We start from the raw sequence: 62,582 nt of genomic DNA, 5'->3' as shown, positions 1-62,582 counted from the left end.
TTCCTCCCCTGCTTGTTTTTGGTCATGGTGTTTCTTCACAACAACAGAAACCCTAAGACAGAGGATAATTATTATATATTATTACTATCATGAAGGAAACAAAGAGGAAAAAAAAGATGGTACTTTGGAATCCAAGGGCCTAAAGGCCAAATGGTGGGTGAAGGGAAGAGATGTAAAGTCTTGTTAGTTCAAGACTTCAATAACTGTTAGTTATTGGTGACACTTGAAGCTCTCCAGAAGGACAACCAGTGGCAGATGAAAAACTGAACAGCCAGGCTGGAGAGATGACTCAGCAATTAAAAGAGTACTGGCTGCTCTTCCGGGAGACCTGAGTTTAGTTCCAATTTCCAGCACCCACAAATCGGCTCACAGCCATCTGTAACTCCAGTTCCAGTGGATCCAAAACCTTCTGGCCTCCCTGGGCACCCGACACACACTTGGTGCACATAAGTACATGCAGATAAAACACCCATGAACATGGACGCTGGGAAATCACAGTCAAACACGGGTCCTCTGCACTCCTAACGGAGCCGTTCCAGGCCCATAACAATCAAATGAATCTTAAAAACAAGAAAAAAAAAAAAAAAAACTGAACAGGCCAGGTGTGTTAGTGCATGTCTTTAATTCCAGCAATCAGGAGACAGAAAAGACAACTGTGAATTTGAGGCCAGCCAAGATTACAGAGACCTTTTCTCAGACAAACAAAAAAGTGAATAGCCAGCGAGAGACAGTCAGTTGCTGTTTTGTTTGGAAGGAAGGAAGAAACAAAGAGTAAAGTAGGGCTTAATGGTTTAGTTTTTAAGAGGGGAGGGACTTTGTGCATACAAAGGCAGGTCCACCCTTTCTGTCTGGCCTGATCCTTATGCTGGCATCTTCGATGGAAGCCAAGATGGAGGCTACTCCCTCGTTGCTGAATCTCCCTCTGCTGCTCCTAATCCAGCTCAGCTATGTGCATCAGGAGGCATCAGCTGCCTCTGCAAATGCCCTCTGGGAGTCAGGCCTTCCTTTTGTGAGCATCCTTTTGTCGAATCTGCCCCTTCTGGAGTGACCACTTGTCTACTTCAATTATGTTTCTTGTTTTATTGGAGTGGCTTAAACACAGGTGATTCTACTCCCGGTTCAAGAGACTATTAGTCTGAGAGACCAGAAGAGGGCCTTGCTGCTGACCTAAAAAAGGAACCATTTCCTGTAGCCACAGTGTACTGGCTAGTTTTGTGTCAACTTGACACAGCTGGAGTTATCACAGAGAAAGGAGCTTCAGTTGAGGAAATGCCTCCATGAGATCCAACTGTAAGGCGTTTTCTCAATTAGTGATCAAGGGGGAAAGGCACCTTGTGGATGGGACCATCTCTGGGCTGGTAGTCTTGGTTCTATAAGAGAGCAGGCTGAGCAAGCCAGAGGAGGCAAGCCAGTAACGAATATCCCTCCATGGCCTCTGCATCAGCTCCTGCTTCCTGACCTGCTTGAGTTCCAGTCCTGACTTCCTTGGTGATGAACAGCAGTGTGGAAGTGTAAGCCGAATAAACCCTTTCCTCCCCAACTTGCTTCTTGGTCATGATGTTTGTGCAGGAATAGAAACCCTGACTAAGAGACACAGTCTGTAGAGCTTTTGTTTTGTTATTTTTGAGACAATGTAGCCCCTATGGCTTGATACTTGCTGTAGTGGCTATTCCTGGTTGTCAACTTGACTATATTTGGAATGAACTACAATCCAGAATTGGAAGGATCACTAGTGACCCTTATCTGGAGGCTTGGAGATCCTTATCTGGATCTTGGTATGGAAATCTTGAGCCATAGTGGCTATGGATTCCAGAAGATTAAATCTCGGAGTTTAAGGAACACACCTTCAATCTGGGCTACACCTTCTGCTGGAGACAATATAAGGACATTGGAAGAAGGGAGTCTAGCTCTTGCTCCTTCGCCTGCTTGCTGCGTGAGACTGAGTAACTGCTAGATCCTTGGACTTCCATTCACAGCTGCGACTGAACAGTTGTTGGGAATTGGGCTGCCGACTGTAAGTCATCAATAAGTTCCTCTACTATCTAGAGACTGTCCGTAAGTTCTGCGACTCTAGAGAACCCTGGCTAATGCACTTGCTGTGTGTTTTAGGCTGCGTTCAGACAGGACCTGGTAATCCTTCTCTCTCAGCCTCTGGACTGCTGGGATTAAACAGGTGCCATCTTTGTTTGGGTTTTGATCAGGTCTCACTGTTTTTTGAATTTTAACAAGTTTTTTTTTTTTTTGTTGTTGTTTTTGAGACAAGGTTTTGCTGTGTAGCCCTGGCTGTGCTGGAAGTTGCTTTGTAGACCAAGCTGACCTTGAACTCCTAGAGATCCAATTGCCTCTGCCTTGCCAGTGCTGGGGTTAAAGGGATGTGCCATGTGCCGCCGCCACATTTCGGCGGAGGGGAGATTTAAACCAGTGTTTTTCATTATTTTACATGCATGCATGTATGTCCATCACATGCATGCAATGCCGTACAGGCCATTAGAAGGCATCAGATCCCTGGAACTGGAGTTTCAGATAGTTGTGTGCTTCCATGTGGGTGCTGGGAATCAAACCGAGGTCTTAAAAGTAGTAAATGCTTTTAAGTGCTGAGCCTACCCATATCTCCTACCCATATCTTCTACCCATTGTATACATTGTATATAAATATGTACATGAATTGAGACAGTGTTTCTCTGTGTAGCCCTGGTTGTGCTGGAAGTTGCTTTATAAACCAGGCTGGCCTTGAACTCAGAGAGATCCAAATACACACACACACACACACACACACACACACACACACGTCAGGGGCCACCATAGGACAAGCTAATAACTAGCAGGTAATCTTTCAGACATGGTTTGCCTCAGATTAAAATAATCCATGACAGATTTGCTCCTATAGGCAAGGCCCAGGAGAAAATCATTTTTGGAAAGATTACTATTAACATGCTTTTCCTGTTATTATCACATATATAACAATCACTAGGTAGTGACCCACCATTTTGAGCAGATCTCTGCAGAACAATGAAGATGTGTTTTCTTGTAGTGATGTCTCAGCTGATGTCTCATGGCCCTCACTCAGCTTTTTGGGTATCTTGTCCAGGTTTAAGGTGTAGTACCATGCCACAAATTGGGATGAACTTCATGATGTTGGTTCAAACCTTGGACACTGGAAAGCCATATGTACCTATGGTATGGCACATGTAAGCTCAGGAGGTTGTAGGTGAGCCATTTTATGTTGCCGTACTGGAGCTTGAGGGTGAATCTAAACTTTTGAAAATATGTGTATGTGTGTGAGCCTCTGTGAGTATATGTGTACCACATTTGCACTTGAGCCTGTGGAGGCTAGAAAAAGGCAGTCCTGAACTTACATGTGGATGTTAGGAACTGAACTCGGGTCCTCTGGAAAGAGTGGAAGTGCTCTTAGTCACCATCCAGTGCGTGTACGTGGGAGGTACTGGAATCCTGAGGACAACTGTCCCACAGTACCTACAGTGAAACGGGGTTGGAATTGGTCCCGGGACTCCAAACCAAAACCCAAGGTTCCATGAGGTCTCTCATACAAAATGGGACTTGATAAGTGAGCACCCACATTCTGTAGTTTGCAGGTAAAATACTTCTACAGACGGACCGTTCCTCTCTAGTACTCACTGCAGTGGGTCTGTTACCAGTAACTCAAAGTCATCACTGGAAACTAGTTTTCAGGAAATATGATTTGGATCCTTCACAGGGACCATCGTGATATGCATATGTTTTGTCAACTCAAGTACCCAAGTTCACGGCTTGTCCAGATTTGTGTTCTATTGCTGTGATAAAGGCTATGACAAAAAGCAATTTGAAGAGGAAAAAATTTATCTCATCTTTTAGCTTATAGTCCCTCATAGAAGGAAATTAGGGCAAGAACTTGAGGCAGAAACCTAAGCAGGGATAAGGGAAGAGCATGGCTCACTAGTTTGATCCCATGGATTGCTCAGCCTGCTCGCTCTCACTTGCTTGAGCGCTCTCTCTCTCTCTCTCTCTCTCTCTCTCTCTTTCTCTCAAGATATAGTCTCTCTGTGTAGCCCTGGCTGTCCTGGAACTTGATTCACAGACCAGGATGGTCTTGCTGGAACTCAGAGCTCTATCTACCTCCTAAGTGCTAGGATTAAAGGCATGTGCCACCACTGCCTAGCTTTAGTTTCCAATCTTTTACTGCCAGGACCACCCATCCAGAGATGGCACTGTTGATAGTGGGCTGGATCCTCCTACATCAATCATTAATCAAGAAAATGTCTTCGTTACAGGCCAATTTAATGAAGACATTTTATCAATTGACGTGAATCTTCTCTGTAAAAGCAAGTGGCACAGTTTTTTTGTTTTGTTTTTTTGTTTTTTGTTTTTTGAGACAGGGTTTCTCTGTATAGCCCTGGATGTCCTAGAACTCACTCTGTAGACCAGGCTGGCCTCAAACTCAGAAATCTGCCTGCCTCTGTCTCCCAAGTGCTGGGATTAAAGGCGTGTGTCACCACTGCCCAGCTACTTTTTTTGTTGTTGTTAAAGATAATTACTGATCATGTACCTCTGGCTGCCTTGTTGGGCAGCCTGGCACTTAGTATGTAGACCAGGTTGGCCTGGAACTTACTTTCTTTTTTTTTTTTTTTTTTTTTCTCTGTGCAGTCCTGGCTGTCCTGGAACTCATTCTGTAGACCAGGCTGGCCTTGAACTCAGAAATCCACCTGCCTCTGCCTCCCGAGGCCTGGAACTTTCAATGATTCCCCTAGCCTTTGCACCCCAAGTGCTATTCTTGTTCTAGCGACTTTCAACATTTGATTACCCCTGATTTTGATTCATGACCCAAATTTGTAGATATTTTAAGTAGATTGTGTGGCTGCACACATGTGAGTTTGTAAGTTTTAGGTCTGTACAGAGCTTCAGGTTATCCAGGGATATATAGTGAGAACTTTTCTCAAAAAAGAAAAAAAAATTTTTTTTTTAATTTTCTGTTTACAAGTATGTGTGTGCCGGAAGAGGTTCAAAGAGGGCTTCGGATCCCCTGGACATTATCAATAGTGGGCAAGGACCTCAGGTTTCTGGAGAGAACAGCAAGAGCTCTTAATGGCCCAGCCAACTCCCAAGTCTCTTCAGTTATATTTTTTCCAAGAATTACATAAAAGAGGCTATTACACGGTCTTTTTTCTTTCTGCCTCACTTTTCCGGGTGTCTTGAATACCAATACATACACTCCAGAAAAGGTAGAACTAGGTTATCTACAGATTTGCACGAACATTGATTTACCTCACAGTGCCTCTGGCTTCACTCCAGTAATTAACATCTCGATGGAGTTGCTACTTGAGCGAGCCTCCTATCAGTCCACAACAAGGCTTGGTGACCAGAACTTGGTGACTGGAGTCCTAATGCAGTCTATATCGTGGGTAGAAGTTGTGCAGCGAAACACTTACGATGTATGAATCTCTGGGTCTGGTAATCTAGCAAGGCAAACCAGCCTTGGCTATATAGTGAGTTGCTTCTAAATATAACCACACCAAACAAAAAATACCCGTCGTGAAGGTGAGTGGAAGTCGGAGAAGTGGGTGGCTAGGGGGATAGTGTCATGAGAAACTAAAGTCTGATTGCTCATGGGCCAGAACTTCCTCCTAACGTACGTAGAAATTCCGAGTATGGCTCATGTCAAACCATAGTTGCCCGGAAACTATGATCTTTTTAACCTACTCCAGTGTTGCCAGAATGTCTTCTCACGCTGTTCGTCAGAGTATAAACAGTGAAGTGGGTAGACGTCTGGTCAGGGGAAAAAAAAAAAAAAAAAGCTAAAAATACCTCATCTAAGGGTCTGATGGCTCAGTGGGTAAAAAGCGCTTACTGCCACGCCTGACAAGTGTTTGATCCTCGAAACCCACATGGTGGAAGGAGAAAAACTGCTCCCGGAAAATTGTCCTCTGACCTCTTCTGCACGCGAGCCGTGCGACACACACAAAATACACGCAAGAAAACCTAAAACTAACTATCGAATAAAGACACTGGTAGGCTATAACGCAGGAAACAAATTCCTACATCATTCCTTCAAAAGCGAACGCTCAGTAGTTCCTCCCAGGGGCTCTCGCTAGAGGATGGTGAGGAAGCGATTCCAACCGACTACGCAGTCGTCAGAAGCCTGGGAGCCTCCAGGGCGACCGCAGGTCGACCCCTACCGGAAGTGACGCGCGGCGCAGAACACTTCCGGAGCTGCGGGGGACGGCTCTGCCGGAGGAAGCTGCGCGGGCCTGAGCCGCGTCCGCCGGCTGCCTCCGCTGCCGCTACGCCTCCGTCAGCCTGGTTTGGTCTGGCTTGACCTGGTCCGGCCGGCCTGGGCTCTGCGGCCGCGAGGTCGCGGCTCCCGGTAAGTGCGCGGCGGGAGTCGAGGCCTTGTTTACTCTTGACTGGCCGCCGGGAGGGGGGGGATCCCCGCGCGTTTCGCCGGCGCGGTCCGGGCTCCGCCTTCGCCGCCGCTTGCGAGGCCGGGCCGTCCCAGGTCCCGACGTTCCCCGCCGACTGATAGGCACTCCCGGAGGCGACAGCCCGCGCCGGCGGGTGCCTGGCGTCTCTCCTGGGTTCCTCTTCCTCGTTGGCTCTTTAGCTCCCCGAGAGGTCGGAGGCCAGGGCCTCTGGCCCGCGAGGCTCGGGTGCGCTCGGGCCTGCCCTTCTGGGCGCTCCAGGCGAACGCACCGCCTCGGAGGCTCCCCGTTTCTCTGGTGGTTGGGAGCTTTGGCAGCGCCAGCCGCACTGTTTGTTAACGCCCGTCCTGGGAAAGGGCCTCCCCGCGCGTGGGTTCCGTGTCCGCGCGAAGACCGGGGCGCCTCGCAGAGACGTGCGACCGGTCACGCCCGACGCCACTGGTCTAGCCTCAAGAGAGGCGGTGGTGTTCTCGGACGAGCTCGCCTTAGTTCTTCTGTTTGTTACTCTGTCTCGTAGAACTTTCTGTCGGCGACGAACACGTTCTAGACCTTTGCTGTTCAGTATGGTAGCCATTAAGCCACACACGGCTTTCGTGTTGACATGTATGTAGTTAGTATATCTGAGAAACTACATTTGACTTTTTAAAAGTAAACTAACTTTCAATAACTCCATGTAATCGGCGGCTACCTGCCATTATTAGGACAGATGCGGTGTCGAGTTGGTTGTTTTTAGACAGTGTCTACATAGTCATGGCTGTCAAGGAACTCACTGTGTAGACTGGGCCGAACTCGAACTCACCTGCTTCTGCCTCTCAAGTGCTGGCATTGAAGGCTTGCACTACCACGCCCGGGATGCTGCTGAGTTTTTAAACAAGTTGCTGATTCATATTTTTCAGCCAAGAAGTTTTCTTCGAAATGTAGTTAATAAATGACTACTGAGGGCCAAGTGTTACAACTGGAGTTAAACATCTGTGCGACTAGCCAATTTTTTTGTGTTCCTGTCAACTTCAAACTAAAAGGTCTTTATCCTTTTGTATGTGGCCATGTCTTGGAAACCAGCTCAAAATGAGTGGCAGGTTTTTTTGAAGATGACTTTAACTCTTGGAAAAAGTACTAATTTTGTACCATTTCTCTCTGAGATAGTCATATTTAACATCTTGAATACTTTGACATTAAGAAAATAACACATTGGCCCTTTGAACAAAGTCAGGATTCAGTTTTCTTGCGTGCTTTATTTTGAGACAGTGTCTCCCACTTTTTTTTTTTTTTTTTTTGAGACAGGGTTTCTCTGTATAGCCCTGGCTGTCCTGGAACTCACTCTGTAGACCAGGCTGGCCTCAAACTCAGAAATTCACCTGCCTCTGCCTCCCAAGTGCTGGGATTAAAGGCGTGCGCCACCACGCCCAGCCAGTGTCTCCCACTTTTGATCCTCCTGCTGACACTCCTAAGTTGGGGATCCCAGAATGTGCCACTAAGCTCAGCAAGGCCAGCCTTCCTTCAGGAATCTCTTAACAGAGCCTAATGGTGTCACTCACCTTTAGTCTGGCCATTTAGGAAGCTGTGCTCTTGTGAGTTTGAGGACAGACATCATCATAGTGAGACCTTGTATCAAAAATATGTGTGTTTATAAAATTTTTATTTTAAAAAAGCTTTATTTAGATCTGAATCTAGAACACCAGGAAGTATATGAAACAGTCAATTCTTTTAAAGAACCTGGATTCCCATCTACTTGGTTATTTGGTTGGTGAAAAAGCTGTGAGCCATGTTCTCGACAGATCCTAAGGAGAAATCAGAATTTGAAAGGGTATGCTCTTTAGTTAGTGAGATTTCTGTAGCTTTAAATCAGGCCTCCTGAGAGTGATGGCTAGAATCTGCTTAGAATGGAATTCTGATGCTGCCTCTGCTAGTTGACTTTGTATGATCCTAGGCAAGATACTTCAGCATTATCAATCCCAGCTTCATTTGTAAGCCTCTGTTTGAGACAGCATCTCACCATGCAACTCATTGAATTTACCAGTCTGGAATTAAAGGTGTAGATTTGCACCACCTCACCTGGCCATTGTAAGCCCATTCCCCCCCTCTTACCCCCCCCCTTTTTTTTTCCTTTCCCCCTCCGTAGCCCTGGCTGTCCTGGAACTAGCTCTGTAGATCAGGGTGGCTTCAAACTCAGACCCACCTGCTTTTGCCTCCCTGGTGCACTACAATGTCTGGCTATTCCATTATTTGGGAAATAATTTTCCATGCTATTTGTTCAGACTTTGATCTTTAATTTTGTATTTTCCTATCTATAATCAAAGTATTCTTTGGTAGTTATAAGCTCTGGTTGCCCAAGAAATCCTAAAGAAACGCAATAGACATGAAAAAATTAATATTTTACAAGTCTTGGATAGTAGGATCCATGTGTCTAGAAAAACCAGGTGGCCTTTGTAATATGAGGTGACTGGGTATGGTAGCATGTTTACCACTCTAGAGTCAGTGGGACCTGATAAATGAGAGAGACAAAAGTTTCATTAAATAACCAACTTTATTCAGAGCATTTATACTCTGAATAATTTATACTCTGAGGGTTAAGAGAAACCATATGAGTAAGATCACAAGGACCAGCCAAATGTGGATAGTTTACACATTTAATTGAGTAACAACAAACAGTATGAGGAAACTGTTAAGCTACACTTGCGAGAACAGGAGAATACATTCCAAGAACAGTTCTGTGAAGAAACTGAGGTCGTACGAATCTATGCCTTTAATCCCAGCACTTGGGAGGCAGAGGCAGGCAGATTTCTGAGTTCGAGGCCAGCCTGGTCTACAGAGTGAGCTCTAGGACAGCCAGGGCTACACAGAGAAACCCTGTCTCGAAAATCGAAAAACAAACAAACAAAGAATCTATTTTCTAAGAGTTTTCTTGCAAGCACTCAGAATTTCCACTCAGTTCCGTTCGTGAACCGAGTTTCAGGAGTAGCTTATGTTGATGGTCACAGAGTAAAGATGGAGATAGATATTACTATTGCCTAATTGGGTGCATTTTTATTGTAAAGCTGAGACATCTTGATGACCTTGATCCTCCTTCCACCTCACAGCTTTTAGGATTACAAGCGTGTGCCATCATATAAACCTAGGCACTGAAGTGTGTACTTCCAGTTTTCCTATGCAACTGTGGGAGGTGGAGACAGGAGACTCTGGCAGGTCTTTGGGCCAACTAGCCTGGTTTATACATTGGTAATACAAACCCTACCTCAAATAAGGTGAGTTTCAGGCTAGCTAGTCAACTTAATAAGACTTTGTCCCAAAAAGTAACACAGGGTTCTGCATGTGGTGCATATTTTTAATCCCTGCACTCAAGAGGCAGAGACAGTCTGATTTCTGTGAGTTCAAGGCCAGCTTGGACACAGTTCCAGGTCGTCCATAGCTACTTAGAGAGTATGGATCTGGGTTGGGGGGTAGAGGGCTTGAGGAAGTAAAGTGCTTACCTAGTTAGCTGGATTCAGTCCTCCCACTGCTAGGTAAGTAATGCTAGTTTGCAAACTGGGTATAGTGACACATACCTATAGATCTAGGATACGTATCTAGATCCTATCACACACACACACAAAAGTGGGCTTATGGGACAGCACAGCAGAAAAAAAGCACTTGCTGCCAACCTTGAAGACCTTTATTATTTACTTATTTGTTTATTTTAGATTTGTTTACTTTATCTATATTGAGTATATTGTAGCTGTCTTCAGACATACCAGAAGAGGGCATCAGAACCCATTACAGATGGGTGTGAGCTACCATGTAGTTGTTGAGAATTGAACTCAGGACTTCTGGAAAAGCAGTCAGTACTCTTAACTGCTGAGCCATCTCTCCAGCCTGAAGACCTTCTTTAAATACCTGGAGCTCAAATAGTTGGAGAGAACAACCTCACACCAACTGTTCTTTGACTTCCACTCAAGGTTGCCTCTACCCACATCCACCTAAAACGTATAAATGAAAGAAACAAAATAGCTGGGCATGGCAGCACATGTTTGTTAACCTCACACTTGAGAAGCCGAGGCAGGTGGTTCTCTGAGTTCAAGGTCAGCTTGGTTGGTAGAGTTGCAAGACAAGTCATTATGTGGTGAGACCCTTTCTTAAACAAAAACAATAAACTTGAGAAAGGGTATCAGTTCTAAAAATATAAATTGTCTCTTTTCGTTTCAGATGGAAATCCTATGACAGACAGTTTGGGTGATATCTGCAGGAAAGATCTTTAAACATTACAGGTGATTTAAACATTTCCTTAACTTTGTATTAGGCTTGGAGGCAATGTACCTTTACCTGTCTCTTGGTGGAAGGATTTCCCTTGATAAACATAGTCAAGGGAGGGGGAAGGGTTCTAAAAGAAACTAGAATTGAGATAGGAAGCTGGGCTGGGTGGTGTGTAGCTTTAATTTTTTAAAAAAGATTTATTTATTTTATATATAAGTACACTGTAGCTGTCTTCAGACACACCAGAAGAGGGCATTGGATCCCATTACAGATGATTGTGAGCCACCATGTGGTTGCTGGGAATTGAACTCAGGACCTCTGGAAGAGCAGTCAGTGCTCTTAACTGCTGAGCTATCTCTCCAGCCCCTCATGTCTTTAATTTCAGGACTTAGAGGCAGATGCAGGAGAGTTCTAGGACAGCCAGAGTTACACTGAGAACTCTGTCTTGGTGCAGGGTGGGGGTGGGGGATTGAGATAGGCTGTCATGGGAGCAGGGCTAGGGCTTTGATATTTTGATTGTTGAATGATTTCCACTTTAATTGTTCATAGAGAGTAATACTTTTTTTCCTTTCTCTTAGAAGACAATACACGCTAATGCATTTGAGAAAACGATAAAAATTGGGGGTAGGGAAAAAAGCAACTGTTTCTGCAACTTTGCTGGATGTTAAGATGTCTGTGGACATGAACAGCCAAGGGTCAGATAGCAATGAAGAGGACTATGACCCAAACTGTGAGGAAGAGGAAGAAGAGGAAGAGGACCCTGGGGACATAGAGGACTACTATGTGGGAGTAGCCAGTGATGTGGAGCAGCAGGGGGCTGATGCTTTTGATCCTGAAGAGTATCAGTTCACTTGCTTGACCTATAAGGAGTCTGAGGGCGCCCTCCATGAACATATGACCAGCTTAGCCTCTGTCTTAAAGGTGAGTTGTTCTGCCAGTTCAAATGTAATCTCTCAGGTGAAACTGAAGGATGGTCTGTTGTTAATCAGTCACTCTCTTGTAGCTTGAAACCCAAACCTATGTATGTATGTATGTATGTATGTATGTATGTATGTATTTGGATATTTTGTCACATTTACTTGGTTTTTTGTTTTTTGGTTTTTTTTTTTTTTTTTTTTTTTTTTTTGGTTTTTTGAGACAGGGTTTTTCTGTGTAGCCCTGGCTGTCCTGGAACTCACTCTCGAACTCAGAAATCCGCCTGCCTCTGCCTCCCGAGTGCTCTGGGGTTAAAGGCGTGCGCCACCACGCCTGGCCACATTTACTTGTTTTAAAATATAAACATGTCCAGGGTAAAAGGAGGTATAGAATAAGTTTAAGATCAGAAGTATGTGGCAGAATAGCTCAGTTTCAGAAGTGTGGTCTGCTGTGATGAAATGATGTGTATCTGAACCACTGTAGTTCCTACAACTGTTTGATAGTACCCAGATGCCCTGTTTGCCGTGATCAGTGCCTTCCAGTTTCAGGTGTACTGGTGGTTCTCTGTTTCGAGAGTTCTCATAAAAACAGTTCTCAGAGCTTATAATTGGGGATATCCATATAAAAAGTTTAAAAAGTGGCTGTACTCAGTTATTCCAAAAGAGTGGTTGGGTGTTTTGTTTTGGTTACCACTTAGACCAGCATCCTTTTTGAATCTTACATCTCAGGTCGGTTATTGACGTTTGGATACCTAAGTGCTTTTAAATGCTTAGACATTTTTCCAGTATGCTTTCTTTGCAAGATGTTCACCAAAATGTGAAAATGAGGACATTTATCTTCTTTACTGTTTTGTTGACTTTGCTTCATGAATTACCTTTGAGTTTTGCTGGATTGCACTGAAGGTCAGTGGGGCTCAGTAGAAGCCCTGGCCTTGTACACAGCCTGACCACCTCAGGTCACTCTCTGGAGCACAGAGAAAGGTGGAAGGAGAGCTGTCCTCTAATTCTGAGTGTTTTGTGTTGCACATGCTCCTCTGCCCCAAATAATGCCAACTGAGAGTTAGAAGGAATGGTAGGCTAGGCATGATGATGCGTCTGCAATCCCAGCACTGGGGAGGTGCCAGAGGACAGATCAAAGTAAATTCAGGGTCCCAGGCTTACAGTGAGTTCAAAGCTGGCTGTTGCTATACAGGACTGTTTCAAAAAATAACCAACTAACTAAAGAAAACAAGACATGCCAACCAAATTTTCTTATAGTTATTTAAATGGAAATACCCATATATATCATGTATGAATTTCTAGAAAAGATGGTTGTATATAATGCCTGATAATCCAGCATAAAAATCCTATGGGCTTGTGCATGGTCCTGCAGGCCTTTCATCCCAGCAGTTGGGAGGTAGAGGCAGAATCAGTTCAGTATCACCCTAAACTACATAATTTATTTGAAGCCAGCATGGGATACATACAGTCCTGACCAACATTTTCCTGGTCCTCCTCAAAAGTTTGCAAAGCTGGGTGTGGTGGTATACACACCCTGCCCAAAGCAGTTTGATCTCTGAGTTCAAGGCCAACCAAGGTTACAAAGTGAGACCCTATCTCAAAAAAACAATCCCCTCAAACCCCACATGCCTGTATTGTTTGGCCACACGTATGGTCTCAACCAGTGTACTAGGGGCTCTCAAGGAGAGTCACTCAGTGAAAAGCACAAGCAATAATCCACATAATAAAGAGCCCTGAGAACAGAAAAGGGTAATAACATCAAGGGAAGGCTTTATAGGGGCTGAACATATGTCACTTTCATAAGAAAAATAGCAAAATGTGAAGGTACATATGGCAAACATTATGTAATAGCTTACATATGTGTATGGGGTGTGTGTGTGTGTGTGTGTGTGTGTGTGTGTGTGTGTGTGTGTGTGTGATAAAACCTTAAAAACAAAACATAGAAAGGACTGGTGTTTGAGCCACTTACCAGCCTTACAGGGACAGAAAAGTCAGCACAGTTTGAAAATCTGAGAGTTTTGTAGACCAGCCTGGTCTACAGAGTGAATTCCAGGACAGCCAGGGCTACACAGAGAAACCCTGTCTCAAAAAAACAAAAACAAAAAAAGGAAAGGAAAGGAAAGAACTTACAAGTCCTTTGCTTAAATGGGCGCTTCCTAACCTTGGTCAAAGAAACTATCTAGCATCGATCCACAAATCTGACATTTCCTTTCTAATTGCTTTTTTACCTCTTCCTTCCTTCCCCTTCCTTTCTTCCTCTCTCTTCAAAACAGTTTCTCTGTGTAGCCCTGGATGTCCTGGAACTTACTCTGTAAATCAGGCTAGCCTCAGACTCACAGACATCCTCTTGCCTTTGTCTCCCAAGGGCTAGATTAAAGACATGTGCCACCACCACCAGGGTTATTTTCTAATTTTTTAAAGGTGACTTATTATCATTTTTTAAAGTTGTGTATGTGTGTGTGATTTTGTGGGGATATGTTCATGTGACTGCAAGTGGCTGAGGCCAGAGGTGTAGGAGCTAGAGTTACAAGTGGTTGGTAGCTGTCCAATATGGTCCTGGGAACTGAACTTGGATCCTCTGCAAGAGCTCTGAAACCTCTCAGCCACCCACGGAGCAGCTCTCCAGTTCTTAACATCCTCCCTTCCCTCTTTTCTTTCTCTCTCTCTTTTTTTTTTTTTCCTGTTTGTATAGTTTTGTTTTTGTTTTTTTGAAATAGGGTCTCTGTGGAATTTGGTATGTAGACTAGGCTGGCCTTGAACTCGAAGCATGCCTGAGTTTTGGGGAAGGTTGGTTTTGTTTTTGTTTTGAGACAGAGTTGCTGTTAAGTTCATCTAGGCTTTGCCCTCCAAATCCTCCTAAGTGAGTCCCCCCACCACCACAACGTGTGTGTGTGTGTGTGTGTGTGTGTGTGTGTAAGTTTCTTTTGGATGATGAACTTCAGCCTTCTGACAGCTTTATGTTTGATCCTTTTGTACATTTTGGCATCATCTCTTAAAAACTTTTGATTGCCAGGTTCTGGCCATCCTTCCTGTCAGTATATTGTATTCACAGGAGATACCAGATAATTTCTTGAATACTCCGTGGGTTTTCTGGATTGTTGAGCGGTTGCTGCAGCTTTTGGTGGGAATTGGATTTTCTAGTCTTTGCTGAGCAACCTCCTTAATTGTCAGGAAAGGAGTTGTTCTACCTTCATGACCAAGAAAAGAAAGAACAAAAAGAGCCAGGAACAAAGTTGAGAATTAAGAGATGGAGAGTTGAGACAGACTACAAAGGTTAAGAAAGAAAGGAGAGGAGAGGAGAAAATGATCCACATCACAGCTGCCGGGTGAGGCATCTTCATTATCCTCTTCTACAGCTCACTGACGAGCATGGTAGGGAGCATCTTTTTTCTTCCTGGTTCTGGGCAACAGATATTGAGGCTTAGATATCAGACGTGTAGAGGAACTGTTCCAAGTGGTTCTAGCTGGGCTGGGGAGATGGCTCAGCAGTTAAGGCTGCTCTTCCAGAGGACTTAAGTTCAATTCTCAACACCCAAATGGTAGATTACATCTGTAATTCCAGTTCTAAGGGATCTGATATGGTCACACAGACATACATGTTAGTAAAATACCAATGCACATAAAATAAAAATGAATACAATGCTGTAATGGCTTATGCTATTAATCCCAGAACTTGGAAGACAAAGAAAGGGGGGATTTATGGGAGTTCATGAGGCCAGCCTGGTCTACGGAGTGAGTTTCAGGACAATAGAAGCTACACAGGCTTCTGCCTTAAAGCAAATTAATAAATCATAAAGAATCAAGTGGTTCTAAAACAAGGTAAGAGGTTGGAGAGAGTTAGCAATAATAAAGGAGAAATGGGTTTGGTATTACCTGTGATAGCAGCACTTTGAAGGGTGGAGGTGACAACTTAGGCCACCTTGGGATTCATGAAACCCTGCCTTTTAAAATAGGAACAAAACAAAACAGTATTCTACAATAGTGCAGGAGGGAGCAAGAATAAGGAAGTATGATGACCATGTCCTTACCGTGACTGTGACCAGTGTCCTCATTGTTGTCTGCACTGTTGTGAGACATGTGCGTGTTTCCTATGATTTAGATACTGCTTGGTTCATAGAAAACCTTAGATGTGTAATTTAAGTGAGCCTCATGAACAGCTTTCTGTGAACAAAAGCTATATATCTGCTCTACTTGTCAAGTTGAGCTGCAATTTAAAAAAAAAGACAACAGAAACAAAAAACTAGCTTTAATAAAGCCTAAGGTTTAAAAAATGTTTTAAATATTTTGGGATTTGAGATCTTTTATCTTTTTTTAAATTGCATGTGCAGGCATGGTGATGGATACTTTTAATGAAGTACTCGGGAGTCAGAGACAGGCTGATCTTTGTGAGTTCCAGGCCAGTCTGGTCTACAGAGTGATTTCTAGTTTATCCAGGTCTGCATAGTGAGACCTATCTCAAAAAATTACATTTATTTTCTCATGTGCATGCATGCCATGGGGTCAGTGTCTGTGGAGGTCAAAGGACTATCAGAGGAAGTCAGTAATCTACCCTGTGGGTCACAGAAATCAAACTAGATCCTAAGGCTGAAAGGCAAGGGCCTTTATCCAGTGAGTCAAATCACCAGCCTAGTCTTAGAATTTGAAGTCTTTGGCATACTGGGCGTTTAGTTGTAATAGGGTCCTGGTGTTAGAGTGTAACTTATATATGTTCTGACAGAAGCCTAGTAGTAAGATTAACTTTTTTAAGAGTGAAAGGTGAGGCTGGAAAGATGTCTTAGTGCTTAAGAGCACTGACTGCTCTTCCAGAGGTTCTGAGTTCAATTCCCAGCAACCACATGGTGGCTCACAACCATCTGTAATGGGATCTGATGCCCTCTTCTGGTGTGTCTGAAGACACAGTGTGCTCACATACATTTAAAAAAAAAAAAAAAGGATGGAAGGTGCAGCTGACTCTGTTGGCACAACCCTGTAATTGAAAACTAATTACAAAGAAAATCAAAAGTTTATGTCCAGCCAGGTTGCGTAGTGAGAACCTTGTATTCAGCACCCCCCCTACCCCTACCCCTTTTTTTGAAGATAGTAATCAGTATTGGAGCTCTTGGCTACCATGCACAGGGATTTAGGTTCTGTCCCTTGTGCTGCAAAATGTAATATGCCATGAAAACCTAGTCAAGAGCTGAGGATAGAGAGAACAAAGAAAATGTCTGTTACTAAATGACAACTATAGACAGTCAGACCCTGTACAGGTTGTTGTGGGGAGTGGGGCTGCTTGAACTCCTCTTCATTGTAAAAATGGAAGGGAGAACATCTTGTATGCATAAGTATTTTTTAGTGATCATGAAATAATATTTAAAGAAAGATTGCTCTGGGCACGGTGGCAAGCTGATCTCTGTGAGTTTGAAGTCAGCCTAGCCTATAAGATTTCCAGTATAGTTAGAGCTAAATAATAGAGAGAATGTGTCTCCAAAAAAAAGAAAGAAAATTACTCTCGTTACTATATTTCCTTTGAGTGTATGTGAGCCCTAGGAATCCTGTCACTGCTTTCACAGAAAAAAATAGCTTTTCCCCGTCTTTTGTGAATGTAGTGATGGATGCACATTTGGAAATCCATGTGTTCCCGTGGATATCTCTGTGCATGCGTTTGGAGGCTGTAGGTTGTTAGGTGTCATCCTCAGTCACTCTGCTCCTTGGTTTGCAGTTATTTACCTGGGATCCCGGTGGATCCTGGGGCAAACGTGAGAATATATGATGTACAGGGAAAAGGAAATTAACGCTGGTCTATTGTGAAGTGTTCTTATTACTGGGGGAAAGGAATAAACTTTGAAAACTTCAGGGCTTGAGTGTCAGGAAAGTATGTTGCTCACCTGTCAAGCCTTGGGGAGAGGAGAGTTAAGCTAGTTATTATGAGTATTTATAGTTCTTCATGCAGTAGAGCTGGCAGAATGTTCCCTAGATTCTCTCACCCTCTTGCTTGAATTTATTTTAAAGTCTAGTTTTTGTTCTTCAAGAGGATGTGGCAAATATCATGCTACACTCTTCTTCTGGATCGCCCCCCCCTTTGTGGGTGAATGATGAGGGTTTAGTGCTTCTGACCTCATGCATATGTTTACAGTGTTGAAAACAACCTGGTTCTTATATACTTTTGTCAACCCTATTGGTTGATATTCTTTAACACAAAGTAATTTGTGTTTAGTTTTCCTTAGGTGGCATCATATACATGTACAATATCTGAAGACTTAATTACTAAATATTCTGGAATAGTTGAATTTTAAGACCATCATATTTCTATTATCTACATATTAATTTCTTTCTTCTTTCTTGTTGCTGCTCATGGGAATTGTTTTCAGGTTGAGCCTGGTAATACTAAAGGTTTCTACAGAGAGCCTTCTGATTTCTGCTGTGCCTTGATACCAGGTTTCTTTGAATGCTTGTATTTAAGTATAGTCTTAAATAAATTCTGTGTTTCAGATAGATGGCCAGCATGTTGATGTATTTTGTGGTTTTAAGTTGGAAATGTTGTGTTTTACTAATATATTTATTTTTAAAGGGAGATTAAGAATGTCTAAAACAACATTGGGATTTGCCTAAATGCAACTTGTTGAGAATTGTCACCTTCTTGACAGCTTAGAAAGGTTATTGTAATTGCTATGTACTTGTCATCACACTTGTCTCAAAACAAAACAAAACCAAAAAGCATTCTCAGGATGCTTGGGGTTGTATAGTGGGATCTCACTGAGGAAATTTCCTGGTGTGCATATGGTATTAGGTTGTATACTTTGGTTACTTTGACCTAGAACCGGTCCTACCTTCTCCAGCTCATTAAAAACAAGTGCATTTTCAGTAGGGGCCAGGAAAAGACAGAAGGAAAGGTAGTTGGTTCCTCAGCCTACTGTTTGATCTGCTTTGGTTAACACCATTAACTAACTTGTTACCAAAGACACTACTTAATCTTCTTCTGGCTTTTGTTATGTTTCTTTGTTTTCCTCTTTTGTCTCTGTCTCTATTAATCTAAGAAAAACTTGGGAGACTTGAGTTTTCCACCCAAAAGGAGGAAGAAATTGAACAAAGTGCAGATTCAAAAAGCAAAAATCTTCTGCCACACCCGCCGGGCGTGGTGGCGCATGCCTTTAATCCCAGCACTTGGGAGTCAGAGGCAGGAGGATTTCTGAGTTCGAGGCCAGCCTGGTCTACAGAGTGAGTTCCAGGACATCCAGGGCTATACAGAGAAACCCTGTCTCGAAAAACCAAAAACTTCTGCCACTTCTGAACCATGTCTCCCGCGTGCTATTACCTTAAACTGCACGGAAACATGGAATGTTTCTTTTCTTTGGGAGTATCATAAACCTTTATAAACACATTTTTACAGTGATAACCCTGAGTTTTCCAGCCTCAGTAGAGAAATACAAATGGGATAAGAATTTGTTTGGAAATAGAACAAGGCTGACTAGGAAGAAAATGTCTCTATCTAGAAGCATTGGCTAGCAATTTCTCTATTCCTTTATCTCCACTTCTTTCCCTCTCCCTTTTTTTTTTTTTTTTAATCTATTTTATTTATTTAGTATGCATGGGACAGGGCATGGTGCTCATGGAAGTCAGTGGACAACTTTCAGGAGTCAGGTCTCTCCTTATGAACTCACATCGTCAGACTTGGCAGCCAGGGCCTTTACCAGTAGAACTATCTTGATAGCCTTTTTTTTTTCCCTTGAGATTAGGTCTCATGTAGTTCAAGGTGGCCTCAAACTTGCTGTGCAGCTGACAGTCTTGAATTTCTGATCCCTCTGCTCCCTACGTGCAAGACTTGCAATTACCCCCCCTTCCCTACTCCCCACACCCTCGCTCACTCGCTCTCCCTCTCTTCCTTTCCAGCTATGAGTTCAAATTCAAGACAGTCCTCCTACCATGGCTTCCTAAGTTGTAGGATTATAGGCATGGGTCTCCACATCTGACTTCTGAGTGTATGCATGGAGGCCAGAGGTTGATACTGGGTATCTTTCTACTATTGCTCTTTACTGTTGTTGTTTTGCTTGTTTGTTTCGAGACAGGGTTTCTCTGTGCAGTCCTGGCTGTCCTGGAACTCACTCTGTAGACCAGGCTGGCCTGGAACTCAGAAATCTGCCTGCCTCTGCCTCCCAAGTGCTGGGATTAAAGGTGTGCGCCACCACACCCGGCTCTCTTTACTGTTTTGAGACAGCATCTCACTATGTCTCTATCTTAGGGTTTCTGTTACTATGATGAAATGCCATGATCAGAATGCAAGTTGGGAATGAAAGGGTTTATTTGGCTATGTTTCCACATTGTAGTGCATCATTGAAGGAAGCCAGGAAAGGAACCTGATCAGCCAGGCAGAAATCTGAAGGCAGGAGCTGATCCTGAGGCGTGAGGGGGCGCTTACTGGCTTGCTCCACCTACTTTCTTAGAGAAGGACTTATCAGCCCAGGGATGGTACCACCCACAATGGACTGGGCCCTCCCCCATCAGTCACAAATTAACAAAATGCCTTATAGCCCTATTTTAAGGAGACATTGTCTTAATTGAGGTTTCCTCCTTTCTAAAGGTGACTTTAGCTTGGGTCAAGTTGACATCAACTATCCAGCACAGTCTTACTATGTAGCTAGTCCTAGCTGACCTAGAATTCACTATGTAGATCATGGCCTTAAACTGCCTGCCTATGTCTCCCAAATTCACTTTAGTTTTTGAGCGCTCTGTTACCACTGGACTGGTGAGCAAGCACTCAGGATCTGCTTGCTTGTCTCTCTTAACCACTCTGTCCTGCAGCACTGGGGTTACAAATAATGTGCCCCTATTCCTGTCGTTCAAAGGGTGCTGAGGATCTGAGTTCATGTGAGCCATCTTCCCCAGTCCCTTCTCTATGTCCCTTCTTCTCCCTCCCCACACTGTTTGAACTTAGGTCCTCTGGAAGAACAGCCAGTGTTGTTAACCACTAAAGCCATCTCTCCAGCCCTGAGATCTAGTTTTGTTTTGTTTTGTTTTTGAAACAGTTTCTCAGTGTAGCCAGCCCTGGCTCGCCTAGAGCTCAGAGATCTGTCTGCCTCTGCCTTCCAAGTGCTGGAACTAAAGCACTGCTGGGCATGAGTTCAGTCCAGCAATGAGATCCAGTTTTTCTTTACACTTAAATCTCTAATAAAAAGGCCTTTACCTTTAATCCCAGCACTCTGAGTGGATTTCTGAGTTCAAGGCCAGCCTGGTCTACAAAGTGAGTTCCAGGACAGGCAGGGCTAGACAGAGAAAGCCTGTCTCGAAGAAAGAAAGAGAGAAAGAAAGAAAGGAAGGGAGGGAGGGAGGGAGGGAGGGAGGGAGGGAGGGAGGGAGGGAGGGAGGGAGGGAAGAAAGAAAGCCTTTAATCGCAAGACTCCTGAAGCAGAGCAGTTGGATCTCCGAGTCCCAGGACATGGCTGTTACATAGTGAGAATTTAAAACAAACTTGATGCAAATCTAGTTCTGACCTAAAAATAAATAAATAAGAAGCTTGGTTGACTATTTTATGTTCTAAGACTGGGGTTGATAAGTGCATAAATTGCAAACTTGAGCCTGGTGTGGTGGTACATGTCTTTAATCCCACTCAACACTAGGAAGGCAAAGGGAAGTGGGTCTCTGTGATTGAGGCCAGCATGGTCCACATAGTAAGTTCAGTACATCGAGGACTAGGTAGAAAAAAAAGGAAGAAATGAGAACACTAAATGCTAGAAGTTGTACTTTTGTTTGTTCCTATTTGTAAACAGAAAATATACTTATCAAAGGTTTGTTTTCCATAAAGCCAGTTGGTATGGTAAGCAGAGATGATGTAACACACTATGGGTTCCAGCCATACATACTAGAATTAGTTTGGAAGATAGGAACTTAAAACTTCACCCAGCCATAATTGATTAGAATCTTCAGGAGGAGGAGGCTCAGTCCTTTATGTCACAGTCGATGATTCAAGTTACTGAAGTGAGACAGGAGTACTAGCATGCATTGAAAGCCAAGTATGGTGTTGGCAGCATTTGCAGTGAACTGATTTTGTAGTCAGTGTGGGAGTTTGCTGTGAACTGCACAATTATGCTTATAAATTGTTAGACTTCCTGTAATACTTTATTACTTGTTTGTGTGTACATACATGACTTGGGTGTTGAGGTCGGAGGACAAACAATGACATCTTTCCTTCTGTTTTATGAGGCCTGGGGATTAAATTCAAGAAGAAAGCACCCTCAGCCACTGAACCATTTTGCTGGCTCCTTTTTGTGTTTTTCTGTTGTTGTTGTCTAAATGTAGCTTCCTATACTTTGTTAGGATACAATTAAGTTCTTATGTCCTTTTTAATAGTAACAGGAAAGATGATAAATGATACCTATAGTAATAATAACTGTGTTTCAAATGTTTTGAAATTGGGGCCTGGAAAAACAGTTCAGCAGTTAAGTATCGCTCTTTCAGAACACCTAGTTTCAGAGCCTTACCTAGTTCAGTTTTCAGTGTCCTCATTGGACAGCTAACTTTACCTATAGCTAAGGTCCAAGGGGCCCATGGAAACCTGCATGCATGTGTACTTACTCATACACACGTACATACCATATACACATAATTGAAAATGAGGCTCTTCAAAGTGATCCTCTTCTGTTTTCTAAACGCTGAGGTTATAGACACATGCCATCTAGCCTCCAAATCTTTCCTATAGCTGTTGATACAGTGTGAGGAGGAAGACACTCAGCTGGGAGAATGTCCGCCTTAGCATGCACAAAGCTCTGGGTGCAGTCCTTCTCACACCACATAAAACCAGGGCTTGTGGCACAAGGTTGTGCCACATTTGGGAATATTGGCAAAATCCAATAGACTCTTTAAATAAATATATTTTCACTTTATGTGTATAGGTGTTTGGTCTGCAGGTCTATGCACCATGTATCAGGTGACCACAGATGCCAGAAGGCTTTGGATCCTCTGACATTGAAGTTAGAGGTGTTGTGAACTATCCAATGGGGATGCTGGCAAAGCTGGGTCTTCTGGAAGAGTAGCTAGAGTTTTAACTGCTGATCCACCTCTCCAGCCCCCAGTAGAAACTTCTTTAAAGATAGGAGCAAGGTGACATCCCACTAAATGAAGAACTTGGCAAACAAGATATGGCAAAGGAATCTTATGGAACAATTTATCAGGAGGACAGAGAGCAGTTAGACTTTTCGTGTAAAACAGAAAAACTGTACATAATCCAGGTGGTCATGGTGGTCCACATCTGTCATCACAGCATTTGGCAGGCTGTGCTTGTTTGAGTGAAAATGGCTCCCATAGGCTAATAGGGAGTTGCCACGTTATTAGAAAGGGTTAGGACATGTTGGAGTAGATTTTGCTTTTTTGAAAGAAGTGTCACGGGACGAGGGGAGCTTTGAGGTTTCAGAAACTCAAGCCAGGCTCCTGAGTGGCTCACTCTTTTTTTCCTGCTGCCTTTGGATCCAGATAATGACTCCTGCAGCACCATCTCTGCCTGCCTGCTGGCATGCTTCCCGTCATGATGACGATGAAGTATATCTCTTTAACTGTAAGCCAGCCCCAATTAAATACTTATCCTTTATAAGTGTTGCCATGATCATGGTGTCTCTTCTCAGCAATAAAACCCTAAGACAGAAGTTGGTACCAAGGGTACTGCTGTTATAGGCCTGACCATGTTTTGCCTAGATGAACATGGAACACTGGAGGGCTTTGGACTAGGAAATCTATTAGAAAATTTAAACTGGGATTAATGGGTCATACTAGTAGAAGAAACATGGAAGACAATGGTGCCGAGGGGGATTGAACTATCGGGGCCTGGTCAAAAGGTTTCAGAAGAGAAAAATATTAGTGTGTGGTCTAGAGACTGTTCTTGTGATAGATACCTGGTAGAGAAAGCAGGAAATCCATGCTACTTGAGTTAAGACATCTCAGAGATGAGCCACATGGCAGAGTGGGTGGGGCTTTAGAGGCAGAATAAGGAAGCTCAAAGTCTCCTCCTTAGGTTTTGACCAGCATTTGAAAGGGAAAAAAAAAGTAATAAAAGGGGGGAGATTCAGGTTGGTAGTGACTGCCTAAGTAAGAGGTTTTCCATAGATACTTCCTGAATGACTTTTGTGGCTTTTGTTTGTTTTAGGCAGAACGGCTTATAACACAGGCTACACTCTAAACTTATATGCAACCAAGGGTATCGGTGAATTTCTTATCCTTCTGCCTCTATTTCCTGAGAGCTAGGATTACAGGCCTGTGTGTTATCTTCCGAACCTGGTGTTACATTCCTGAAAATGGAACTCAAGGTTTCTAGCAAGCACTCCAGCAACTAAGCTACATTTTTAGCCCCTTGCAGTTGTTTGAACGTTTAAACAGGTTCTAGAAGAGAGGGGATGGAAGTAGTTTGGGTTCTACCTTAACAAAACTTAGAGGACTTTGCTTTAATTGCCCCCCCCCCCCTTTAAAGAATAGTGAGAAAGAAGGCTTAAATAAGTCTTCCTATTTCTGCTTCACGTTCTATTCAAAAAATTTTCATATACTATATATTTTGATCATATTCTTTTCCATATTTCTGCTGCAGTGGTAAATCCACTGCATGTACTTCTGAGTAACCTACGCTATTGAAAATTTAAAGTGGCTTTTCTCGACTCCAACCATTGTGACTTATTGTCCTCACTGACTTTTGCCTTTCTAAACCTCTGAGGTTCTCCATTCTCCATCTCTCTTAGAGAGGATTACTATTGCTGTGATGAACACCATGACCAGTGAGCAAGTAGAAGAGGAAGGGGTTTATTTGGTTTATGCTTATAGCTTTGTTCATCATCAAAAGAAGCCAGGACAGCAACTGAAACAGGGCAGGAACCTGGAGGCCAGAGCTGATGCAGAGGCCATGGAGGGGCGCTGCTTACTGGTTTGTTCTCCATGGCTTGCTCAACCTGCTTTCTTATGGAACTCAGGTCCACCAGCCCAAGGGTGACCCCACCCACAATGGGCTAAGCCTTTCCCTTTCAGTCACTAATTAAGAAAATGCCAGATCTTATGGAACCATTTTCTTGATTAAGATTCCCTACTTTCAGATAACTCTAGTTTTTAATGTCAAGTTGACATAAAACCAGTACTAGGAAGGCCATGGGGCCACCTTGCATTCAGTCAGCTCTGAGTTTACAGTTACTGGAAAGCTAACCACACACTGGTGGGTGATAATAGCATGTGGCCAGTGCTGGCTCTTGCTGTGGGTACTAAGGCACGGTGGGGGTGGGGGGCATTATTTAAAGAGCTTTCAGTCAGTTTCTTCCTGTTTATGAAGTTAACTGTAACAGAAAAAGGTTCTATGATTTGAGCCTAGCAAAGGGGACTGCTAAGGCAGTCTGTCCTCAGTACAGGTTGTTGAAAGTTGTGACTCTCATTTGAATAACTTTTCGGTTATCCTCTCTCTGGAGAAGGTACCAAAGGAATGGTGTATCTAGTTAGTATTAGGTATGCTACCTTATTGATAGAGGCTATTAAACATTGAAATCATTTTTAGATAAAATGGGTTGTGGCTATAAGAACAGGCTCATGTTTTCAGTCCTACTGTAGTCTGACATCTACAATTCTTTTTACTGGACATGACCTTCATTTGCTGAAATGGCAGCTATTGTATATTCCTCAGAACATTAGAAGGAGCTGCAGCGTGCCTTTTGTACTAAGTGCTGCCCAGGAACTTTAGTTTCATTATTTTCCTCACTTTTGTAAACGTTACGGATTGTTCATAATTTTTAAAAAACACCCTCAGTTAGTAGAGTGCTTGCCCACACACACACACACACACACACACACACACACACACACACACACACACACACACACCTCAGTTTGATTCCCAGGATCACAGAAGCTAGGAATGGTGATACATACCTCATCACTTGGGAGCCAGAGGAGCAGGATCAGGAGTTCAAAGGTCATCCTTGGCTATAGAGCAAGAGGCCAGCCTGGGCTACATGAGACCCTGTCTAAACAAACAAACAAGCATCTCATGGTAAAGGAATAGTAATTTTACTTTTTTTTTCTTATATTTTTCATAAATCTTTTTTGAGAGATATCTTTGGGGTTTTGTAGATTGGTTGGGTTTTTGTTTTTAATGAACAGAGACCACAGTTGTCAGGAATGAGTTAGGTTAGACCAATTAGCAATCTTCAAATTTGTGTGTTTCCAGATTTTGAAAGCATGTTTTATGTGGGTGCTCCAATTAATTAAAGGTTCCCCCTCTCTCAAGCTTTGTAAAGAAAAGTGAATAGGAGCAGAGTTACCAGCCTAAGAGCTGACCTTTCAGAGTCTGAGACTGTGCAGGTGTGAAGTATAGGGGAACTGCTGGCTCACCCTCAGTCAGTGCGACACCTCTATCACCACTGACTGTCACTGATTCCGCCCAATTCCTCCGTCTCTGCAGTAGCCTTGCTTCTTCTCTTACCCTTTATTTCCTCATCTCGCTGCTTTTCTGCTCACATGAGAGCCACATCATTCATCTTGATCTTTTTTAGTTTTCCTTTTCTACCCGGGGCCCAGAAGCTGGCTCACCTTTTCTTCATCTGGTCTGTTTAGTAAGTGACGATTATTTTGTTTATAAATATGATTGGACCACAAAGTGGTTTAACTGGATGAGGCATGAAGACCTACTGGTGTAGCCTTAAAAGATTTCAGGCAGTTGGCAAGTAAGAATTCTAAATAAAAATTGAAACTACCACCTGTATTTTTTCAGGCCGTTGATGCTCACTGCCATCGGCTGCGTCCTCCCTATGGCACTGGTAAGTGTGGGAAGGGCTGTGACAGTTACGGTGGGCTGCTGGCTTGATCTTTGCTGGGGGAAGCTTTTTAATTGCAAGATTTGTTAACTACTTGGTTTTGAGGACAGAAGACAGTTTGAACGGCTGTAGGTAACTGAAAGGAAGAAGCAGATGATCACGGTCATGGGTTTGCTTGAAGTGTTATCTGGAGTAGACATTATTCAGTGTGTGCCTTGATTTCTGCATACAACTAGTGTGTTCTATACATTAATGCTTTGGACACTAAACATCCTATCCAAGTGTTCTAGGATGTCAGGTAATACTTTGTAATTTACAGAAATTCCTTTAGGAATTTGTTCCAAAGATACACACTTGGCTCTTAACCAGAGAGGTCCTAAATGTCGATTGTGCTTTGTGTTTCCTTAAGGAGCAGGATTTATCTTCCGTGGTATATTTAGTTCTCTGTAGGCAAGAGATGCAAATGTTTACTCAAGTAATTAAAATTTTAATAATGGCTTGCTTGAATTCGTGAGGAGGTTGCAATTGGTGGGAACTTGGGAAGAAATTTGTGGTGTTATTTACTAACAGCCTTGAGGTAAACTTGGAACTTGGAACTTGTAGTTGAAAAATAATTTTACTAACGTATTCTCTCTTTGAGAACCTAGTGGTGCCAGCACTCAGGAGGCAGGTCTCTGAGAGTTCGAGACCAGCCTGGTCTACAGAGTGAGTTCTAGGACAGTCAGGGCCACACAGAGAAACCCTATATTGAGTCCCCCAACAACCCCACACACACACACACACACAAAGAACCTGAACCTAGTGGTGAAAAGACACAGTGAATAAAATTGAAAACTAGAATAGGGTAGTGGGTCACAGAATTGTTTGTATGCCCAGAACCAAATTGCTATTGAATCTGCCTTATCTATCAGACAAATGTCACTGTCGTGGTTACTGTTCTGTGGCTTTGAAGGGGAGACCTCGTGATCATGGCACCTCTTACAAAAGAAAACATTTGACTGGGACTTAGAGTTTCAGAAGTTTAGAAGGTTTTCGTCATGGCAGGAAACTTGTTGGCACACAGGCAGGCACAGGGCTGGAGAATTAGCTGAGAGTTGTATCTTCGTTGGAAGAGAGAGACTGCTTGGAATGGGCTATGTGAAAACTCATGGCCCACCCTCAGTGACACACTTTCTCCAACAAGGCCACACCTCCTAATCCTTTCAAATTGTGATACTTCCTGGGGACCGAGTATTCAACTCTGAGATATTATGGGGTCATTCTTATTCAACCCACTATAGTTACCAAGATAGTTTCCATCCTGAGCTGGCTGTTTTGTTTGACTTCATTTTGATTATCTCTAAAATTCTTAGCTTATGAGGGCATATGTCTCTAGCAGTTCTTAACCTGTGGATTGTGAAAGGTTTAGCAAACCTTTATCTCCAAAAATAATTTTCATTATGATTCATAACTGTCGCAAATTTACAGTTATGAAGTAGCAATGAAAATAATTTTGTGGTTAGGGATCATCATAGCATGCGGAACTGTATTAAGGATCGCGGCATTAGCAAGGTTGAAAACTCCTGTTCTAGAGCAGCTTATGAAGTGGTGAGGCTATAGGCTTCTGTGCTGTTATCCTTGTTTGGGACCACCTGCTGGTTGATAATACAAACTAAAGTATTTGTATAGATGTCATTACGTCTCAGTGAGGAAATCTTAACAATACATACCTAAATCCTGAATTTCCCTGTGGTCTCTGCTTTTCGTCCAGCACCTTGCTTTTGAAGTATTAATAAAATTGAGTGGCACAGTCACTAACTCTTTAAAACCAGAAAGGAAAACTTGACTCCTATACTGCTGTCTACTTCTGTAGGTCTCTCTGTGTCACTAAGTGGTAATTGCTGAACATGTTTGAAAGTCTGTGGTAGAGAGATAACTTTTCAGTTTCCTTTACAAACACAGACTATAAAGGACGTTGTTAGATGTTTGACACCTTTGGGAAGTACTGGTGATCAGAAACACTCATTTTGACACGTGTAAAGTCAATGTTTTTTGAAATAAAGATCTGGAGATGCTGTATTGGATTGCGGCCTATAGGCAGTACAGAATATTATGTAGGGTAAATGTCATCAAGAAGTGTCCTTCAAGTTGGAAGGACAGGTTCCCACCAGCATCTGCTCCATCTTGTTATAGGTATTGAGGGCTCAGGGAAAAGGGGGAGAAAGGCAGAAAGATGGACTGTACCTGATTTCTGCTCTAACCCCATTTTTATTCTATGAAATGCTCTTCAAGCCACCATGAAAGTTGAGGGTAGGCCTACCCCACCCCCTTTTTTCTTGTTTGTGGTATGTTCGTATGCCTGCATGCTTACAGTGTGTACAGGCAGACATGGGTTGTATGTGTGTGTGTGAGCATTACTGTGGAGACTAGAGGTCCTAGAATTCTTCCCAGTGACTCTCTACCTTATATGGAGTTAGGGTCTTTGAGTCCAGAGTTTGCTAATCAGTGTGCTCTAGGGGTCACATGTCTGGGCCTCTTGAGCATGCTGGGAATACAGGCAAGCTGCCAAGCCTATTCCACACTTAAAGGGTGCTGGGGATCCCGACTGTGGTCATCATACTTGCTTGCCAAGCACTTTACCCACTGCACACTGCTCAGCCCACTCCAGGGAAGTGCCAGTGTTGGCTTGCTTCCCCTTCCCTGCCTTTGCAGTCATCGTTTTTTCTTAGCTCCAAGTCAGATGGCCTGATTTTGGTATGTGTGTGTGTTGACACTGAGTGTGGTTTGGGCACAAATATGATAGGTCACAGACAGGCCACTAAGCAAACTAACCTGAAAGACATTCCTTGTGGACATTGAGTGACTTTGAGAATATGGCAAGTTGATAGCAAAACATTCAGTGGAACTTCTTAGGCTTGGTCAGGTAAACTGTCGTAGGGCTAGTGAAAATTACATGACCGTCTAGAATTTATAATATATAATCAGTTAGCCTTTGTTTAAAACTGTTAAAATTACAGCTAGGATGGTGGCACACACCTATATCCCAGCACTCATGAAGTAGAGGCAGAAGAATCAGTTTACATTCAAAGTCTCAGCGTAGGTACAATGACATAACAAGACCCTGTTTCAAAAGCAAACAGGGGCAGGAGAGTTGACTCAGTTGTTAAGAGCCCTGGAAACCCTGGAAGCCCTTCTTGATTCTAGATTCAGTTCCCAGTTCCCACATGGCAGCTCACAACCCTCTGTAACTCCAATTCTAGGTGGTCTGATGCCTTCTTCTGGCCTGCTTGGTCACCAGTCATACAAGTCTGTGCAGACACACATGAAAGCAATGCATCCAGGACCAGAACACCATGAAATAAAATTAAAAAGAAAATAGCACCTGCAAGATTACCCATTGGGTAAAGACACTTTGCTGCATAAGCCTGGCCATGACCCAAATTTGATCCCTGGAACTGACCTAAAAGTTTAGCGGGGCATGGTGGCGCACACCTTTAATCTCACCCAGCACGTGGAAGGCAGAGGCAGGAAAGTCTGTAAGAAGCCAACCTGGGCCGGGCATGGTGGCTCACGCCTTTAATCCCAGCACTTGGGAGGCAGAGGCAGGCGGATTTTCTGAGTTCGAGGCCAGCCTGGTCTACAGAGTGAGTTCCAGGACAGCCAGGGCTACACAGAGAAACCCTGTCTCGAAAAACAAAAAAAAAAAAAAAAAAAAAAAGAAGAAGAAGAAGCCAACCTGGCCTACATAGTGAGTTCCAGAATAGCCAAGGCTATATAAGTGAGACCTGTCTTAAAAAAAAAAAAAAAAAAAGATGGGTGGATAACAGTCGGCTTCACAGGTTGTCCTCTGACCTCCACACAGGTACCATGTCACATGCATCACCCTCAATAAGGGCACTGCAGTTAGAACTCACTTTGTAAACCAGGTTGGTCTCCAATACACAGAGATTTTCCTGCTTCTGCCTCTCTAGTGTGGTGATGGGAGGCTTGCACTGCCATGCCCAGATAAACTTGTAGAAAAATAGAAATCAGTGCTTTAAACAAAGTCTTGGGCTGGAGAGATGGCTCAGCAGTTAAGAGCACTGACCTCTTTTCCAGAGGTCCTGAGTTCAATTCCCAGCAACCTCATGGTGGCTCACAACCATCTGTAATGGGGTCTGGATGGCCTCCTCTGGTGTGTCTGAAGAGAGCAATGGTGGTAAACTCATATGTATAAAATAAATAAGGAGGAGGAGGAGAAAACAATAAAATCTTAAGGGAAAGTTTAAATTCTGATTATTTAAAGTAAAAATTCATGCCAGATGTGGCAGCGCATGTCTCTAATACCGATATCTGTCTCGATAAATAAATAAATCAAAGCCAGGATGGGCTAGGTGGCAAGTAACAATTCCAGCACTCAGGAGGCAGGGCAGGATCATCTGGGTCCAAGGCCAGCCTGGTCTATGTAGGTTTTGTCTCAGAAAAAAAAAAAAAGTAAAATAAAGTGATAAAGTACATAAATATACTTTTTTTGTTAAGGTATAAAATGCAAGTTCCTTTTTTAAAATTTATTGGGTATTTTCTTCATTTACATTTCCAATGCTATCCCAAAAGTCCCCCATACCCGCCCCCACCCACCCACTCTTACTTCTTGGCCCTGGCGTTCCCCTGTACTGAGGCATATAAAGTTTGCAAGACCAAGGGGCCTCGAAAGTTCTTTTTTAATACTGTGGAGAAGTAAAATGTGTTTGTAATGGTAATTCTGCTTAGCTGTTACTGAGTAAGCCAGGGAGGATGCCATAACTCTTTGGAATAGTGGACACTATAACAAAAATTAGAGCGTGAATACACAAGTACAAGAAAAAGGCAAAGGAGACTTGAATACTTTAGCAGTATTCAGAAGGGATCACATTTAAGGCAGTCCACTCGGTGTTGATGAGAACGCTGGCACAGTGTCCTCCTAAACAGCAGACCTATTTATTGGTGAATTAACTTTGCTAGCTGTGTCTGAGTAGTACTGATAACTAGTCACTGTCTTTGGAGGAAGTTCTAACCTCTCCTTGTGTCCCTCCCTATGTGTGTGACAGTGCCTCTGATTTCACGTTCTGCAATGCATATTGCCACCTGCAGCTCCACATATCTTAATCATCACTGTGGTCATCTAAACATCCAGTAAAGCGACTATAACCATCTTCCTGCATAGGCTCGATACCATCCTTAAAGAGTCGGTAGTCACAGCCAGACATTATTACATTAAACAACCAGCTGGGCCGCAGTGGCACCCACTTTTCATCCCAGCACTGGGGAGGCCATCCTGGTCTGCATTGTGAGTTCCAAGACAGTAAGGGCTACACAGAGAAATCCCGTCTATGAAAACGAAGAAGGAAGCAAGTGGCTATGGTTATGTAGGCTGCTCTGTAGGGATGGCGAGTATGTTCTGAGCCTCCCAACAAGCTCCTCTTGTCCTGTGTGGAATTAGGAGTTTGAGTGGCTTCTATAGTTCCAGAAGTTGCCATCTAGAGTCTGCCTTTTAACTTCTTTAAGGGGTTTACACGTGTCTCATCTTTGCCTGAACACTCTTAACATGATTATCACTGTGCACGATGTGTGTGACCTGTGGAGATTGGAGGAAAGCTTGGAAGAGTCAGCTCTGTTCTTCTACCCTGGTTTCCAGGGGTTGACCCCAGCTGTGGAAGCTTACGTAGTGATTTGTCACTTTTACATCTATCTCATGGGCCCAATCAGGTTTCAACCTGATTTTTATTTTTGAAACATTTTCATGGAGCCCAGGCTGGCCTTGTACTTGCTATATAGCCATGACTTTGAATTCTTCTGATCCTTCCACCTGCTGGCATTGTAGGTATGTGCTACAATGGTTAATTTTATTGAAACTTTTTTTTTAAATACAGACTTTATATGAATCCCTGACTAGCTTGGTGCTCACTTAAGTAGTAGTTCAAACTAGCCTCTAATTCAAAGAAATTCTCCTGCCTCAGTTAGCCTCCTGAGTACCACTTGGGACTACAGATGTGTGGTAGCAAGTTTAACTTTGTTTTCTAGAAACTTATATATAGGAATAAGTTCATACAGTTTTAAAATGTTTCATTACACATTTTGATTTAACTTAGTCACCACCACCACCACCCACTGCCATGGTGTGTGTGTGTGTGTGTGTGTGTGTGTGTGTACCACCATGCCTTGCCACAAACCCAACTTTAAAACATCCATCACCCTTGTGTCTGCAATCAATCCCCACATTTAGCCCCAAGCAACTACTATTCTCTGTAACAATTTTGCCTTTTAGATATGTTATACAAATCAAATCATACAATAGCCTTTTATTGCCTGATTCTTTCTCATGATTTTTTTAAAAATACTTATTTTATGTCAATAAATACACTGTAGCTATCTTCAGACACACCAGAAGAGTGTGTCAGATCCCCATTACAGATGTTTGAGAGCCACCCATGTGGTTGCTGAGAATTGAACTCAGAACCTCTGGAAGAGCAATCAGTGCTCTTAACCATTGAGCAATCTCTCCAGCCCCGTCTTGTGATACTTTTAAAGTTCATCTGTATTATATGCAATTAATGGGTTCTCTTTACTTCCAAATAATTATTTTCATGGTATAGATATACATTTTGTTTGTGTCTGTTCTATGGACAGTTAGGCTGTTTCTTTCCAAATAATTATTTTCATAGTATAGATGTACATTTTGTTTGTGTCTGTTCTATGGCAGTTAGGCTGTTTCTGAATTCTGGATGTTATAAACGATGTTGCTGTTAATTACCCATGCCCTGGATTTAATGTGGACATTGCTTTCATTTTTTTCTTGTGTAGATGTAGATACTTAGGGGCAGGATTGCTGGGCTATATGGTAAATATATGTTTAACATTTTAAGAAATTACCAAACTAGCCAGGTGCAGTGGCCCACGCCTTTAGCCTTGGCACTTTGAAGGCAGAAGCAGGTAAATCTCTTGAGTTCAAGGCCAGCCTGGTCTACAGAGCAGGTGTCAGGACTACACAGAAACTGTGTTGGAGTGAGGGCAGCAAGCAGGGGTCAGGGTAGAGAGTGAGGGTGAAAAGATGGAAAGGCAGGAGGGAGAGAAGGGAGGGAGGGAGGGAGGCAAGGAGAGAGGGAGGGAGGGAGGGAGGGAGGGAGGAAGGAAGGAAGGAAGGAAGGAAGGAAGGAAGGAAGGAAGGAAGGGAGGAAGGAAGGGCGGAAGCCAAACTGTCCCTAGGTGGCTATTCTGCTTTGCATTCTATAACAGCTCTTAGTTTCTCTGCATCACTAGGTGTTTCTAGTACTGTTTTAGTTTCCCTAAGTATTTTCTTCTTAATTATTTTATGTGGGAATACATAGAATGTTTCTTCTTTTCTGATCTCCATCTCCGTTTCTTTGTCTTGCATTATTATGATGTCTTGGGCCTGCAGCACTCAGGAAGTAGATGCTGGAGGGTCAGGAGTTCAGGCTAGACATGGCTACCTTGTGAATGTGAGGTACGGGTGCACATGTGTGTGCCTGTGTTTTTCTCATTTTCTTTACTTTTTTTTTTAAGACAGGGTCTCATTATGTCATCCCGGCTGTCCTAGAATATGTAGAGCAGGTTTGCCCAGCATGCACAGACCCGTCATTGTCTGCCTGCTGGCTGCTAGGGATACAAACTGTATGGAGCTACACCTGGCAAGAGTTCCTCAGGGCTCAGCTGAAGATAGAGTGTGCATGTCCTACTGGCTCTTGGGAGCTGTACATGAACTAAGTGTATTTTCTTTTTTTAAAGATTTTTTTTGAATGTGTGTGTGTGTGTGTGCATGTGTGCATGTTTTTGCCTGTGTGTATGTATATGCATGATGTGTATACTGGTTCCCCTAAGAGGTCAGAAGAGCGAGTCAAAAATCCCCTGGAACTAGGATTACAGGTGCTTGTATGCCACCATGTAGATGATAGGAATAGAACCCAGGGCCTCTGTCAGGACAAGTGCTCTGACAGTTTGAGTGTCTCCAGCTCCTGGGAGAAGTGACTCTTAAAAGGTTTGGAGTATTAAACAGCAGTGGTATAAACACTAGTTGATTCATGTGAAAATTCACCTGTTTAGCTGAGGCTGATTTTCATGTTCTTAGGGTTTCTTTTGATGTGAAAAGACACCATGACAAAGGAAACTATAAGGAAAACATTTAATGGGGCTGGCTTACAATTTCAGAGGTTTCATTTTCATGATTTCGAGAAACATGGTGGTAAACATTGTGGCATCCAGGCAGACACGACACTGGGGGAGGAGCTAGAAGTCCTTTTTGTTGTTGTTTTGTTTTGTTTTTCGAGACAGGGTTTCTCTGTGTAGCCCTGGCTGTCCTGGAACTGACTCTGTAGACCAGGCTGGCCTCAAACTCAGAAATCCGCCTGCCTCTGCAGATAAGTGTGGTGGAAGATCCTTTCATCTCAGCCTTCAGGAGGCAGATGCAGGCAGTCTCTGAGTTTGAGGCCAACCTGCTCCACAGAGCAAGTTTCGGGACAACCAAGTCTAGAGAAACTCTGACTTGAAAAACAACAAACTGGCTTTAATCGTTACTTATTTGAGATAGGGTCTCACTGTATCTCTGGCTGGCCTGGCACTACCTGCCCCTATCTCCTGAAATTAAAGGCATTTGGCTTTATGAATGCAGATGGCTCAGGGTATCACTGTACCCCTGGCTGGCCTGAAACTTATTTTTTAGACTCGGTCTTGAACTCAGAAGAGGTTTGCCTGCTGATTAAAATTATATGCTACCACATCTGACCTTAAATTCACTTTGTTGTTCACAGAATATAAATCAGATGCAGGAGATGTGCTGCAAGCCCTCACTGGAAGCCCTCTGTGGGTGTGGCCTTGTAGCGCAGCATTTGAGAACATTGTCACATTGGGAACCCAGTTGGGAAGCTCTCTTGCTTATGTTGGATATCACATTTTTAATTACTATAGAAAGGATGGTTTTACTTTAGTTTCCAGTGATAGTTTGTAATGTCTAGTAGAAACATTAATGTAACATATGAAACATAAAGTAACATATTATAGTTATATTATAAAGAAATTTAACTTAAAGACAAAAACATACAACTAAAGAAAAGAATGTGAACCTAACATAGTGGTAAATGTATTCATTTCTCAAATGATAAAACACTGAGGGACTACAGTTAAAATTTGTTGTTTGTTTGTTGTTGTTTCTTACAGGTATCTCATTCAGTTGCAAAACTTATATTAGTTAATTTCCACTGGCAAGTCTCAGAGATTCTGGACAGGTAAGATATTCAGGGGGAAAGAGATGAAATTGCCCTTAGCATCCTTCTCTGCCCATCCACTGTGATTTTACTCAGCCTGGATTCTTGTAGCACAGGGGTGTCACCACCCACAATGGGCTGCCCCACACCCCCATCATCAATCACTGATTGAGAAAGTACCCTCCAGGCTTGGCCTACAGCCTAATCATTTGGGTTTTTTGTTTTGTTTTTAAGATGTATTTTATGTGGCATCAGATCCCATTATATCTGTGTGGTTGCTGGGAATTGAACTCAAGACCTCTGGAAGAGCAGTCATCTCTCCAGCCTCAAAGATTTTTTTTTCCCCCGACAACCATTATATAGCTCTGGCTATCATTGAATTCACTGTGTAGACCAGGCTGGCCTTGAACTCAAGGAGATGTGCCTGTCTCTACCTCTAAGCCCTGGGATCAAAAAAATTATATTACCACACCAGGCCTATAACCTGATCTTAGGGAAGCATTTTCTCAATCAAGGTTTCCCCTCTCAGGTGACTTCTGGCTTTTGTTAAATTAACATAAAAACAAAGAAATTAACATAAAAACTAGCCAGCATGTATCCTGAACATAGGCAAGATGTTCAGTGGAAAGATGAGTCCATAGCATCCTTCAGTGTCTGCCCAACCCACTATGATTGTTCCTGGCTTTGTGGCATGTGTTCTTAATGCATACACAATTGCTAAAACACTTGAACATATTTTATATCCTTTTCTTTGAGCATATTCTCATCTGTTCAGCATACTCTTCTATTTCAGTTTTAATACTGAAATAGTATTTTGTTACTATACAGGTGTCTTCATACTTTTTTTTTTAACCTCTGTTGTTTGGCAGTAGATTTACATGAAACCTGTGTGTGATAGACCATTCCCCGTAACACCTACCCCCCCCCCCCAAAGTTGGGAAATGGTTGGGTGTGATGGTGCATGCCTGTAACACTTATGGTAGACTAAGCAAGTGCTCCCCCACCGAGCTGTATCCCTAGCCCCAATTTATCCTTTATTTTGAAATCCGATTTTGCTAAGTTGTCTACGTGCCCTAAGTCTCTCTGTAGCCCAGGCTGGCCTTTAACTTGTGATCTGCCTGCTGCTATGCCTGAAGTACCTGGGAATACAGATGTATGCTATGAGGCTTGGCTGGAGTGGATAATTCTTTGGGGATGTGATGCTACTGTGTAAACTACAGGAAATCTGGCAGCTCCTCTAGGCTTTACTTACTACATGTCAGTAGCAGTGGCTTCCTCAAGTTGACAGTTAAGAATGACAGAAGCTCCTGGGCATGGTGGCGCATGCCTTTAATCCCAGGTAGAGGCAGGTGGATTTCTGAGTTCGAGGCCAGCCTGGTCTACAAAGTGAGTTCCAGGACAGCCAGGACTACACAGAGAAACCCTGTCTCGAAAAACCAAAAAAAAAAAAAAAAAAAAAAAAAAAATGACAGAAGCCAAGAATTGCTTCAAATTGGGCACGGTAGGTCCTCCTATCTCTTTCTTTTGAATACTGAAAGTACATGCATGTGCCACCAAGGTTCATGTAGTGCAGGGCATCAGACCTCGTGCATGAAGCAAACTCTGCCAACTGAGCTCTTTCCCTACCCCATACTTTTTATACTCTTATTTTATTCTTAAATTATGTATCTTCTGGGGAGCTGGAGGGATGGCCCAGTGATTAAGAGCACTGATTGCTCTCCCAAAGGTCCTGAGTTCAATTCCCAGCAACCACACAGTGGCTCAAAACCATTTGTAATGGGATTTTCTGGTGTCTGAAAAGATCAACAGTATACTCCCATACATAAAATAAATCTTTTTTAAAAATTATGTATCTTCTATTTGTATGATTTTAAAACTTTATAAACAAAATTACGCTGTACGCATTCTTCGGCTTTCTATTTAATGTGGTTGCATTTTATATTCTCTCACTAGCTATTTATCTTTTCTCTCTCAGAAAACAGTTTTGAGTGCTGGTGGTTCAATGGTTAAGAGTTCTTCCTGCTCTTGCTGAGGACCCAGATTCAATTCTTAGCACCACATGGCAGCTACAACTGACTTTATATAACTCTAGTTTCAGAGGCTCCAGTGTCCCCTTCTGGCCTGCTTGGCACCAGGCATGTACATTGTGCATATACATACATGGGAGCAAAAATTTCATACACAAGATATAGTAAAAACCAAACAGAACAACTGAGCATTGTGGCACACCCCTTCAATCTCAATACTTGAAAGTAGAGACAGGGCTGGTGAGATGGCTTGGTGGTTAAGGGCACTGACTTCTCTTCCAAAGGTCCTGAGTTCAAATTTCAGCAACCATGGTGGCCTCACAACCATCTGTAATGAGATCTGATGCCCTCTTCTGGTGTCTGAAGACAGCTACAGTGAACTTACATATAACAGTAAATAAATCTTTAAATAAAAGAAAGGAAGGAAGAAAGAAAAAGAAAAGAAAAAAGAAATAGGTAGAGACAGATAGGTCTGTGAGAGTTTCAGGACAGCCAGGGCTGCAAAGTAAAACTCTGTCTCTTTGATGTAACCACAACACAGCACCTGATGCCTGTTCTGTTATTGAGAGTTAAAAATGTCTTCAGATGTGATTCTGTTTCTGCCTTTTGTTTTCTAGGTACAGGTCTAATTCTGCTCAGCTGCTTGTTGAGGCTCGAGTTCAACCTAATCCATCCAAACATGTGAGTGTCTCTGCTAGAGTGAGCTGTCTTTGAGTGTCTATGGCTTTCTCTGTGTCTCACAGTGTCAGCTCCAGCTTTGCTTGGTGCTGTATAGAATCCCCAAGATCCTTATTTTGCTCCTAATTCTCCCCCACCCCCAATTTTTCTCTTTTATTTAACAAGGTCTTGTTATAGACAAGGCTTTGCCTGAAACTCAGATCTGCCTGCCTTTGCTTCCTGAGTGCTGGGATTAAAGTCATAAGTGTTTTGCCTACAAGTCTGCATGTGTATGCATGCCTAGTGTATATGGAGGCCAGCAGAGAGTATTGGATCCCCTGGAGCTGTGATTACAGATGGGTGTGAGCTGCCATGCGGGTGCTGGGAACCTAACCCAGGTCTTTTACAAAAACAGAACCCTAGAAGCTAATCTGTTTTGTAATTTGGGCATGTTTATATGGGAAAACCACTGCTGTTGACAAACTGTAGTGTGGACTGTGCGAACCTTTACAGTTCAGCCTTTCAGAACCTTATATGGTGTATGTTCTCCCTCTCCCCCTCTCCTAGGTCCCCACAGCCCATCCCCCTCACCACTGTGCAGTGTGTATGCAATTTGTGCGGAAGGAAAACCTACTCTCTCTGGCCTGCCAACATCAGTTTTGCCGAAGCTGTTGGGAACAGCATTGCTCAGTGCTTGTCAAAGATGGTGTTGGTGTAGGTGAGTCTGCACTGAAATTAAATGACTCTCAAAAAACAAGTCTTCTGAAAAACATATTTATTTGATTTTATGTATATAATGTATTAAGTATTTTGTCTGCGTGTAGCTCTGTGTACCATGTATGTGCTTAGTGCCTGCAGAGGTCAGAGGAGGGCATGCAATCCTTGGGACTAAAGTGATAGGTGATGGTGATCATCATGTGGGTTTTGGGAATGGAACCCAGGTCCTCTGTTAGAGCAGCAAGTGCTTTTAACTGCTAAGCCATCTCTCCAGCCTTAAAATATTTGTCTTTCAGTCTGTATTTTCATATACTTAAGTAAATATTTCTTCTAAGAGTAACAGATTTTTATAGTCATTCTAAATAGTAAAACAGTTTTCAATAGTCTCCAGTAAAATGAGAAAATTAAGGGTTTTAGAAATATTGGTGTGGGTACAAAGTATCTTGTGTCATTTTTAAGAGAACTGTCCTTAGGTGCACACCTTTAATTCCCAATATTCAGGAGTCAGAGACAGGCTGAACTCTGAATTGGAGACCAGCCTGGTCTACAGTGTCAGTTCCAGGGCAGCTAAGACTTCATAGAGAGAGGTGGGGGGAGGGGTGGGATGCTGAGGAAGTTGTCCTTTGAGCTGCCTACCATGTCTTGACTATCTACTACTTTTGAGCAATGTAAACTATATCAGGTTTGATTGTCAGGTGCAGGAGTGTTTGTTGTCCCCTGATAATAATAATACCCATGTTCATTGCTGTCTACAGAATCCTAGGATATTAACCTAGGCATGGTAGCACACTGTGATCCCAACATTTGGGAGGTAGAAGCAGAAGCATCAGGAGTTCAAGGCCTGATTCAGCTACATGGCAAGCTTAAGGCTAGCTTGTACTATATGAAATTGTGTTCTCTGCCTTCCCTCCAAAAAAAGAAAACACTAAAATATCAATGTATTTGTAATAATTACATGTACATGGTATAAAATCATTAGTCATATTAGTCACTAAGCCTATAATTTTGTTGTTGTTGTTGTTGTTTGAGACAAGTCTCCACGTGTAGCCTTAGCTGACCTGGATCTCATTATGTAAACCAGGTTGCCCTCAAACTCTGCCTCTGCTTCCCCAATACTGGAATTAAAGACATGAGTCACTATATCTAACATTATAATTTTATTTAGTGGTGCTTATAATGACATTTGGGTAATTGGGCCCAATATCTTCTTTACATTATTATGAAAATATGTTAATTTCTCTCTTTTAATAAGTTCTTGTTGTTTTGTCTTGTTTTGTGGTTTTTCAAGTCACTGTTTCTTTGTGTAAAAGCCATGCCTATCTTGGACTCACTTTGTAGACCAGACTGACCTCGAACTCACAGATTAACCTGCCTCTGGGATTAAAGGTGCCACCATACCCAGCTTTGGGAACTATTTTGAACAGAGAATTTCCTATATGAAGTTAGAATTTATTGGTTGAACATAGTAGATAAGTATATTGTATTGTGTCTTCTACAGTATGGTCGTCCATCACATTATCTTTGTTCAACAGGAATCTCATGTATGGCTCAGGATTGTCCACTTCGAACACCAGAGGACTTTGTATTTCCCTTGCTTCCCAATGAAGAATTGAGAGATAAATACAGGCGCTACCTCTTTAGGGACTATGTGGAGGTATGAACAGCCTTGTTCTACCCTGTCTTCCTGAGACTACCTTATACAGTATAGTCACAGCTGGTGGTAAATCACCTAAGTAGAGGACCTGGAGAAAGGCTCATTACTTTAGAGTCTTGAGGAGGACCGTATTAGTTATGTCCCATCCATATGTCCCTCCAGCCACAGGGGATCTTAACACCTTCTGGCTCTTCTAGGCACCTGCATATATCAGCACATACCTACTCATTCCTCATACTAGACGCATCATTTAATTAAAAAAAAAAACTGTGATAAAGCCCTTGTGCTCAGAAAAAATCCTCTCTAAATCCCAGATGTGTTGCTTCCCTGTTGAGACCACTTGCTCGTTAGTTTACCTGCGTCTTGATTTTCACTGCCATATTATGGCCAGTCATTCCTGTCACCTGACCACACACAGATGACTAGGCAAGCTGAGCAAGCCATCTTATTTGAGGAGGTGAGCACAGGTCAGACAGAGCTCAAGAGTTGCTATTCCATTTGTTTTTCAGTATAATTCAGCCCAAAGAAGGACTGTTTTGTTTGGGTTTTAACAATTTGAAAACGTTTTCAGGATACCAGCATGGTCAGTTCTATATTCTGTTTCCTGTTAGGCTGTCTGTCCAGTTTTGCAGATTCTGTACAGCATACTTTTCAACTTTGTCTGTTATGACTTAGTTTAAAAGCTTATTGGTTTGGTTATCTTGCACATATGCAGGATAAACTCAAGGCCTTCTTCTTTGCATAATTTGTTCCCATGGATTATTGAGAGTCTTTGAGTGCTCAAGCTGTCAGATGCACAGGTAACTGAGCCCACATCAAAACATTTTTTTTCCTGAGACATGTTCTCCCTGGGCTGACCCAGATCCCCTTGATTAAACTCCCTAGGCTCAAGCAGTCCTCCTGCCTTAGTTTTCCAAATAGCTAAGTATCTGGAGCTATGGGCCGACATGCCTGTTCCCAGTCCACGGGTGCACTTCTATACCTTCTTATAAAATAACTTTGTTAGTGGCTCCTTGTTTTAAGCTAAAGAAAGATTCTCTGTAGTAATTAGCTAATATCTGTTCTTCACAACATCTATCTGAAATGTGTTTAGTCCTTTGATGTAAGCCGTCAACTGGGAGTGCAGAGGCACTTGAGCAGTCAGAAGATGTCTGTCTTCATCATTCCCCTCCGCTGTGTGTGTTCACAGAGCCATTTCCAGCTCCAGCTGTGCCCCGGTGCAGACTGCCCCATGGTTATCCGGGTACAGGAGCCTAGAGCCCGCCGAGTGCAGTGCAATCGGTGCAGCGAGGTCTTCTGGTAAGAGAGGGAATGTTGAGCAGTCCTGGGCTCATGACCCGTCTTCCTCCAGAGCATGTGGCTGTGTGTAAGGACAGGCCTGGGAGAGCTGGCGCACGTGTCTAGAAGAGTAGAGCTCTAGGTGGCCAGGTCTGCTCCCAGCAGTTTAAGTTCCTCGAGGTATTTGTGATACATGAACAGACTCTGAAGGCAAGGGAGTGACAGATTCCTGACAAACAAGTTAGGTTTATGCTGTACTCGTGACCAGACACTGTCTACCTTCTTGACCGTTCACAGTGACTTCAACACTTTTCATCTTTCTCTGTTGGAACTTTTTTAGCTAACTTTTAAATTTTAAGTTTTTTATGTTTTTTTGTTTTTTGGCAAGATCTCATTTAGCTCAGGCTGGCCTCAGATTCAAAGCATAGCCAAGGATGACCTTGAACATCTGATGGCCTTCCTTGTGCCTCCCCAGTGCTGTGGTTCCAGAGTTGCATCATGGCCAGTTTATATGATGCTAAAAGTTAAACCCAGGTCACTGTTTGTTTGTCTTATATTGTTTAGTTTCGAGACAACATCTTGCTATGTAACTTCGGCTAACCAACCTGGAACTTACTTTATAGACCAGGCTGTCATCAAACTCACAAAAAACTGCCTCCCATTAGCTGATAATAGTACTAGGCCTGACTTCATGTGCCACCCCACTGGCACTGGCTGACTTGTATAAAATGGATTCATGGGTGAATTCTACATCTGAGATTCTCCTCATTCAGTAAGTTCTAAGTGACAAACCTCTGTCCAGCCATTCCCCTGCATCATCACAGCTTTGAGATTTGCTGTCACCATCTTAGTGTTCTATGTCAAGAAATCAAGGTACAAGGTTACTAACTACCAGTAAATAGCAGAGCCATAATTTAGATCCAGGTTTGTCCTAATTGTAGCTCCCTGGAAGACTTATGTTCTGGCTTCACAGAAACTTCACAGTGAGTGGACTCTGTGTGTCTTCTGCCGTTCAGGACAGTGAGTGGACTCTGTCCCACCAAAAGTTGAGAACTGAACAGTTGTTGCCTTGGGGACCTTTACTGTTGACTTGTACAAAAGGAAATTGAAAACCAGAGTCCTAGCTTTGCTTTGTTTTTTGTTTTTTTTAAGCTTCAGTTCCTTTTGGGGGGAGGAGTGTGGGTAGTTGGGACAGGGTTTCTCTGTATAGTGCTGACTGTCCTCGAACTCACTCTCAAGACTTGGCTAGTCTAGAACTCACAGAAATCCAACTGCCTCTGCTTCTCAAGTGCTGTGATTAAAGGTGTGCACTATATCAGTTTAAGCTTCAGTTCTTTCACATATAATATACCCTCAGATTTTACACGTGCTAGTATTTGTGCATCCTTATGTGCACATGTAGCCAGAAGGTACAGAGACGTTCCCCAAGTCTTAGTCCTGCCTTAAGTCTGAGTGAAGGTACTCCTAACTCACTTGCCTTTCAAGGAGCTGAGCTCATGGCTGAAGTTGTAGCTCAGTTGGTAGAGTTTGTATAACACTTAAAGCCCCTCACCACATGAGGCATGTGGGCTCATGCCTGTAATGCAATAAAGCAGAAAGGTCACAAGATGAAAGGGGGACAGAGCAACAAATGGCCTTAGGGCAAGGATTGTAGCTTCATAGTAAAATTCAAGGCCTTGAGTTTAATTCCCAGCAACTCAGAAGGGGGGAGTAAAAGGAAACTGGGCTTCGTTTGACTCCTTTCAGAAGGGGTTAGTACCGTCCAAGAGGTTTAAGGAGACACTAACTTGTGGGAGTCCGTTGAGAGCATCTCTCCCTCAAGATCAGGAAGCACTCTGCGTGCTTCATTATAATCCTGAGTGAATAAGACCCAAGACCTCAAGAAGTGATTTTGCCTAATCTCTGATTCAGAATTTGTTAATTCAAACAAGAGGAAAATGTAAAAGGAAACCCTGACCCGATGACTGTTTGAATGTGTTTCTTTTCCAATTTTAAGTTTCAAGTGTCGACAGATGTATCACGCCCCCACAGACTGCGCCACAATCCGGAAATGGCTCACCAAGTGTGCAGACGACTCCGAAACGGCTAACTACATTAGTGCTCACACTAAAGACGTAAGGACTATATGTTACCTGTACTGGATCTTTCCTGAGTAATGCAGCTCGGGCCTCTCCCTGTAGATTAACCATCTGAGAAGAGCATGTAGCCTAGGGCTCTGACTAGAGACTTTGGACACTGCCATGCTTAGTATTATAGTTTTATCAATTTTTACCCTTGGATACATTTTTTTTTCTTAATTTTTAGAACTGGTCATGGGTGCTCACTCCAAAGGCAGAGGGAAACAAGTGGATCTCTGTAAGTTTGAGGCCAGCCAGAGCTACATAGAGAAATCCTGTCTCAGGCTGAAGAGATGGATTGCTCAGTGGTTAAGAGCACTGACTGCTCTTCCAGAGATCCTGAGTTTAATTCTCAGCAGCCACATAGTGGCTCACAACCACCCTGTAATAGGATTTGATGCCCTCTTCTGGCATGTCTGAAGACAGATACAATGTACTCATATACATAAAACAAATCTTAAAAGAGAACACGGAGCTGGGCGTGGTGGCGCACGCCTTTAATCCCAGCACTCGGGAGGCAGAGGCAGGCGGATTTCTGAGTTCGAGGCCAGCCTGGTCTACAAAGTGAGTTCCAGGACAGCCAGGGCTATACAGAGAAACCTTGTCTTGAAAAAACAAAAAACAAAAAAAAGATCTTTAAAAAAAAATAAAATTGACTGGGCTGTGGTAGCTCATGTCTTTAATCCCAGCACTTGGGAGGTAGAGGCAGGTGGATTCCTAATTTTGAGGCCAGCCTGGACTACAGAGGACAGCCAGGGCTACACAGAGAAACCCCGTCTTGAAAAACAAAAACAAAATCCTGTCTCGAAAACATAATAATAATATAAATTTTTACTTGATATGTATGAATGTTCTACCTGAATTACTGTATGTCCACCACTTGTGTGCCTTTTGGATATTTTGAAACTAGAATTAATGGATGATTTTTGAGCCACCGTGTGGTGCTAAGAATTGAACTCTGGTCCCTTGCAAGAGCAACAAGTGTTGTTAACTGCAGAGCCATCTCTTCAGCTCCAGATGCACTTATTTTAATAAAATTCCAAAGTACTTAGAAAAGTTTAACCTGATGGAGAGCTAACTAGGGGGAAAAAAACAGAACAATTTTTGTTGATATTTACTCCTAGGCTTTGATAGCCCTGGGAGTGGAGTGGTGATTGGCATAGCTCATAAATAGCAATACTATACAATACAAGCGCAGACAGTCTCCGTGTTGTGTTGTTAAAGCTAACTCCATTGTTCCTTGTGTAGCACTCACTGACTCAGTCAGCATCACACATGGACTGCTTCACCCTGAGGGGAGGTTCTGCCTCTCTAGGCTTGCTGTCTGTTCACATGTGAGAAGAGTTTTGAGGTTGTTTCCAGAGTCCAAGCAAGCTGAGTAGGACTCAGTTTCTCCCAGCAGGCCCTCTTTCTGCTGCTGCCTCAGCCTGAGTGGCGTCTTAGCAAGGACAGATGGTGGAGGATTTAGTGAACCTCAGCTGACAGTGGAATTATTTCAGATCCCGGCTGACTTCATTTCCTTGTATTGCTGTTCCAGCCTCAGTGACCTGCCACATTTAAGTGAGACACTCCTCCCCAGACGTGCTTGCATTGAGCTAGCAATGGGTGCTTGGAGTTGTGGTAATGTTTCTTAGAACCGAGCTGATGATGTGTAAGCCTAATGGCACCTTCTGTCTCCTCAGTGTCCCAAGTGCAACATCTGCATCGAGAAGAATGGAGGCTGTAATCACATGGTGAGCAGGAGATGATGATGTAGAGTTTGCATGCAAGTATGGAGTACTTGGTCAAAATACTCTTGCTAATGTGTTCTCTTGTGTTTCTCTCTGACAGCAATGCTCCAAGTGTAAGCACGGTGAGTCCAGGCCTGGTCTCAGTCCTAGGGCATGGTCTGTTTCTTGTGCTTTGTCTCCATCACTTCCTTGTGAGTTCTTTTATAACAAAGCAGCGAATCAAAAGAGAGTCTCCATCACTTAAGGTCACTGTAACTGGCTTAAGAGCAACTTTTGATTTGAGGGGTGGGAACATTCTTTTATAATCCTACTGCTGTCTTGGTGACATGTAAGTTTGGTGTGACCTCCTGATCCTCAGTCATCCAGCAAGACTTGTTTCCCTATCTTTCTTTATGGGCAGTGTATGCTATGTAGGCTGGGTGACCTCATGCTTGCAGCAGTGACATGTGCCAACACTCAGTTCAAGATTTAGTGTGTTCTTTATTTTTCCCAAAACAGATAAATAGCAAGGGGATTATCTGAGATGCCTGTAAGTCGCCGTTTAGAATGCTGTATATAGCTTTGCCACAGTGCTTAAAAAAAGTGTTTCTTTATCATTCATCCACTGGGACCAGTTTACAGAGCTACAAATTGGTAGTTTCCTTTTTCTTCCTGCCAGATCAAATTCCTACAAATTGAAGATATGTTCAGAGAGTCTCCCACACAGTTTCTCAATTTCACAATTGAAACATGACCCATTTGTTACCCCGGTAATAAAGATAGGTATATATAGGTGGCACATATTTGTAATCTCAGTGTTCAGTGTTGGAGAGGCAGGGACAGGTGGGTTCCTGAGACTTCCTGCTGGCCAGCCTAGCCTAGAGTTTATCTCAAAAGGGGCAGGGACGGGGTGGGGGATGACTAACCCGAGGAACAACATTCAGAATTAACCTCTATCCTCAAAGTATATGCACAGGTGCACACACACCAAAAAAGGAAGAAATTTTATTTAGGCAGCCCGTGTTCTAGATGACCAGATGAGACGCTTTTGGGTACATTTTTGTTTGTGGTGTTCGGGTGCCCCTTCACCCAACTCTCTTGCCTGGGTGTTGGAGGAGGGTGTGGTTGCCTTGTGAAGATAAATGACTTCACCCTCTTTCTGTGCAGACTTCTGCTGGATGTGTCTAGGAGACTGGAAGACGCATGGTAGTGAGTACTATGAATGTAGTCGGTACAAGGAGAATCCTGACATTGTCAACCAGAGCCAGCAAGCACAGGCCAGGGAGGCCCTCAAGAAGTACTTGTTCTACTTTGAGAGGGTAGGTATCTTATCTCACACCAGAGCTTTCAGAGCAGGCTTTCCCCACTCGGCCTGCTGACATGAGAGCACAGGGATGCTGTGTGCACGTGGGGAGTCCTTGATGAGCTCCTGCACATGCAGGCAGTGCCTCCTACAGTATGGTTTCCTGCACTGGCAGGGCAGCGCCTCCGACAGTGTGGCTTCTCAGTTGTGCAGGACGATGGGCTATTCCCTTACTTGAGTGATGGATCATGGTCTGTCTGTTCCATAGATAGACATAGAGTAAGCCAGGCAGTGGTGGTGCATGCCTTTAATCCCAGCACTTGGGAGGCAGAGACAAGCGGCAGATTTCTGAGTTCGAGCCCAGTCTGGTCTACAGAGTGAGTTCCAGGACAGCCAAGGCTACACAGAGAAACCCTGTCTCAAAAAAAAAAAAAAAAAAAAAGAGGAAGAAGAAGATAGAGCAATCTGTGGGCCTGGCTACCCGCCAGTGTTTGTCATAAACTTCTGTGTTGACCTCTGTACCTTTCTGGGGCTCTACTTTTTTCCTTCTTCCTCTGCTTTGTAGTGGGAAAATCACAACAAAAGCTTGCAGCTGGAGGCACAAACATATGAGCGGATTCACGAGAAGATTCAGGAGAGGGTTATGAACAACCTGGGAACTTGGATTGACTGGCAGTACCTACAGAATGCTGCCAAGCTCTTAGCCAAGGTATTCACCATCTCACTCTTCCATCTCTGGTCCCTGTTGGCTGGAAACATTAGGGTGGGGGCCATCTCTGAAAGGAGGGGGAATTCTGTGCCCTGCATAGCTTTGCATGTGTGTCTGTGGGGCCACGTTTCGCTATGCTGCAGATAGCAGAAGTCTTGGCCTTTGCTACATGTCCAAGGGATTTCTGAGCGGTTCTACTGTCTTTGCCAACAGAGAAAACTAAAGCGTTTTTCTTCTTTGTTCCACTTATGGATAACTGAAAAGACAGTATATAGTTGATAAGTATTGAGATATGTAGATTTTAATGACCATAGAAAAGTCCTGAGGCGACTGGTGATAAATCAGTATGAAGGGTGGTGGTTCTGTGACCATTCTTGTTTCCAATTTCCCTGTCTTCCTGTCATCCATCATCTCTGTAGTTTGGCCTTGTTGCTTTAAGGTCCCCATGTCTGGAGCCACCATTTGCATGGCTAGATATGTATTGTAAGAGCCACCTAATAATGTGGGTCAAGTAGAATCAAAGATAAAACTTATTTTTCTTTCCTATTACAGTGTCGATATACCCTGCAGTACACCTATCCATATGCATACTACATGGAATCCGGTCCCAGGAAGAAGCTGGTAAGCCAAGGCCTCCTTTCTGCTGTTCCATGCAACGTTAGAGGCACTGTACAGTGCACGTGGTCCTGACCTGGGCATTGGGAGAACACAATGAAAACTGTCCTACTACAAGAATCCATTGCTGGCTCTGGGCATCTCTAAAATGAACCTCAGATGCTATAATAGCCAGATGCACCTGATCCCTTAAACAATGTTATTTAAAGATCAATGGACTCAAAAAGTCTGTGATCACTTGGATAGCCAGTGGCCATATCATACCCATCCTTACATTATAGTTGTCTGGTTTTCGTTTAGTTCTTAGATATGGTTGATTCTGCTGATGATAAAAGAAATTTTTTATATATTCCTTAAATGTTGGAAAACATAGCATTTATGTCATGCACTTTCTAGCCTTTGAAATTAATGTTATGGAAGTAAAACTTTGTGGTAGAGCACCTGCCTAGCATTCATGAGGTCCCAGACTCCATCTCAGTACAGGAAAAACACAGAGGCATGGCACGGCTGCACAAACCTCATAACCCCAGTGATCCAGAAGGACTGAGGTTTCTTTCTGTCCAGTCTAGACTATAGCAAATCCTTAACTCAGACCCAGGGCACAAAGATGCATTGCATACATCTTACTGTGACAGGTTTATCATTGTGCCTCTCACCCTTTACAGGATTGAATTCTTCTTTACATAACTGCTCTTACCTTAATGTATCATCATTTGAGATGACAGTTGTTTCATCTTCACTGAAACAAATAAGACTGAGGAAAGTCTTTTTGTGTAGCATTTTATTCCTTAGGTGTATGGTTACTAAGTCAGACAATTTGATCTATCCATCCATCTTTCTTTCTTTCTTTCTTTCTTTCTTTCTTTCTTTCTTTCTTTCTTTCTTTCTTTCTTTCTTTCTTTCTTTCTTTCTTTCTTTCTTTCTTTTATTATATGTAGGTACACTGTAGCTGTCTTCAGACACTCCAGAAGAGGGCATCAGATCTCACTAGGAATGGTTGTGAACCACCATGTGGTTGCTGGGATTTGAACTCAGCACCTCTGAAAGAGCAGTCCGTACTCTTAACCGCTGAGCCATCTCTCTAGCCCCGGCAATTTGATTTCTTTCTTTCTTCTGAGTCTAAAAAAAATAACCCAGGCATCCTTGAATTTAAAATCTGTCTCTGCCTCTAGTGCTGGGATTACAGGCTCACACCACCACATAGGCCAAATGTTTGGTTTTTCAAAGAGTGGTTTTTTTTTTTTTTCCTGTTTGGTTTGGGTTTTTTTTTGCTTGTTTGGTTATTTGTGGAGGTAGGGTTTCATGTAGCCCAGGCTGGCCTCAAACTTGCTAATAACCAAGGAGGGCACAGGACCTTGAACTTCTGATACTTCTTAGTGTTGGGATTACCATACCATAGTGTGCTATGATACCCAGTGTATGTAGTGCTGGGAACCGAACCCAAGGCTTCGTACATCCTAGGTAGGCGTTTCACCAACTGAGATACATGTGTACCCCATTTGAAGGCTTTGTTGGCCAGATGACTGGGGAAGGAAAGTGTGGAGTAAATACCATGTCTTAACAATACCATTTTAACTTAACTTCTGCAGCATCTGCGTCCCAGTGTTTTGGGACCATCTTTTCCTGTGGCTTTAAGCTTCTCACCTTCCTTTGGTGGTGGGCCACCAATGTTGCTTTGCCATTTGCCCCTGTCTTCTGGAAACTCTATGGATGTTGTTTTCCAGCTCTGGGCATAAAGAGTTGCAGGCATGCTGAGGACAGTGTCAGGCTTGTCAGTTGTTAATTGGAGCCTGAGGTGCTGCATGTGCCCTCCATCTGCAGGCCCTGCCCGGCTACAGCCCTCTCTCCTTTTGACCCTCCTGCTCTGCCCATACAGTTTGAATACCAGCAGGCTCAGCTGGAGGCTGAGATCGAAAACCTTTCATGGAAAGTTGAGCGTGCAGACAGCTACGACAGAGGGGTAAGTGCCTGCCACCTTCCTTCAGGTAATGGAAGGATGTCACTTTAACAGTGTTGTATTGGGATGGGACTTACAGTGCTTCGGGGAAGGGCGGGACGGGCAGGTGTTTAGACTCTGTGGCTTTGCTTACTCTCTGCTCCTAGCACTGGAACTTATAAACCTGTTGTGCCGTTTGTACAGGACTTAGAAAACCAGATGCACATAGCAGAGCAGCGGAGGAGAACCCTGCTAAAGGATTTTCACGACACCTAAACTGGGCTGTGGCTGTGCCGGGGTGAGGAAGATGTAGCTGTGAGGCCGCCCGGCTGCCCTCCTGCAGGCTGTAGGCTCTGCCTTTCACCACCCAGGCAACAGCCAGGGCCCCACTCCTGAAAGACACTGGCAACACACCTCTTAGCCGATTTGTTTTCTCCTCATCTTTTTGATTTTTATTTCTACCAGGGTAGAGGCCGCGTTGAGCTGGCCTCTAATGAGGACTTTACATTTCCCCTGGATGGTTGTTGGGCGGGAGGGAACTTTTTTTTCCTGAATGGCTATTAATAGTATTAGATCATTACAACTTATGTAATTTTCAAAGGTTGTACGATTATAAAGGAAAGAGGCAAAGCATAGATAACACAGAGCCCGATTAAAATAAATTGGCATTGGAGTGCTTCACCCTTTAGCTATTTGACTTAGAATGTAACTTGATACTGCCCAGCCACTGAGCCTCAGCGTGTCTGCACTGCCGGGGGCCCTGGGACGGCCCCTGCTTTCCAGCATCATGTTTGACTGGAGCCGGAGTCCTGGGGAAGGTGCACGGGTGGCAGAGAGTAGGAAACTGAGTTGGCCTGCATAATAGGATGGAGCACACAGTTACTTACCTGGCCTTAGCTGGACAGCCAGGGCACAGAGCAGAGCAAGGTCGCACTGCAGGCTTGCTTTTAGTCTTGAATGTGAGGTTTTTCGCTAAGTCAGGCCATCCAGACCAGCACCACAGCAGAGGTGGGCTACCACACCTCTGGACTTGGAGACTGGTTCAGCATGGTGCTTCCTTTTGTTTCTTAAAGAAAAGAAATCCACCTTTGAGAGGAGTTGTTCCCCAGATGAGTTTCTTTTTCCTTGGTTGTTCCTTTTGATCCAGTATTCAAGTGGTGTACTCTGACCTGGGTCACTGTCTTGTGTTCTTATGAACAGAGTTCATGAGGTCAGAGTTCAGCATGGCTCTTAGACCAAGGGCATGGGTCTTGTGGCTCAAGAGCTAGGTTTGCACAAGTTCTTTTTCTGTTCACCTAGAGTGTGGCCAGAAGCTGCTCCAGGGTGGGGTGTGTTTCTCTTTGCCTAGTTGCAGCTGCCAGAAGTCCCCATCTCTATGGTCTGGGAGTCTAAGGCCAGGAGAATCCCTGGTTTGTGGTCTCAGTTCCTGTACTAGAAGGGGCTGGCCAGAAGAAAGGACCAGTTCTTGCACAGTCAAGTGCAAGGGAACAGGCAGCTTGCCTGGTGTCCTTCCTATCTTGAACCTGGTCCTGTGGGCCTTTGAAAAGTTAGATCTGTGATCTCTGGGGTTTCCATGGCTTTGTTCAGTGCCTCCCCTCTGAGACTGGCAGAGCTGTCTATACTTGACAGGACCTCCTTGAACTCCTAGGAGAGCCTATAGAGAAATCTGTGAATATTATGATGCAGATTCTTTGATATTCATACATTTTCACCTCCAGTCAGCAATTTCCTAGGTACCATGTAAAGCTGTAAAATTGAATTATTCTTGAAGCCAGGTGACAGCTGTGACGCCTGGGGTACATGGAGCTGCACGTCCTCTCCCACCTCCTCAGGTGTTTTGTCTCTTCATGTCATCCCTGACAAGTGAGGTTGGGAGGTGGATTGGGAGTAATAGTATAGTAGAGTATGGTGAGTGAACCCTAACACCAATGGGAGCTGATTGTGACCCAGGAGTGTCCCTGCTGCAGGCCCAGGGTGGCTGTGATGCTCTGTTAGCACACAGACCTTTCCATCAAGTCCTGCCAGTGGCACTGCCGTGACACAGCACCAGAGTTGCAGCTCTGCAGCCTAACTCCCCCTTGGTACTTTCTGAACTGCACAGCTGCCATCCTCCACTCCTCAGCTGTGACCCTGACCATTGGCACTGCAGGAGGCTCTGCCAACCTGTAGCTGGTGGCGTCTCATCTGTGGAAACCTTTGTTTTTGCACCCTCAGTGGTTGTCCTTGTTAACATCAGAACATCTGAAAGGTCAGGCAGAGGTAGGGTTTGGCTTGGTGTTTTTACCCTGCAAAGGGTAGAGAAAGGTGTTTCCATGACCTGACCAGATTCTTGTCTTTCTTCAAAGAAAAGTTGAGGTAATGTCATCTCGAAAAGTTGAGTGATTTATTCAAAATAAACTCATTTTCTGATTATAAAGCCTGTGGAGTCTTTTTTTCACAGTGTACAGGTGACTGCCTTTGTTCTTCCCTGCTCCTTCAGGGCTCTTGAGGGCCCAGCCAGACTTAGCACTGCTTTTCTTGCTCAGTGTTGTCCTGGCTATCCTGGAACTCACTCTGTAGACCAGGCTGGCTCGAACTCAGAGATCCGCCCGCCTCTGCCTCCCAAATGCTGGGATTAAAGGCGTGTGCCACCACTCCCTGGCAGCACTGCTTTTCTTGAAGTTTTTTCTCATGGGGAGAAGGCAGTCTAGGTGCTCCCTGCTTGGAAATGTTAGTTCTCTCCTTGGTGAAAGATTGAGCCAGTCCCTACAAGCATCTTGGGAATGAAGTAGGAATACCCTAAGCCCTGCTATTAAAGACCTCTGGGTCCCTCTAGAGCAGATGCAGAACCATAATACATAGGACATTATGGCTCTTGAGAGTTAAAAACAAAACTTGGGACAAACACTGGAAATGGGTTTGGAAGTGTCAAGCATGAGAGCTGTATTAGCTAGGGTCTTACTGCTGTGAACAGATGAGCGACTCTTACAGGGACAGCATTTAGTAGGGGCTGGCTTACAGGCTCAGATTCAGTCCATTATCATCAAGTTGGGAGCATGGCAGCATCCAGGCAGGCATGGTGCAAGAAGAGCTGAGAGTTCTACTTCTGGGTCTGCTAGGAAAATACTTCCCGCAGCTAGAACAAGCTCACGCCCACAATGACACACCCAACTTAACAAGGCTACACTTCCTAATAGTGTCCCTCCCTGGGCCGAGCATATGCAAACCATCACAAGAGAAACTAGCACTAGCACGGGGTGGGAGGTGGGGGGGACAGGGAGGGCATACACAACTCCACACTGCTGGTCTTGGCCTTGAGTGTACTGCTCTTATTACCACTGGGTACACTGAAGTTCCAGAGGACAATGCCCCCTAGAAGTGCCTTTAGTTCATGACAGAATTGGTCACTAGGGATTTTTTGTTTTATATGTGTGGATGTTTTATATGTGTGTGTACTGTGTTTATTATACACATGCCTACTACCTAAAAGGAGGTGTATGGGTGTTGGAAAGCAACCCCCAGGTGCTCTGCAAGTGCTCTAAACTGCTGAGCCATCTCTCCAGCCCCAGTAGTGAGTATGTTTACTGGACAGCAAGAACTGGTTAGGATAGGGCCATCCTAAAAATCAGTGGGCATAGGGTGATGTGGTGTTCACACTACTTTTGGTGATCTTTACACATGATGTCCCTGACAAGATGATTCAGTGGGTAAAGGCATTTGTCTGACAGCTGAGAAAGAGCCTTAGATCCTTGTGGCCGAAGTAGAAAACCTGCAGAAACGAAGTCCAAGGATCTAGCAGTTACTCAGTCTCACGCAGCAAGCAGGCGAAGGAGCAAGAGCTAGACTCCCTTCTTTCAATGTCCTTATATTGTCTCCAGCAGAAGGTGGAGCCCAGATTAAAGGTGTGTTCCACCACACCTTTAATCCCAGATGAAAGGCGTAGCCCAGATTAAAGGTGTGTTCCTTAAACTCGGAGATTCAATCTTCTGGAATCCATAGCCACTATGGCTCAAGATCTCCATACCAAGATCCAGATAAGGATCTCCAAGCCTCCAGATAAGGGTCACTGGTGAGCCTTCCAATTCTGGATTGTAGTTCATTCCAAATATAGTCAAGTTGACAACCAGGAATAGCCACTACAATCCACCCCTTGTCAACTTGACACAAATAATATCTCATGTTCACATGAAACAATAACAAGGTTGTGAATACGCCTAACATGATATAACTATCCCTCGTACAATCGCAAACGCATTTGTAAATTTACAATGGGGCATTCATATTACTTTATAATCCTCGTTTCTGCAACTGCAACTCCTGCAGATTGTGCCCTGACCGCCACACTCTGCCGTATCACAAACATGTATATATACATTTACGTGTTAAAAAAATGTCTTTTTAGGGTCTGGAGGGATGCCTCAGCAGTTTAGAGCACTTGCTGTTCTTGCATAAGACCTGGGTTCAATTCCCAGCAGGCACATCATCACGTGCTTACAATTGTCTGTAAATCCAGTTCTCGGAGATCCAGCGCACTCTGTCCTGGCCTGCATAGGCAGAGATATGCTACACAGATTTTTCTACGGTTTTGGGGGTTTTTTTTTGTTTTGGTTTGGTTTTTGGGGTTTTTTTTTGTTGTTGTTGTTGTTGTTTTTGTTTTTTGACCTGGGTTTCTCTGTGTAGCCCTGGCTAACTCACTCTGTAGACCAGGTTGGCCTCGAACTCAGAAATCCACCTGCCTCTGCCTCCCAAGTGCTGGGATTAAAAGCATGCACCACCATGGCTGGTTTAAGATTTTTTTGTAATAAGGCCAGCCGGATCTACTACATACCACATATCCACAAGCCACAGTGTCCTTGGTAAAGCCAGGTGTGGCAACACACACACATCTATAACCCCAGAGCCTGCGAGTCTGAGATGAGGAAGGCAAGGCTAGCCTAGGCTGCTTCATAGTGAGACTGTGTCTCAAAGGGAAAGGAAAGCAGGCCTTTAATCCCAGCACTTGGGAGGCAGAGGCAGGCCAGGGCTATACAGAGAAACCCTGTCTCGGAAAAAAACAAACAAACAAAAAAAAAAAAAAGCCTGGCTCCTGACCTGAGTAAATAGAGAAAACTGTAGAGGAGGAAACCCTGGAACCTGCTCAGGAATGTGGGAGAGAACCTCTTGGCTCTGCCTCACGTGTACTGGGGTTACAGGCATGTTCTACTACACCCAACTAAGAAATTGGAATGTTCCAAGTGGGCAGTAGAGATTTGTCTGTTTAAATCACAGTTTTTGAGACAGGATCTGCCTTCACCTCCTAAGTGCTGAGATTACTACAAGTGTGTACCACCATGCTCAGATTGGAGACTAAAACATTATAGCAGTCATTAACATTCCTTTGTGAATTAAGTTTAGGCAGCTGGGAGATAGTTCTGTGGGTAAAGCTTGAGGTCCAGAGTTCAGATCCCCGGCATGTAAATAAAGGCTGAGTTAGACACTGCAGTCATAATCCCAGTAGTGAGGAGGTGGGTCTGGTGTCCTCAGAGCAAGTTAACTAATGAGACCAGCTCAGTTGGTGGACCCTGGGTTCAAGTGAGAAAGCCTGTTCAGTGAATATAGTAGAGAAGGATGAAAGAAGTTATCAGTATCAGTCTTCAGCTGCCATGAACACACACTAAAAATAAATTCTGGGGCAAGAAGCCATGTCCTTATTGCTTTTGCTTGTGTGTAGGGGTGTGCCGTGCTACCAGAGATCTCTGTTCCCTCTTCTTATGAAGATGGAGGACCATTGGTGCTGATCGCTTATTGCTACCTATTTCCTTCTGACCCAGAAAACTCCAGTACCTATCATCTTCTGGGTTAGGAAGATTAACAAAGTACTCAAGGATAACTAGATTAGCTAATAAACTTCTGGCATTTAGTGACCCTGAAGAAGCCTGCCATTGTAGAATGTTGGAAGTGAGCTGTCGATATAGCACTTTACTGCATTGGGAGAGGGGGGAACATAGGTCAGCCTAAGAGCAGCGTTCAAAAGAAAATGCCTTGGGCTGGTGAGATGGCTCAGTGGGTAAGAGCACCTGACTGCTCTTCTGAAGGTCGGGAGTTCAAATCCCAGCAACCACATGGTGGCTCACAACCATCTGAAACAAGACTCCCTCTTCTGGAGTGTCTGAAGACAGCTACAGAAGAAAGAAAGGAAGAAAAGAAAGAAAGAAGAGAAAGAAAGCAAGCATGAATTTACTGGGAATCAGATATAAAATTAATAATACATTGTGAAAAATTACTGTTTTAAAAAAAAATGCCTTGGCCGCTGCTTTATAATCTGAGTTTTATTTTCTTCAGAGGTGTCCTGATTAGGGGAAAGCCTTCCACCCTCCCTCTTCCCATCCAGGAGCTAAGGCAAGCGTCACAAACAGCACCTGCTTCATTTTGAGGGACACTGGGTGGAGCCCAACCTGGGCACCCTGGGCAGCCTCTCACCAAAGTCTGACTTGCAGGATTCCCTCAGTGGTCCAGTCTGACTGCCGAAGGACCTTCAAGAATATCTTGAATATCTTGGTGCATACCTAGTAACTCCAGCATTTTAAAATATATATATTCAGACACTCCAGAAGAGGGTATCAGATCTCATTACTGATGGTTGTGAGCCACCATGTGGTTGCTGGGATTTGAACTCAGGACCTTCGGAAGAGCAATCAGTACTCTTAACCACTGAGCCATCTCTCCAGCCCTAACTTCAGCATCTGAGAGGTGGAGGCAGGAGAATAAATTTATCCTCTGCTCCTTTCAAGTTTGATGAGCAAGCCTGAACTATATGAGACCCTGTCTGGGTTGGTTTTTGTTTTGGGGTGTTTTTTTTGTTTTTTTGTTTTTGGTTTTTTTTTTGGTTTGGTTTGGTTTTTTGTTTGTGTGTATTGTTTAAAAACAATTTAATAATAAGCCGGGTGTAGTGGTGCATGCCTTTAATCCCAGCACTCGGGAGGCAAGAGGCAGGGGGATTTCTGAGTTTGAGGCCAGCCTGGTCTACAAAGTGAGTTCCAGGACAGCCAGGGCTACATAGGGAAACCTTGTCTCGAAAAAACAAAACAAAACAAAACAAACAAACAAACAAAAAACAACAAGAAAAAAATTTTAATAAAAGCAAAAACGGAAGCTGGAGAGAGGCTCTTTAGCTAAGATCCATCTTGGAGAACACACCGGTTCTAGTCCCAGCACCAACATAGAGACTTAAAAACGTCTGTAAGTCTCTCCAGCTCCAACGCCCCTTCTGTCCTCATATACAGACATGCATGGAGTGCACATACCCATAAACAAACCACCCCATAGACATAAAATGTTTTAGTTAAATAAATCGAACTCGTGGGAACTGCTCTATAATCTCATCATCCAGTGTGCAGTCATTGGCCTCAGCATCCCACTATGTCGTATGTCCCATTTCTATCACTCTCTGACTCCCTTCTCCCAAGAGTGAGAAAATGCCCACTACACTTTCTGGGGCCGGGGGGGGGGGGGGGGGGCGTCTTCTCCCGGGAACCAAGAAACTACTAGTTGCAATGGTGTCTGTCCTAACGGTGCTCCGCTGATGTGCCTCCATGTTTGTGGATGGCCTTCTGCACTGGAGTATATACAGCTCCATAAACGACCAGCCGGGTGTGAGCGAGGTCCCAGGATCTCAGTATGGACCGATGGGTGCGGCTCCGTGTAGGCACAGCATCCCGGAGCACCGTCTCCTAGTGACCGCCGGGCGCGCTGACTCTGCCGTCCGGGTCCCAGCGACTGCGCAACGCGAGCACCCCCGCGGCCCCTCCCCTGGGCGCGCGCGCGACCTGGGCGCCATGGCGGCAGCGGTGGCGACCGTGCAGCGGCCTGAGGCTGAGACAGTCGAGGAGGCCTCAAATCTTCAGTGGCCGCTACCACCGGAGCATCGCCCTTCCGGGGCAGCGACCAGACCAGGCGATAGTGAAGACGCCCCGGTGCGGCCACTGTGCAAGCCGCGGGGCATCTGTTCCCGTGCCTACTTCTTGGTGCTGATGGTGTTCGTGCACCTGTACTTGGGCAACGTGCTGGCCCTGCTGCTCTTCGTGCACTACAGCAACGGAGACGAGAGCACAGACCCCGGACCCCAGCGCCGCGAGCAGAGCCCCCAGCCAGTGCCAACCTTGGGTCCCCTCACCCGGCTGGAGGGCATCAAGGTAAGAACATCCCCTCCTCTCCCGCCCCGAGCGGAGCTTCAAGCACTGCCAAGCCGAGCCAGAAGGAACCGTGGCTCAGCTCTGGGCCACCACGGTGCCCCACGCATCACTGTGTGCGGGTCACGCGCGCGCCTACTTACTTTGCTACTGTCGCTCCCTGACACGGGACTTTTTCTTGAGCAGTGCGGCCTGGCACACCAGCTGCCTGCTGTGTATTTTTCCTTTAGGTGGGATATGAGCGGAAAGTCCAGGTGGTCGCGGGCAGGGATCACTTCATCCGAACCCTCAGCCTCAAGCCGCTGCTTTTTGGTAAGTCTGCAGGACACTTCTGGGAAGGGCCGGGGAGGCTGCAGTGTCCACCCCAAGGCTTCTTTTGACCGTGTGTTTACTATTTTGAACATGGCTGCTTCGTAGATGCGCTCTCTGAATCCAGTTTACTAAAATAGAGCTTCCTTTTCCGTAACCGGACAGAGAGGTTCGTTTTCCACACTTCCCTCAGCGGACCCTTCCATCATAGGCTGGGCAGCACGACCCTGAGACAAATGTTCCAACTGTTTATTGAAGTTATCTTTGGGCAGTCTGTGCTACGAATCTATCACCTTCCAGATCAGGGCAGGGTGAGAGACTGATAACCAGGTGCCAGCTGACCCGGGGGCCTCTGGGGAGATCACATTCCCAAAGCTAATCCTGTGGTCTGATGAGAATCAGGCCGTCCATATTGGAATGAACTGACAACCCTCAAAGCCAGCGGCCCCCCCCCCCCCAGAGGGGCACCATTCAAAGGCCCAACTTCTTGCTTCCAGTATTCAAGATTCTTAGGACTCCTGTCTTTCACCCTTCATGGGCAGAGCCTATTAGGGTGACCCATTTTAGCCACATCACACACAGCTCCTGTTTTCTGAGTTCTTAGTAGATGATAGGCTTCAAACACCTAACCATGGTGTTGTGGAGACCCCCCCAAGTCCTCCAAAGACTATCAATGTCAACATGGGGAGGGCACTATGTCCACAGACCTTGCCTGGGTTAAATTTCTGCAACCCTAGCTGGGCAGTGGTGGCACCTGCCTTTAATCCCAGCACTTCGGAGGCAGAGGCGAGTAGATCTCTGAGTTCATGGCCAGCCTGATCTACAGAGCAAGTTTCAGGACAGCCAAGACTACACAGAGAAAAACCTGTATCAAAACAACAATGACAGCAAACAAACAAAACAAAACAAAAACAATCTATACATGGCCTTGGTGGTGTGAATCAGCAGACCCAGGGCTGCCTTTGGCTGCTAAGGAATGGAGTTTGTAGAGAGCATTAAGAGATCTCTGGATGGACCATGTAGAGACTGCCATATCCAGGGATCCACCCCATAATCAGCATCCAAACGCTGACACCATTGCATACACTAGCAAGATTTTATTGAAAGGACCCAGATGTAGCTGTCTCTTGTGAGACTATGCCGGGGCCTAGCAAACACAGAAGTGGATGCTCACAGTCAGCTAATGGATGGATCATAGGGTTCCCAATGGAGGAGCTAGAGAAAGTAGCCAAGGAGCTAAAGGGATCTGCAACCCTATAGGTGGAACAACATTATGAACTAACCAGTACCCCGGAGCTCTTGACTCTAGCTGCATATATATCAAAAGATGGCCTAGTCGGCCATCACTGGAAAGAGAGGCCCATTGGACTTGCAAACTTTATATGCCCCAGTACAGGGGAACACCAGGGCCAAAAAGGGGGAGTGGGTGGGCAGGGGAGTGGGGGTGGGTGGATATGGGGGACTTTTGGTATAGCATTGGAAATGTAAATGAGTTAAATACCTAATAAAAAATGGAAAAAAAAAAAAAAAGAGATCTCTGAGGAGATGGCTGAGCAGATAAAGGTGCTACAACACCTGACCCACATGGTAGAAAGCAAGGACCCAGTCCCACAAGTTGTCCTCTGCCCTGCTTACCAGGCTCCCACACTGCCCCGATTCTGGAAGGCGACAGATTAGTAGCAGATACTGGCCAAAGATAACCTCAGCAAGTGCTCTTCACCACGGAGCCAACTCTCCGGTCTCTTCTCATTTTTTAAAGAGATGGCCTTTATTCGTTTGTGCGTGTAATCTTCTCTTTGGCTCCGTGGTGAAGAACACTTGTTATTCGTTACATAGAATCTGGGTTCCATTCCCAACATCCACATGGATCAACACCTCCTCAAGCACCAGGCACACACGTGGTACACACGTGGTACACACGTGGTACACGGACACACATGTAGGCAAAACAGTAGTACACATAAAATAATAAATTTAAAAAAAAAAGTCTTTAAAAATGTAAAACAAGAAGAGGTCTGTGCAAAGCCAAATGCATGCTTCTACTGTCAGGCCAAGAGGGCCCTGGCGGGTGCTCTGGATAAGAGCTATAAATAGCGATTGTCCTGTGTATGCTGTTGTGAGAAGGGTCTACAAGGCTGTGAACTGTTATCATCAATATTACCGTGAATAGCGTAAAGCCTGTATCAGGTCCTAATTCAGGCATTGGAAACAGCTTTTTTCTGAAGCTGGCATTGTAATGAGAAAGAAACAGGACAAACAGTTAACTGGATGTGATAAGGTAGTGACCACAGAGGAGGCAGAATTTTGCCCTGGGCTGAGACTTGTGATAGAGGAAGTGGGCCTTCCTGAGGGACAGTGAAGATCCAGCCTGGCAGGTCTTGAGAAAGGGAGATCCAGGCCCATGAGCAGACATGCTCGAGTGTTTGACTTTCATTAGCCAGCATGTATATGTCTAATTCAAGTTTGTGTTAGCTTAGGTGAACTGTAAGACTAGAGGCCTTGGAATTTGCAGCTTGTCCTATAAAGAAGATAACTAAAGAGCCAGATTTGAAGTCCCCAAGAGTAAATTACAAGAGGCAGAAGAGATGAAAGGACTGTAAACCCTCTGCTGGGGCCATCAAAATGGGACCCAGGTTCTGCCAAAACTTTCAAAGGGTACAACTGAGGCTCTCAGCAACCTCAGGAGGGTTGCGTAACTCCTGAATGTGGGAGGGAGAGGCAGGAGGATCCTGAGTTTGAGGCCAACCTGGGCTACACAGCAAGTCTGTGCCTTGGCTACATATCAGAAGTGGGTGTCAACAAGCAAAACAACACCAGGACGGACGGACAGACAGACAGACATTGGAGGCTTTATGGCTTCCTTTAATCCCAGCACTGGGGTTGAGGGGGCTGCGGGCAGAGTACAGAGGCAGATACATCTCTGAGTTCAAGGCTAACATGGTCTAAAAATAATTCCACGCCAGTCAGGGTTACCCAAAGAGACCAAGTCTCAAAACCAACCAACCAACCAACCAACCAAAACCCAAAAATCCACAGGGCTGGAGAAATTGTTTGTGGTTAAGAGCACTGGCTTCTCTTGCAGAGGACCTGTCCCGGGCACCCAAGACACACATGTAGGTAGTGTGTGTGCGTGCGGCCGCTCATGACTGCTTTAACTCCTGTTCCGGTGAACCCAGCACTTCCAGGGTGTAGGCACCACGTGTGATATACATCCATACATGCAGCCAACACACTCACAAAATTTTTTTTTTTACTTTTTTAAAAAAAAACAAAAACAAGCTTTAGTGGCTAGAGAGATGGTTCAAAGCACTGGCTGTTCTTCCAGAGGTCCTGAGTTCAATTCCCAGCAACCACATGGTGGCTCATAACCATCTGTAATGAGATCTGGTGCCCTCTTCAGCCAGCAGACATACATACAGGCATATACAGCTGTATACATAATAAATAAATCTTAAAAACAAAACAAAAAAACCTCAAGCTTTAAAAAAGCATGGGAAAGCCAGGCGGTGGTGGCACATGCCTTTAATCCCAGCACTTGGGAGGCAGAGACAGGTGGATTTCTGAGTTCAAGGCCAGCCTGGTTTACAGAGTGAGTTCCAGGACAGCAAGAGCTATACAGAGAAACTCTGTTTTGAAAAAAACCAACTCCCCCCACCCCACCACCAAAAAAAAAAAAAAAGCATGGGAAGAAGGAATGTAGCCCGGCTGGTAGTGTACTTGCCTGTCTGTCTAAAGTGGCTGTAGGTTTAAACTTCAGCACCAAGCACAACAACACAGTAGGGATAGTAGTGTAGGCCTGGAATCCCAGCACTCCAGAAGAGGAAAGAGAATCAGGAGTCTGAGGTTATCCTTAGCAAGCTTGAGGCCAGCCTGGGCTATGTAAGACTGTTGTGAGGG

At 44.2% G+C, this 62,582-nt stretch overlaps 2 protein-coding genes across 13 annotated transcripts in view; both read left to right on the top strand.

The window, feature by feature from the left end:
• The first annotated feature begins 1,905 nt into the window (after nucleotides 1-1,905).
• Nucleotides 1,906-52,645, top strand: Arih2 (ariadne RBR E3 ubiquitin protein ligase 2). Of its 9 annotated transcripts, none has more exons than XM_030244353.1 (17): nucleotides 6,177-6,358; nucleotides 10,593-10,654; nucleotides 11,222-11,561; nucleotides 26,253-26,298; nucleotides 35,461-35,528; nucleotides 38,152-38,215; nucleotides 38,759-38,909; nucleotides 40,441-40,562; nucleotides 41,752-41,861; nucleotides 43,837-43,954; nucleotides 45,640-45,690; nucleotides 45,788-45,809; nucleotides 46,834-46,985; nucleotides 47,535-47,678; nucleotides 48,231-48,299; nucleotides 50,170-50,253; nucleotides 50,434-52,645. In XM_030244353.1, exons 4-17 carry the CDS (start codon nucleotides 26,260-26,262, stop codon nucleotides 50,503-50,505), a joined length of 1,266 nt encoding a protein of 421 aa, XP_030100213.1. In that variant the 5' UTR covers nucleotides 6,177-6,358; nucleotides 10,593-10,654; nucleotides 11,222-11,561; nucleotides 26,253-26,259; the 3' UTR covers nucleotides 50,506-52,645. The 9 variants fall into 9 exon arrangements, 8 of the variants coding, with proteins under 8 accessions (NP_001344214.1, XP_030100213.1, XP_011241183.1 ...); NM_001357286.1 differs by having other exon boundaries at nucleotides 6,179-6,358; nucleotides 11,219-11,561; XM_030244352.1 differs by lacking the exons at nucleotides 6,177-6,358; nucleotides 26,253-26,298 and adding exons at nucleotides 6,991-7,016; nucleotides 9,491-9,655.
• Nucleotides 52,646-57,391: 4,746 nt separating this feature from the next.
• P4htm (prolyl 4-hydroxylase, transmembrane (endoplasmic reticulum)) overlaps nucleotides 57,392-62,582 on the top strand; it is a 19,334-nt gene continuing 14,143 nt past the window's right edge. For 3 of the 4 annotated variants that reach the window (NR_151688.1, NM_028944.4, NM_001357465.1), the window contains exons 1-2: nucleotides 57,975-58,379; nucleotides 58,607-58,688. Coding sequence is in view for 2 of the 4 variants with exons in the window: in NM_028944.4 (NP_083220.3) it covers nucleotides 58,023-58,379; nucleotides 58,607-58,688 (439 nt within the window). In the remaining 2 variants the exon portion in view is untranslated. Of the gene's footprint in view, nucleotides 58,380-58,562; nucleotides 58,689-62,582 lie in introns of all 4 variants that reach the window. The other variant, XM_011242914.2, reaches the window with a different exon arrangement.

Source organism: Mus musculus, chromosome 9 (genome assembly GCF_000001635.26).
Source record: "Mus musculus strain C57BL/6J chromosome 9, GRCm38.p6 C57BL/6J".
In the NCBI taxonomy this organism is placed as follows: domain Eukaryota; kingdom Metazoa; phylum Chordata; class Mammalia; order Rodentia; family Muridae; genus Mus; species Mus musculus.
The sequence above is the reverse complement of the archived record's forward strand: the minus strand, read 5'-3'. Positions and strand labels throughout refer to the sequence as shown.

Coding starts and splice junctions, on each gene's coding strand:
- Arih2 (NM_001357285.1), top strand. CDS start 11,310: ATGTCTGTGGACATGAACAGCCAAGGGTCAGATAGCAATGAAGAGGAC. Junction 11,562..35,460: donor GCTTAGCCTCTGTCTTAAAG/GTGAGTTGTTCT, acceptor TGTTTCTTACAG/GTATCTCATTCAGTTGCAAA. Junction 47,679..48,230: donor CTGCCAAGCTCTTAGCCAAG/GTATTCACCATC, acceptor TTCCTATTACAG/TGTCGATATACCCTGCAGTA.